The 72,089-nt window shown below is 39.8% G+C and overlaps 2 protein-coding genes and 2 pseudogenes across 2 annotated transcripts; 3 read left to right on the forward strand and 1 right to left on the reverse strand.

Annotated features, from left to right (window-relative positions):
- Positions 1-8,453: 8,453 nt before the first annotated feature.
- On the forward strand, positions 8,454-10,345 carry LOC144998710 (uncharacterized). The gene is made up of 5 exons (XM_078958449.1): positions 8,454-8,926; positions 9,080-9,236; positions 9,362-9,412; positions 9,536-9,628; positions 10,033-10,345. Exons 1-5 carry the CDS (start codon positions 8,781-8,783, stop codon positions 10,090-10,092), a joined length of 507 nt encoding a protein of 168 aa, XP_078814575.1. The 5' UTR covers positions 8,454-8,780; the 3' UTR covers positions 10,093-10,345.
- A 14,433-nt stretch (positions 10,346-24,778) lies between these two features.
- On the reverse strand, positions 24,779-27,654 carry LOC144998423 (uncharacterized). The gene is made up of 9 exons (XM_078958195.1): positions 27,490-27,654; positions 26,904-26,975; positions 26,414-26,503; positions 26,180-26,222; positions 25,931-26,037; positions 25,729-25,824; positions 25,448-25,638; positions 25,281-25,350; positions 24,779-25,145 (listed from the first exon to the last, which is right to left on the reverse strand). The coding sequence occupies exons 1-9, from the start codon at positions 27,565-27,567 to the stop codon at positions 25,038-25,040; spliced, it is 855 nt and encodes a 284-aa protein (XP_078814321.1). The 5' UTR covers positions 27,568-27,654; the 3' UTR covers positions 24,779-25,037.
- A 19,076-nt stretch (positions 27,655-46,730) lies between these two features.
- On the forward strand, positions 46,731-46,848 carry LOC144999366 (5S ribosomal RNA; annotated as a pseudogene).
- Positions 46,849-47,044: 196 nt separating this feature from the next.
- LOC144999365 (5S ribosomal RNA) lies at positions 47,045-47,162 on the forward strand (annotated as a pseudogene).
- Positions 47,163-72,089: the final 24,927 nt, after the last annotated feature.

Consider the following 72,089-nt stretch of genomic DNA (forward strand, 5'->3'; position numbering starts at 1 on the left):
CATCCGCATCTATCCGTACTTTCCTCAAGAACTGCTTCGACTCCACCAGGTCCCTTTTCGACTACTACTGCTCCCAACACTACCTCATCCTAGGCTTACCCTAGGGAAACCTCTGACTCAACTCAAACCAGCCCTTAGCTGCTGAAGGTCTCCTTGTGATGCCAATTATCCATCACCTGTATACCATCACATGTGATGAGGCTCAAATAATCCTTCAAGTATAAGACTCGTTCCTACAACGGTTGGACTCAAACAAGAGCTGCGCAATAGGACCAAATCCAACACTCTGAGATTATTCAACCCTGATCACATGTGACGTGTCGTATCCACCTAATGGCTAACTCCCATCACTCAAAATCCCACAATGCACAAATCAAGCAACATTCAGACAAAGGGAAAATCTAACCATAACATACTCAAGCAATCATATCCACATAGTAAGTATCTGAACTAGCATGCAACACCAACTCATAAACTCAGGCATAACCTAAACAGGCTATCCTACTACTATTTATTTAGCACTATCATGCATATCAAAAGCAAATATAATAGGCACATAAGGCATCATCCCTAGATCATTAGTCCTAATCTAGCATGTTGTACTATTAACTAATAATCAAAACATAGACTTGTATGGGTATTTTGGGGTACTTACTTGAGCTAGGTTGATTGCATGCATCACACCTCTTTTCTCTTTTCAAAGTTCATTTCTTTCTGGATTCTTTTTGGCTTTTCTAAAACTTTTTCTTTCTCAAAACTCTCTTTTTATAGAACTGTCTTTTCATTTTGAAAACTTCTATACCAATTCCTCAGTTTGAGTTCAGACACACCCGAGAGCATGTCCGAATCCCTCAAACCAAGGCTCTGATACCAACTTGTAACGACCCAAAATTTAAGACCAAAAATTTCTTTTAATAAAACATTACTTTAAGCAAAGTCATCATTCCAAAACATAATCAGAGTATTAACTTTCAAAACACATGTTCATTATCAGAGTAAACATTCCCAGGCTGTCTAATCTATGGTGTGTGCCATGCGATCACCCCGAGCTCTTCCCTCCGCTACCGGAAGTACCTGAAACCAAAACTGAAAATCGTAAGCACGAAGCTTAGTGAGTTCCCCACCCTACCATATACCATGCATAACCACATACTGCACATACTGGGCCACACCCGCTATCTTGGGCCTCGCCCCTTACCTCGGGCCTCGCCCACTACAACGGCCCCGCCGCTCCAGGCCCCACCTGGCTTCGAGCCCCGCTCGGATACAGATCTGTTTCACTTAGGCCTCGCCTGTCACAGGGCCTCGCCCGCCAATAAGTAATAACACATAAACATATCACAACACATAAGTTAAACTCATACGACTGATCTTGTCCTAAGGCCTCGCCTCTGTCCTGCTACTGATGAGCCATGGAACCCCATCCACGCTCCTACTGGTAGTGAGATACGAGCCTGGCCCACCCTCACTTATTCCCTAACTTGGGCCTCGCCCCTGTTATGCTACTAATGAGATATGGAACCCCATCCACACTCTGCTATTGGTGAGATACGGGACCTCACCCGCACTCACCTCCCTACTAGGCACATACATGTATCACACAGACAACAAGTATAAACTAACATATAAACAAATCCTTGGGCACCCGCCCGCTATTAATGGACCTCGTCCCGAATATCATACTAGCATACTGTGCCTAGGGCTAACCCCCGAGTCTTCTACTCATAACTACATGGGCCGACATTGTGGCCTTAGACCCATTCACACAAAGGGAAACTCACTTGCACTGGCTAAACTTGCTGATGATCTCACTAGCTGCTGCCCTGCAACTCACTGAACTCCTACTCCCCTTGCTCCCCGAACTACTAATATCAATTCAACACTGAGTCTAACTGACCCCCGAAAGACAACGAAATCAACCCTAGTCAAAGTCAAAGTCCTGGTCAAGGTCAACCTTCCAAGTCAACCCTACTCGCCGAGTCATCCTACCGACTCGCCGAGTTCATATGTTCAGAGTCCTTCCTTTCGCGTATCGACTCGCTGAGTCAGTCCATGACTCATCGGTTCTACCGATTTCTGAGTCCTGACCTGTCCAACTCACCGAGTCTCCACCCGACTCACTGATTCGAGTCTCAACTCGAAGGGTTTGGGGTTTCGCAACCTGACTCGCTGAGTCCAAGAACAGACTCGCCGAGTACAAGACAATCTTCATCCGACTCGATGAGCTGTTCATCCCACTCGTTGAGTTGCTCTTAATCTTCATGCTACTCGCCGAGTCCACTCAAAGGACTCGCCGAGTCCATTCAAATCCCCTTACATTTAGAGGACTTTTGAGTCATGCATGGTCTCCAAACTGTAGATCTACCCTTCCCAAGCCTATTCCTCACGTAAATTTGCAAACTTTACGTGTAGAGAAGGAGATCTAGGCAAAATACACCATAAACTAGGGTTTAAGGCAAAGAGGCTCCATAATCAACTCAAGGACTGATACTTTATGCTTCTCAAGACCATAAAATGCTTAGATCTGGAGTAGCAACTTCAGATCTGGCTTCTAACTAAAAAGAATAACATTATGGCTAAAAAGCCCTAACAACCACACATAGATCTAGGTGCAAAAAGGGTCCAAGAACTAGTTTAGTACCTCCAAATGCTCAAAAATGTACTCACAATCCTAGATCTATAGTCCTTCCTTGCTCCCCCAAGATCCTTCTTCCTTCTCCAAGCTTTAATGCACCTTCCAAGGCAACAAATGGCTCAATCAATGGATATGGCGGCTAGGGTTTGGTGTTCTGGGTTAGAGAGGAAGTAAAGGAACCCTAAGGAGAAGAATGAGGCGCTTAAATAGGCTCTAAGTCCCGAATTTAAGGTTTTCCTCGCACAGACCAGACTCGCCGAGTCCCCCTTGGCCGACTCGTCGTGTCGGTCACTTACTCCTCGACCCGGATCCCGCTCGGACTCGCCGAGTTCATCCTTGGACTCTCCGAGTCGCCCTTTTAAAATTAGGGTTTTCTTTCCTTTCTTAGCCTTCCAAATTTTGGGTGTTACATCAAAGGATCTGCGGAACAAGAGGGTGAATATGGTAAGGGTTCAGTGGCAGCATCGACAGGGCTGGGAATGGACTTGGGAGCTGGAGGGTGAGATAAGGGAGCATTACCCAGAGTTCTTTCAGGATTGAGCGGCAGACTTCGAGGACAAAGTCTGAAATAAGTGGGGGATATTTGTAACATCTGATATGTTTTCTTATTATATGTATTTTTCTCTAGGACTCGACGAGTTGGAGGATCAACTCGTTGAGTAGGGACATGGCTGCGGGCATTTTAAGTGACCGACTCGACGAGTAGGTGTTGGTTAAGTGTAACCCTAAATCTGAGGGTTTGCACCCTATATAAACACCTTAACTCAGCCTCCCTTGTCCCTAACACTCTCCTAGAGCTGCATATCGAAACCCTAGCCGATTGTGTGTGTAACACCCCAATTCTGGTATGATATTTATATTCTATTTATTGTTTTTTTTCTTCAAGTTTTAAGGGGGGACTCGACGAGTCCAGACGAGTCGGTAGTTGGAATCGTCGAGTAGGGTCACGATTTCGAGCACATTTAAGTTGGCAACTCGACGAGTCCATATTCCGGACTCGATGAGTCCGTCAGTCTGGATGAAACCCTAATTTCAAGCGTTTGCACCCTATTTAAACAACTTTTAGGGCCTCAAGTCAGCCCCCATCACCCCTCAGAGCATCATTCTCGAAACCCTAAATCCCTCTTTGCATTTTGTGTGATTTTGGTGTGTTATTTGAATATTTTGAGAGATAAATGAAGGTAGATCAAGAAGAGAAGAAGGAGATCCTAGATCCTTGAGGAATTTCAGAAGCAAGTATGGTATATGTTGGCCCTTTTCTGTTTCTATGCTTAAATCTCCTTTTTGAAGCCATTAAAGCCATTCTTGAACCATTTCATAGCTTAATAGTAGCATAGAGGACTCATGGAGTTGATTAGCCTTCGGATCTAGCTAGATTTGAACTCCAGAAACTTAGATCTAACGCCTTTATGGATCCATTTTGCATGAAAGCTCTAGATCTACTATTATGGTGTGCTTTGAACCTTAAAACCTTCATTTGATGTTATTTACATGTAAAGTTGGAAACTTTATGTGTAAATCAAGTCCCAGGAACCCAGATCTACTAATGGTATGGAATGGTTTCAAGCAAAATCGAGTATATAATGTTTGCATGCATGCAACTCGGCGAGTCGAGTCGCGAGTCCCCTATGTTTCCTTTTTCAAGTTATGCCGAGTGGAACCAGTGAGTGAGAGGTGGACTCGGTGAGCTAGGAGGTTAGACTCATTCATGGAAGAACTCGGCGAGTCAATGCCCTGACTCGGCGAGTCAATGCCCTGACTCGGCGAGTTCAAGGCCATCTTCATACTTCAAGAACAGACTCGACGAGTTGTTCATACAAGTCGGCGAGTCACAGCTAGAATGATCATCTGATGAAGGAGAACTCGACGAGTTGTTCATACAACTCGACGAGTCAGATGCAGATAGTCGGAGTGCTAGTAGCGAAGAGGAACTCGCCGAGTTTGCACCAAAACTCGACGAATAGTAGCGAGTGGAATCAAGAAAGTAAGAGTAAGGACTCGACGAGTTGGTGACCCAACTCGACGAGTCAGGTCAATTGAATGTTGACTTTGACAGCTAGGTTGACTTGGACCAGGGGTAGGAGAGTCATTTTACCCTCAGTATTATTATCAGTATTTGATTGATGGTGCTCATGGATATTGTAGCCGAAGTGAAACCGGAGGCGCAGCAGACAGATTCCGGAGCAGTCCTTTCAGCAGCTAGGCTACGAGGTGAGTTTCCTTCCAGTAGGAACGGTTCTAAGGCCACAATGCCGACCCGTTTAGTTAGTAGTAGTTTCTGGACTTCGGTCCGATGCAGTTGTTAGTGTGTTTGATGCCTTCGTGGCTCAGACAGGATTTATGTGTTATGTGTTCTGGGCTACGGCCTGACGTAGTATGCAGTATATTAGTTTATGATGATGTGCATTATGCTAGTTGATACATGTTTATGCTATGATATGATCAGTTAGTTCCGGACTTCGGTCCGATGCAGTCAGTTTTGGACTTCAGTCCGATGCAGTTAGTTCCGGACATTGGTCCGATGCAGGGGACAAGGCCCCAGTCAGTTCCAGACTATGGTCCGATGCAGTGGGCAAGGCCCAGTACGTGTTTATATGTTATTGTATGGTATGTGGTAGTTTGGGGGAGCTCACTAAGCTTCGTGCTTACAGTTTCAGTTTTGGTTTCAAGTACTTCCGCAAGTAAGGGGAAGAGCTCGGGATGATGGCATCGCACACACCACAACTTCAGTCTTTATCCTGGGAGTTTGTTTTGATTTGTAATTTGATTTGATACAGTTGTTTCACGATATTTTATTATGAGTTGAGATAATTGACGTATGGTTTTTATGATATGACAATCAGTATATGATTTTTATTACAATTTAAACAAAAAAAATTTGGGTCGTATTTTGGGATGTTACAGTGTGTGTGTGTGTGTGTTAAGGCCATTCTAGTTCTTTTGTTGACTTGTAAAGCTTGGAAGGAAGAAGAGGAGCTTGAGTATTCGACTTAGGGCTTGTGGATCTAGAAATCTCATTCCATCTTCAGCTTAATCAAGGTAAAATGCTCCTGCTTTGGTCTTCCATTTGGTTGTTCATCTTTAGATTGTAGATCTTAGGTGCATTTAGGGCTTTCAAGCCATTTTCGGATTTAAGGAGTGTTATGTGGACTCTAGCCTTCAGATATGGGCCTTAAGATGGGTCTCATGGCATAAAGGTGCCAACTTTAGGGCCATGAGAGCCCCATGCACATTGTAGGACACTTTACATGGATTTTTTAGCTAAAAACCCCATGCATGTGCATCAAGTTTGGAACTTTACGTATAAAATGGACATTAGGAGGCCAGATCTCTGGTTTTGGTGTGCTAGACATCATTTAGATCGACTGTATGGAATTAGTCGAGGTTGGACTCGGCGAGTTATTCTTGGCACTCGACGAGTCGGTGACCATTGTGCACCCAAACCCTTTCTGTGAATGGGTAAGTGTTAGGAAGGAAGTCCCCTGTGGGTTTAGATGCAAAAGGGACCTGGGAGCCATGTGACTCGGCGAGTGGTATGAGCAGACTCGACGAGTCCATAACAATCTACCAATATTTGAAGATAGACTCGAAAAGTTGTTCATACAACTCGGCAAGTCATAGACTGGACAAGTTCTTAAGTTCGAGATGAATTCGAAGAGTTCAAGAAGGAACTCAGTGAGTCAAGTGAAGATGGTATCGATGTTATGATTGAAGGAGAACCCGTCGAGTTTTTGCTAGACTCGACGAGTGGAGCTGGGGTTTTGTGTAGGATTAGAGAAGCATGGACTCGACGAGTTGGTAGGCCAACTCGGTGAGTCAGGTCAACTGAATGTTGACCTTGACTGAACTTGGGCTAACCCTGTTTAGGGTTGTATGTGATATGTGTTGACTTGAAGGTTGTCGTGTAGGGATCAAGGAGTCGTTGGGAGTCGACTTGTGCGCCGAGGATAGTTCAGACACTGCACGACATTGAGGTGAGTTACCTTCCAGTAGGGGTGGGTCTAAGGCCACAATGCCGACCCACCAAAAAGGGGTATTTAGAAGATTATGGTATTTGTGATAATTATCTTAGTCTGGTTATGTGTTGGTTATGAGGTTTATCCAAGTAGTATGTTATGTGTATGGTAGGTATTAATTTCCCTGACAATGGTCCTTAGGACCCAAGGGTAGGTCAGCACCCGAATATGTCTGACTGTATGCTTGTATCTGTTGATTGTATGCTAGTAGTAGGGGGTGAAATAGTCCCCAGTTATCGGTTGAAAGATACCGATGTTGATTACCGGTTGAAAGATACCGACGATATTGTACGATATGTGGTATGATGGGGAACTCACTAAGCTTTGTGCTTACAAGTTTGGTTTTGGTTTCAGGTACCTCTTCGTCGAAGGGGAAAGAGTCGGTTGTGTAGCAGCGCATCACACACACACACACATGTTTCCGCAAGAAGTTTTTGGGACTGTACTATGATTTTCCATACTTATGACGTTATGGTTTGAAATACAACATTATGATTTTGTAATGAAATGTTTTATTGACAATGTTTTGGTAAAATGTTTATTAAATGTATTAATTCAAAAACGAAAAATTTTAGTCTTGAAAATTGGATCGTTACATTAATTATACGGGTTGATGGGTTGGTCCGTAAACCCAATTACTAACCCAAACACGACCTATTTATTTGATGGGTTGACAGATCATAAATCTCAATACAAACTCGTTTATTTTGGTATTTTGTTTGAAAATTGCCACCAACTTTAATTTTTTAAAGAAACAATTATTATTTTTGGAAGACATGAAAGCCTCCAAATAATTTGATAGATCTTCATGACAAACTTTATTCAGCTATTAATTTTATTGCTTTATACATGGTGGTAAAAGTTTTTTTTTCAATAAAACTTTATTTAGAAAACCAAAAACTTATATCTAATTTCTTGTTATATATATATATATATATATATATATATATATATATATATATATATATATATAAATTATAATGTTTTTTTTACTTATAAGTAGACTATAATATCAAACACATTTTTATATTCAATTTCGATTTTCTATTTATAAATAGATTATAATAAAAAAGAAATATAAATTTTATTTATTAAATAAAAAAGCAATTTTGAGTGGATTGTTAATGAGAATGAAAGTTTGAATTTTATTGGGTTTATATACATGTTATTAAAAATTATAATGTTTTTTTTACTTATAAGTAGATTATAATATCAAACACATTTTTATATTCAATTTCGATTTTCTATTTATAAATAGATTATAATAAAAAAGAATTATAAAATTTATTTATTAAATAAAAACATTTTTGATTGGATTGTTGATGAGAATGAAAGTTTGAATTTTATTGGGTTTATATACATGTTATTAAAAATTATAATTTTTTTTTTACTTATAAGTAGACTATAATATCAAACACATTTTTATATTCAATTTTGATTTTCTATTTATAAATAGATTATAATAAAAAAGAATTATAAATTTTATTTATTAAATAAAAAACAAATTTGATTGGATTGTTAATGAGAATGAAAGTTTGAATTTTATTGGGTTATATTGATGGAAGAAAGATAAATTAATTTTTTAATGAGTTAGGTTTAATTTTGATTAAAAACGAAGATAGTCTCAACGGTTAAAGATATTTCATGGGTTAAAATCTCAAACTTAGATGCTCAAAGTAAATATATTAGCAGATTTTAATCACTTCTAACCCCTTTTTCTGTTTTTTTATTTCTTTAAAAAAAAAATTGTTTAGTTTATGCTTTATAGGGAACTTTATCATAAACGGGTCAGATTCGGACGAATCAGTTGAAGAACCCATCTAACCAAAATAATTTCGCGTGTCGTTTTTTTGACCCAATTTATTTTTTTGGCGTGGAAAGTGGAAAGTGGAATTGCCAGCCGTATCCGTCCGTCGCCGACGTCCACCCATCCGCCAGAAAATTTGCGAGATGCTTTACTTTCACTGATTGCCACTCCAGCCGTCCACATCTACCAATTACAGTTGAATAAATTCATTGCGATCTTGAAATTTCATTGCCACAACACAATTGTTGTGGTTGATGTATGAGGGTTTTGGAAGATCTATACGATTAACAGCGAGAGGGGGGAGTTTGTTTCCGTTTTTGTAATGGACGAGGTGATCACAGCGGCTGATGCGTCTTCCAGTCTCCGTTCTTACTCATCAGAATCCTCCGTTTTGCCGTCGAATCTCCCTCTTCTTTCTGCTTTCCTGTCATTGTTTATCGCTCAGTTTCTTAAAGTGTTTACCCATTGGTGCGTTCTCTATATCTCCTTCACGCCAATCTATTGTGTGTTTCCGATAAAACTCGGTTATTATTTGGATTTAGTGGTAGTTAGATTGGGTGTTTTTTTTAGGTATTGGGATTTATTTTAGAGTTGTCTTGGAAATTTACTTTGGATGTGCAGGTTCAAAGAGAGGAAATGGGATACAAGAAGGATGCTTAGCTCAGGTGGCATGCCATCATCACATTCTGCAACTGTTACAGCTCTTGCTGCATGCATAGGTTTACAAGAGGGCACTGCTTCATCATCATTTGCCATTGCAGTGGTTCTTTCATGTGTTGTACGTTTTTGTTTACTTATTAACTTCATATTAATATGCATCTATCAATCAACATGTATATATACCCACCATTTACATCATTAACATCAATTTTACTTTTTACTTTTTTTTTTTTCCTTTGACAGGTAATGTATGATGCAACTGGTGTTAGACTTCATGCTGGTCGGCAAGCTGAGGTATATTCCTTTTATGTTTGTCATTGTCAAATGTCAATGGCCTTTAACTTTTGATTTGTGACTTCTTTCATAAGTATTCTTGGATGGTTTCCATAAGAAAATCATTTGATTGTGTAAATGCAGTTATTGAATCAAATTGTGTGTGAGTTGCCTCCAGAACATCCACTTTCCAATGTCAGACCTCTAAGAGACTCACTTGGTCACACTCCATTGCAGGTTTGGTTGAATCCAACTCTCTCTATATGTATTATTATTATTATGTAATCTACAATTCCATTGTTTGTTTCAAAGATGATATTTCATTTTTCCATGCCTACAAATACAGCCAAATCATCGCCTATGTAACCATACTAAAGCCTTTACATATTTGTCATTCTTCTTTTTTTCTCCCAACTCCTCTCATGCTAAAACTAATGAATATTGTTATGGTTTAAGATGTATTGAAATTCTTTTTTAGAATGTAAGGATGAAATGATCATATTCCATTTATCATTACCCATTGTCCTCATTAAGTAAGAAAACAAACAAACAGCATCTCATCTAGTAAGTTTCATGAAGTTGTTTGAAAAAAAAAAAAAAAAACTTTGTAATGAGTTAATGAATGGGTTGATTTGATGCAGGTTGCAGCAGGTGCAGTCCTGGGAATAGTGATGGCTTTTGTAATGAAAATTTCAGCCTAACACTTCCTTCCTTCATTCATCATCAGCGTTGCTTTGTTTATGCTCCATTATTTAAAATCAACATTCCAAGATAACAAGCTTCTTTTTGACTCCTTCCTTGTATCATGAAACACATTCTCAAAACTTTGTCTAGTTTCAACTTTGAATTCATGATATGTTATTTCCTATTATCCGTGTATAAAATTCTTGTTATTATTATGGTTATCATATCAAATGCCTCCCATATAAATATTGAAAAATGTGTTGCCTTTGACTTTTCAAACTCAAGATATGGCTTCTTCTTTTTTACTAGGAATGCTTGGAACCCGTACTGGATTGTTGGACCCGGTTGGGTTGCTTAGAGCGGGTCCTTTTTGGGTATCTGGTTTTCAAATGAGAACCGGAGCCTGTCCACACATTTAAGTAATCAAGCTTCCCAAACAAAAGTTCTCTATTTTCTTGAATATGCGTGACTTTAGATGATACATGTTTATAAAAGTTTTCAAGAAAACAAACTCAAAAACTTGCTCACTTGCAATTATTTTTGAATTTAAGACATGGGTTATACAAGTATTTTGATTGATTGGCCCTCAATTTGTTTTTCTTTTTTCCTTCTAATTATGCAAATTTTCTAATCTGTAAATTGCATAACAATATGTAACATTAAATAAGTGTCTTCGTATGCAACCTTTTTGAACTAAGTTCACTGAAATTTAAGTCTTTATGGTGGTGCACTAATTATGCATCACAACCAAAGTCTTGCGTACTGATTTTGGACTCCTTTAATTCGTTGAACATGTGAGCATTCATATTATCTTACTTTGTTTTATATAAATTTCTAGGGAACTTAGGGCCCTTGGGTAGCGAGTGTAAATCACGGAATACTAGAAATATTTTGGACGCATCATGCTTTGAACTCTAGACATATTTATTGAAGTCAAGAAAGTCAAGAAAAGAAAGAAGACCTCAAGTTTAGGAGAGACTCGGCTAGTCCATGGAGGGACTCGGCGAGTCCGAGCGGGATCCGGGTTGTGGTGAAAGCGACCGACTCGGCGAGTCGGCCAAGGAGACTCGACGAGTTGGGTCTGAACGAGGAAAACCCTAAATCCGGGAACTTGGAACCTATTTAAGCGTCTCATTCTCCTTCCTAGGGTTCCTTTACTGCCTCTCTACCCCAGAACACCAAACCCTAGCCGCCATATCCGTTTTTGAGCTAGATCTTGCCTTGTAGAGTGCACTAAAGCTTGGAGAAGGAAGAAAAGCCTTGGAGGTGCAAGAAGGGACTGTAGATCCGAGATTGAGAAAACATTTCAGACCAGTTGGAGGTAATAAGTTGTTGCTTGGACTCCCTTTGCACCTAGATCTATTCTTATATGTGAGTTTTGGTCATTTTTAGTATGATATGTAACCAATTCGAGTTGGAGGTTCAGATCTGAGGTTGCTACCTCAGTTCCATGTTGGTTTTGGTCTTGAATCCCCTAAAGTATCAGCCCTTGGTATGTTGAAGAAGCATGGTTGCCATAAACCCTAATTTAGTATGTTTTGAGCATAGATCTCTCAATCTACACGTAAAGTTTTCCACTTTACGTGGGGAATAGGCCCTAGAAGTATGGATCTATGAGTTGGAAGTTCTGTTTGGCTCGAAAAGCCACTGCATGGATTGAGGACTGGATAGACTCGGCGAGTCCTTCGAGTGGACTCGGCGAGTAGCTTGAAGATGAGGAGGAACTCGACGAGTAGGATGAGCAGCTCGTCGAGTCGGATGAAGTTAGGCATGGCCTCGGCGAGTTGGATGAACAACTCGACGAGTTGGTTGAAGATTGTCTAGGACTCGGCGAGTCTGTTCTTGGACTCGGCGAGTCAGATCGCGAAACCCTAAACCCTTCGAGTTGAGACTCGAATTAGTGAGTCGGGTGGTGACTCAGCGAGTTGGACAGGACAGGACTTGGACCTAGTTGGACTCGGCGAGTCGAGTCGCGAATAAGAAAGACCCAGAGCATATGAACTCGGCGAGTCAGTGGATAGACTCGGCGAGTAGAGTTGACCCGGAAGGTTGACTTTGACCAGGATTTTGACCTTGACCAGAATTGACCTAGTGACCTTTGGAGGTCAGTTGGACTAAGTGTTATATTGATATTGGTAGCTTGAGGAGCTAGTGGAGCAGCAATCGAAGTCAGAGGTCAGGTAGCGGTCAAAAGGATTAGCAGCAGCAGTTCAGCAGCATCAGGTGAGTTTCCTTCCAGTAGGGACGGGTCTAAGGCCACAATGCCGACCCGTTCAGTTAGCAGTAGTTTCCGGACTTCGGTCCGATGCAGTAGTTAGTATGTTTGATGCCTTCGTGGCTCAGACAGGATTTATGTGCTATGTGTTATGTGTTATGTGTTATGTGTTCCGGGCTACGGCCCGATGTAGTATGCAGTATATGTGTTCATGCTAGTTGATATGTTATGCTATGCTATGATTCAGTCAGTTCCGGACTTCGGTCCGATGCAGGGGGCAAGGCCCTAGTTAGTCCGGACTTCGGTCCGATGCAGGGGACAAGGTCCCAGTCAGTTTCCGGACTTCGGTCGGATGCAGGGGACAAGGTCCCAGTCAGTTTCCAGACTTCGGTCCGATGCAGGAGGCAAGGCCCTAGTTAGCCCGGACTTCGGTCCGATGCAGGGGACAAGGTCCCAGTCAGTTCCGGACTTCGGTCCAATGCAGGAGGCAAGGCCCTAGTTAGTCCGGACTTCGGTCCGATGTAGGGGACAAGGTCCCAGTCAGTTTCCGGACTTCGGTCCGATGTAGGGGCAAGGCCCCAGTTAGTCCGGACATTGGTCCGATGCAGTGGGCAAGGCCCAGTATGTGCTTTATATGTTGTTGTATGGTATGTGTTAGATTGGGGGAGCTCACTAAGCTTCGTGCTTACGGTTTTCAGTTTTGGTTTCAGGTACTCAGTTTTCAAAAGAGGAGCTCGGGGAGATTGCAGTGCACACACCATAGTCAGTTAGCCTGGGAATGTTTGACTCTGATAATGATATTATGTTTTGAATTAATACTCGAGAATTTATGTTATGACTTATGATACAGTTTTTATAAATATGATTCTAGTAATGCTTTTAAAGAATTTTTTTGGTTGTGATTTTTGGATCGTTTCAATTACTAATGTTCATGTTCGTTTAATTACTAATTAACTGATTAAACGAAAAAACACGAACGGATTACTTTTATATTCGTTTGGTTAACAAATTACATTGTTTGTTTTCGTTCGTTTATATTCGTTAAGATGCTAAACAAACATACGTGAATGAGCATAAAGGAACAAACTTAAAAAAAAAAATATAAATGGATAAATATAAAAGAACATAAACATCCAAATCAAGAACCATATAAGTTGATTATCAACACATTTGATATGTTGACTGCACTTAACAGTGCACTTTGATATTTTTATGAAATCTAAATGTTGTAATCATAAATCACTTCTAGAAGCTCCACTTGTATATAAACTTAAACCATAACGTACGACCATGAACATAAATGAAACAAGACCATTATGCATGATTGTTTGTTTAATTAAACTATTGTTGATGTTCATTCATTTACTAAATAAATGAACTTCACATCGAACAATTTATGAACGGTCCACTGAACGTTTGATAAAATAGAGTGAAAACGTGGAATGGTACCTTAAAGATATTTTTGTAGTATATTTTCTTTAAACTACTAATTCACTCGCATATGTTTTAGACGAAACTTGAATCATTGAATTAAAAAAAAAAAAAAAACATGTTGGATCAAAAACCCTTTGGTCTTTTAATATGGTATTTAGTAGTCCCTTAAATTTATTTTTCTTATATATTTGTCTCAAAAATTTCAATCCATGTTTTTTAGATGTCAAATATTAATAATTAACCTAAAAAGTGTTCTTTTACCATTAATGTTAGTAATATTTTGAGTAAATAATACAAACCAATTTTATTCTACCGATGCTTTTTTCCTAAGTTTAATATTTTGTGCAATTAACCCACTTTATTAAGTAAGGTTCCACTTTACTCCCTTTTATATATATATATATATATATATATATATATATATATATATATATATATATATATATATATATATATATATATATATATATATATATATATATATATATATATATATATAAACACACACTAGTTTATAATCCGTGGGAACCACGGTTATAAAATTAATTAAAATTTTATAATAAAAATTCAAAATTATTAATTTAAGAGATATTTTTTTAATTATGCGAAATTATAATCGTTGATTCAAATAAATATGTAAAATTAATTTTTAATATATATTAGATATTTTTTATTTGTGAATTAATGAAAACATTAATATAAAATTTAAATTTTAAAATAAAGAATAAATATATTGACAAATAACATTACATTAATGAAAAAGTCTAAAAAATTTAAAATGGAGAACTAATATATTGACAAGTGGTAACATATTAATTAAAAGATCTAATATGATGACACATAACAAAAAAACTACTATTTTATTAGTATATATATATATATATATATATATATATATATATATATATATATATATATATATATATATATATATATATATATATATATATTGAAAACCTGTATTTGAGAACTATATAATGTTCATTTTGTTTTCTAATGTCGAGAGTAAAAATTGCTAAATTCCAATTACAATATAACCTTTTATATACGACACCACATTCAAAACAATCATCTTTCCGTACATAAACGTTTTTACTCCGGTAAAAGGGGATTTTTATATTACGTTTTTTCCTCTTAAATAATTTCGATCCTTTATTGTATTTAAAGTTATGTTTTTAGTATTTTATATGAAGCTTTTATAGTTTTCGTTTATTTTTGTCTGTCTCCTCCATACATAATTGTTTGGTTTGAATCTTATAAAAATAAAATTACGATGTAAACATCTTTGAAGGCTTAATCTATGTTGATAAAGTTTCTCCCACAAAACCTTATCCATATGGCACTGCGTTTTTCAACACAACGAGTTTTCACAACGTCATGCAGAGGGTCCAAACCCTATGTATAGTTAACCTATAAATTATTATTATTTTTTTGATTATTTTTTTGTTTATTCTCCAATATTATATATTAAATTCGTAATGTTCATATATGATTTTATCGTTTTTATAATTATACATGTAATATTATACAACAAGATAAAGCAAAATATGAACTTTATATTTAGCAATATTTATTTTTAGTTTTGTGTGTAATATTATATTGATTTTATTTAATGTTATTGTTAAGTTTTTATAAATTTTAAAAATATTACATGTCTAAAAATAACAAATTAAGACGGGGTTTCTAAATTATTTCACAAAGATGAACTCATTAAACATATAAGTTACTTTATTTATTTTTTTTAAAAATTAACTATTAAAAAAAATTGAGACCCTTAAGGGCTCGATCTTGAGTATTCTAATACCACATCTTACGGAATAACAAAATTGTATGGATTTTGTTTATGTTTTTGCCTTGACTTCTCTTCGTAATAAGCTTCCGAAAATTGATCTTAGCAGTTTTACAACTAAGGACACCACCCACCCTAAATCCCATAATACATCGGCGAGTGACCTTTTTAGTAAAAATATCCAAGATATGGAAATGCATCTTGATATGATGACTCAATAGAAAGCAGATTTTTAGTGTTTACATGTACCACATGCTCAAGATTTTTTCTAGCTATCCCCATAGATGGGTTTAGCCAACATATGTCTCCTATGAACTATTATACTATCCTCAAATATTGACTCATGATCCCAATATTTCCAACTGGCGAGATATGTCCGGTGTGCCACAAGGCATGTTTGGACTTTTTTGGAAAACATGCAGTTCATTGTAAAGAACTCTCAGGGTTCAAATACAAGCATGATATGGTTAGGGATGTGTTATTTGATATACTTAAGTGTGTCAGGGTTTCCGCCAAGAAAGAGGTATCTATAAATTTCTTGACTGACTCGACAGAAGGAAGGTCAACCTTTAGATCAGCTGACGTTTTGATTTTTGGATAGCTTAGAGGGAAACACGTATGTGTGGACCTTACAGGGGTATCCCCTCTCATGGGCTTGAGGGTTGGGGGTTTCACGGCAGGACATGTTGCTTTAAAAGCTGCTATAGACAAAATCACCAAACATAAGAAATCGTGCATAGAAAATTAACACATGTTCATACATTTGGTTTCCTCACGACGGATACGGTGGAACTTCTTAATAGAGTACAACGGATCATGCATAACAATGTTATATCTCATAGATCTATGGATGTAGTGTTCAAATAATTGATTTTAACATACAAAAAGGCTTAGCGGTGCAGCTTATTATCCATTTGTCATCCCAGTCGTTGTATGATGATAACTAAGATATATTAAAAATGGTCAATGATAAGAGAATGTTGAAGTTAATAGTATCTTGTTTTGATAAAGTCAGTGAAAATTATATAACAAAGCAAATATATATATATATATACACACACACACACACACACACACACACACACACACACGAAATCAACAATAAGAGATTATCAAACACCTAATGAAAGATCTTTCAAGGGAACATCTTAAATATGACCAAGATTTAACTATCTATGATTCAATAATAATATTTTCCAACAAAATTTTATTTAGTTTTGCAAGATTTGATGTCATGGGCGTCTTTGAAGGTGTGTGAGGTGGGCGACCACACAGGGTCATGCCCTAGAGGGGGGCTAATTTTTACATACGATTTGTTATAGTAGACGAGTAATCTAGGTCCGAAAACAAAATTGATTAAAAGGTATCATCATCAGGGCAAAGTCAATTCAACGTCTTATTTTCACCAATCCAAGTCGGAAGTCACTACGATGCTACTCATTCTCTTGAACTCGCCAAGTTGTTATAGCTGGTTGACGAGTTCTTACCACACTTAAGTATGGTGAACGATCAGATACCGATGCCAATTAACTTTATCTAGAGTTAAAGTTGGTTGACGAGTTCTTACCAAATAAAACTACCAATACAACCGATATTTTAAAATATATGAAAAAGTTGATTTTTTTTCTAATGTAATTAATACATATAGAGTCTTGACCTCTATTCTAGAAACTATTGCTTCTATAAAAACAAGTTTCTCAAAATTGAAGTTGGTAGATTTGTACTTACAATCCACAATCTCACAAAAAAACTTAATGAGTTGAAATGATAATTATTAAGAACAATATACAAAGGAGTATTGATTGTGAATAGTTGGTGAATAACTTTACTTCTAAAAATACTATGAAAGCATCACAATTCATGTTATTATGTTCGATTATAATTTATCTTATTGCTTTTTTTTTGAACAATTATTGATGTATATTTGTAATAATGAATTTTGCTTATATATATATATATATATATATATATATATATATATATATATATATATATATATATATATATATATATATATATATATATATATATATATATATATTATGTTTATGGGCCTAATTTTATCTTCCGAATCAACAAGACTATCCTGCTTGAAGTTGGTATGGTATTGAGAGTTTAATGTGTTGTGTATGATTATGTAGACTCGTGAGCCAAAAGGACTCGCATCATTTTACATGTGAAAATAATGATACAAGAATGGCTTTTAAAACGAGCAACATATTGCGCGTTATATTCATTGCAAGTTAAAATCAGCTTAGGAGTTAGGTACTTATTGCGTCTCATAGCCAACTTTTTGTACTTTTTTGATATAATAAATATTTAATATGTTAAACGTGCTTATAATGGTAAAATATCATAGTAGGAAATTAACTAAACCAATCATGTTGTAAGTTAGTAATAAAGAAAATAACTTTTTTTAAAATAATAATAACCAACAAATCCGGAATAGTTAACTCCGGATCATTACAGACATCACCGATTCGGACGGATTCTTCCCCCAACTAACGAAGAGATCTTGGCGGAATTGTCACGTATGAAATTGAGCACAATTTTGCAAAGAAATAACCGACTTGTTTCTCGAGAAGAGATGGGAAACATGCTCAATATCATTTGATTTAATAGTTGAGCCAACCCTTTGTTGTTTGAAAAAACCCTCCACTTCAATTGGTATTTTTTCACAAAAAGCAGACATGAGATAACAAATGCAGTGTTAATATTTTTTCTGAAGAAAAAAAAAATCTCATTTCAGATTCCAAGGAAAAAAAGACTCCGAATTTCAAGAACAAGTGAACAAGTTCGAAATCCGATGACCAATTCCGAAATTTTGAGAAAACATTTAGTTTCTTACTAGAATCTTACAAAAAGTTAAAGAAACATAGAAATGGGGAATATAATCGATACAAAGTCTTAAAAACATACGTTTGACTGAAAAACGATGATATTAAATACTTCGAAATGAGCATTTTGGATATAAGTAGAGAGTTTTTTTGAGAAAAAAATTATACAAAAAGAAAAAGAAAAAAACAACTCGGAAATTTCAAGGATAACTCAGGAATGAGCATTCCGGAAAAAGTGGTCCGAAATTTTTTGGTTTATTTATTTATTTATTTTTTTTGGTTTTTTCTTTTTTGGTTTTTTTTTAATTTGAATAAAAATATGGTTAGTTTAGTCAATTTCTCTTGATGTAATCATTTCTAATAAATGAATGTTTTTTTTGTCACATGTCACTTTGTCATGAATTATGACATTTATCGTTTTATGGTGTTTTTAAATTTAATAAGATCCACATGTCATTTTCTTGTATTTATCAAATTTATTTAAAAATACAACATAATGTATTTATGAGAATTTAAAAATAATGGTGAGCATATTAACCGAAAAACCAAACCATAATCAAATTAACCAATATAATCGAACCATTACTAAAACTCTAAAAGATATGATTCAGTTATAATTTTGATTAACCGAATACATATGGTTCGGTTATGGTTTTCATCCAAAACCGAACCACTATTAACCGAACCGAACCAAACCAACAATATTAATAAATATTTTTAATATAGTATAATATTATAATTAAATACTCCTCATCCCATACTTACCATCCACTTTTGAATTTTGACGTATTTATTCTTTAATTTTGATCTTTAATATTTTTGTTTTTGATATATAATACTTGAGGCAGAATATATGAATTGATTGTGTTTTAAATGTCTTTTCATTGTTATAAGTTTCATCAAGTAATTTATAACACAAATAAAAATATTTAAGGTCAAAGTTAAATAATAAATACGTCAAAATCAAAAGTGAACAATAAATATAGGAATGAGGGAATATAATGTATGTAATATGTTGGAAATTGGAATTTTAAAGGGAAATTACTCTCAATTAGATATGATAAATAATCTTCTATCAATATAGTTATATATGCACAATCATTCATTTTTTATAACAACGGATTTATATTTTACAATTTTTATAGAAAAATATATTTATTATTATGTCATTTTGGACCACTATGATTAACCGATATTAACCATTAACCATAACCATTAACAAACTAAAACTATTATCCAAAACCAATATTAATCTTTATCCAATGGTTATTGAAATACATTAACCAGTTGTAATGGTCATGGTTCAGTTTTGACCAATAACCGAACCAAACCGCCCCATATACACCCCTATTTAGGAATACATGTTCCTTCCAAATTTCAATTCTTACATTTAAGGCCATTTAAATCAACTTTCCGTTTATTTTTCTTATTTGATATTATTAGCCTAAAATTATATTACTATTTGGCATTCAAATTCACATATATTCAATTTTTTCAAAAACTTTCCAATGTATCTACATATGTTATATGGATTTAAAATTATGCTACTAACATACTTTTTTTTTTATATTTTTCTTAGATTTTTTGTTCTTTGTTTTCTTATTTTCCAAATAAAATTTGTTTAAACATCTTTTTTGTTCTTTGTTTTCTTATTTTCCAAATAAGATTAATGATTGTATCATTAATCTTGAGTTAAAATACACTGTTGATGTTTTAATATTTACACTTTGATATTTAATTGTTATTATAATCAGCTTATATAGTGCACAGGTCTCACATCTAGTCTTTTAAATAAATGAGTGAGTGTGAAAGGTTTTATGATTGTTGATGTAGTTTAGATATTCTTTGACACAATACATTCTTTTATTCACTTGTTGACTGCTATGTTTGAGATGAAGTTTAATCAGAATTTATTAAACTTTATCAAGTTTAATCTTCTTTGATCTTTTGAAGATATAACAAAGCAACCATTTATGTAATAACGAAGGAAAATGATGTTTGGAAATGTGGAAGTAGCATTTCATTCCTTGATTATCTTGTTTTGGTTGTATATTTTTGAGAATATGTTGTCGTCCTATAGTTTTAGGTAATGGCTTTTGAAAGAGAGGTTACGTTGTTCTTGGAGGCTTGTGTGTAACATCCCAAAATTCAAGACCAAAATTCTCCTTTTGATTAATTAAAACCTCTTAATAAATTTTGCTCAATCATTTAATAACATTCTTAATATAACAATTATCAAAGTTTTAAATCCCAAAGATCATCTAGTGCAGAAAACATGGTGTGATGCGCTACGATCGTCCCGGGCTCCTTCCTTGGAAAACATTAGTACTTGAAACAAATAGTTGAAAATTGTAAGCACGAAGCTTAGTGAGTTCCCCAAATACCACATTCTATACATATTAACCGATCCATACATGCCATACGTAACCATGAGCCAACATAACAAACATATCCATAATCAAGTAAGGTGCTATGTGCCAAACATAGTCTTGCTGTTATGCCACGGGCCGCATGTGGTCTTCCTTGCCAAGCTTGGGGCTACTCCTTGGGTCTTACAGACAAGTGCCAAGGGCCATCCCCTGGTCTTCCATGCAAGCATCACAAAGACAATTATGCATACTACTTTACTAGGCTACTCAGCATATAGTGTGACAGTAGCCACCTCCTGGTCTTTCATACATAATACTATAATAGCATACAATGCGCTAGGAGCCTCTTCCTGGTCTTTCATACATATTGTCTAGGGCTAACCCCCGGTCTTCCTACCATACATAATAACATATTGTGTGTCAGGAGCCGTCTCCTGGTCTTTCATGCATAATGCCTAGGGCTAACCCCCGGGTCTTCCTATCATACATAAAAAAATGGGCCGGTATTGTGGCCGTAGACCCATACAAATAGTGAGGAGACTCACCTCACACTGCCGAAGATTCACTGAACACTTCTGACTGCTAACCGACACTTCTGAACTGTTGACCTTTAGACCTGGCAAAACACGACACGACACGAAATTAGCGGGTTAGGGTTTGAGATTTTGACACGTTTATGTAAACGGATTAGCACGACACGACACGATAACTAAACGGGTAGGGTCAGGGTCAAGACTTTCAACTCGAATATGACTCGTTTAATTATATATTATTTATTATAAATTTCATATTTTCATTAATATATTATATGTTATAGACTTGTAGTGGGCCAAACTCAAGAATTAGAAATAATATTCAAATTTTCAAAGTTACTTAATTTTACTCATCCTCACTACTTATCCCCTTTACTCCCCAACTTCAACTCTTTTCATTTTTCCTTCTAAACTTACTAAATTTTTTTTCATTCCATCTCCTAACTCCAATGTTTCACTTCTTCATTTTTGCATCCATAACTCCTACTTTCCAACCTTTAAAATGTTTCAATCAGACATGAGACAACATATTTACAAGGTATAGACCTTAACCCGAAACCTGACACGAAAATAAACGGATTGACACGACATGACACAATAATTAAACGAGTCGGGTTAGGGTCAAGCCCTTTCAACCCGTTTAATGTCTTGACATGACATGAACCCGAAACGACACGACACATTTTCCAGGTTTACTAACCCTTCGGCTTCCCGAACTATCAATACCCAAAACAACATTTAGACCATAATAATCCAAAAGTCAACCCTAGTCAAACTTGGTCAAAGTCAATGGCCAAAGTCAACATCCAGTTGACCTGACTCACTGAGTTGGTCTACCAACTCATCGAGTCCATACTCTTCCAACCCCATACAACCCCGAATCTACTCGTCGAGTCTAGCAAAAACTCGACGGGTTCTCCTTCAACCATACAATTGGGACCGACTTCATCCGACTCGCCGAGTTTATCCTTGAACTCGACAAGTTCATCATCCACATATGAATGTGTCTAGTCTGTGACTCGCCGAGTTGTATGAACAACTCGTCAAATCCATCTTCATAACTAAGGATATTGCCTTAGACTCGCCTAGTTCTTCCTTGAACTCATCGAATACGATGAACTTCATGACCATTATGGACTCGGGCCGACTTAGTCCCTTTCCAGGCTCACTCATACCCTTAACAGAAGGGTTTTGGGGCAAGAACTGGCCTGACTCGCCGAGTCTCTCTATGTCCAACACTGTTCAGACGATTTCCAACTAGCTAAAGGCATCCAAGACCCAGATTTGGCCTCTTAGGTCCGTGATATCACACAAAGACACTACCTTTGCACCCATGCATGATTCTTTTTGCTCAAAAGGCCAAAACAACTCCTTAAACTTTGCATGGAGAGGTATAATGGCATAAAGCTTCCACATTTATGCCTCCACTACTCTGAGCACCTCTAAATCTGGAAGGATATAGCTTGGGGACATCCAAATCCCACAAGACATCCTTCATGGACCATAAACTCCATAAAGAGGGACATAAAGAGATCTATCAAACTAGAAGTCAAGGTGAGAACTTGATTACTAGAAAATGAAGCAAACATCCTGGATCTACAACCTTTTCCTTGGACCTTCAACCTTCTTCTTCTTCTAGACTTCAAGAACACTCTAAATTCGTCAATAAGGCTCACACACTCAAAGAGAACACTAAGGTTTCGTAGGACAGGTTCTGGAAAATGGAGGCTACAAATGAGACTGACATAATGAGAATAAGATGCTTAAATAGGGCACCAACTCCCGATTTAGGGTTTTCCCAAAACCTGGCCAACTCGCCGAGTCAGTCTTCTGACTCGTCGAGTAGGTCACTTATCTTGCGACCAAATTCGCGCTCCTACTCGTCGAGTCACCCATCTACTCGACAAGTCACTTCCTCATCCCGAGGTTTTCTTTCCTTTCTAGGTCTTTTGAATTCAGGGTGTTACATTGTGGATTTTCAAATCATGAATTTAGAGTTGTATTTGGATTTATATAGGGACATAATTTTAAGAAGAGACCAAGCATAGAGGCGTCCAAGTCACGAAATTAATTACTATGATTATTTTATTTTATTGGAAACGGCGGAATTTTATTAATAAAGTCACTACCAATCAAGCACAAGGCAGAGCAAAAGAAACAAAATAACAATTACAATATATAAAACGGGGAGCAAATCCAATTTGCCCAATTACAGCCACCAAAATGACCCCTATATTTAACCCAACTGACAGTTGTCGTGATGACGTTGTCCACCAATTTCGAAGAGGAGATTCTCATCTTGTTAAAGATCAAATCATTCCTAGCTTTCCAAACGCACCATAGGAGGTCATAGAAGATGACAAGTAACAGTTGACGTTTTTTGGGCAATGCCCCCACGCCGCTGCAAAACCCACAAACTCACTAACCGTTTCAAATTTTTGAATGGGGATGTTACACCAGTTGAAAATCCACTTCAAACCTTCAATAGCAAAAGGGCAACCCACTAGAATATGGTTTGTATCATCCACCAGTTAGACAAAATTGACAAATCGAAGAGGAAATCGAAACTCCTCGATGAGACAGCGCCACAGCCGAAGGAATCCAATCCAAACATGCACACCATATGAAACCATTAACTTTAATAGGAGCAAGATGGACCCAAATAGAATTAGTGAAATTGGAGTCAATAAGGTTTCTTAAGTGGCTGATATAAAAATTGTCATCATAAGATAATTTGCAGCTCCATTTATCACTGCCATGGACTAACTCCACATGTGAAAGAGCACCAGAAAGAGCGTTTAATTCCATAATTTCCAACTGATTACTATGAGCTTTTTTCCAATTCCAAAAGAATATTCGGTTTGATCAAATCTTATCTGAAATAAAACGTGATTTTTTCCTGTCAAGATTGAAAATGTTTGGGAAGCACTAAGCAAAAGCTCCATCACGAGACCAATCTTCTAACCAAAAAAGCGTATTTTCCCCGGATCTAACTTGGATCTTAAAAACATCAGAAGAAAAAATCCCCACATCCTGTAAATAATAAAATGCTCTAACGATATTGTACCAAGTACCTGACATCGTTTTTTGTCAAGAGAGAAAATGGATTTCAAAAAACAGTTGGTTTTTTTGTCAAGAGAGAAAATGGATTTCAAAAAACAGTTATGAATTCCACAAATGACTTGGCACCAGAAAGCATTTGGTTCAAATTTTAGTCTCCATAACCATTTAGTAAGGACAGGTTGAGAGAAAGAAGGGAACCCACCCGAGACCCCCTTTTTCTTTAGAGATGAAGATGACGATACATTTATTCACGTATGTATTTGTGTTTTAAAAATAATATCCATGATTAATAAAATATGGAGTGGTGTACGACAAAATAGGCATACATAGGTTGTGATTGTAGATAGATCATAGAAGAAGAAAAAGGAAAAAGAAAAATTAGGCCAGACCCATCGAAAAATAAAATAAAGCAATTTAATTGAACATACAAACAAGACATGAAATGAAAGTGAATAACTGAGCGTGGTAGCATTTAAACATTTTTCACTAGATTAACAACACCAGTTAATAACAACACAACAACCCAAACACAAACACAAACACAAACACGCTAGCTAGCTAGTTAAAATATAAACAAACTAAACATGAGCACAAAAGAGGAATCTGTAATAGAAAATAGAAAATAGAAAATAGAAAATAACAGGTGTGGTGTTAGGGATGGGGTTTTGGGGTTTGAGTTGTAAGAGAAAGAAGCATTTGATATTTGATTTGATGGAGTGTGTTTAGAGCATGTGATCGAAGCCTCCACCTCCCTGAAGACCAACACCAACACGTGGTCCTTGAACATTATGAACCAGCTGTTGAAGCCACCTTCTTGTTGTCGGATCCTCCTAAAATAGTAAAATTACACACACACCACCATAATTTAAAACATAATCAATCCCTACATAAATATTTCAGTTTCCCAAGTTTAACAAAATTTGCCACCTCTAAGTAACTAACAGAATAACAAACAGTATACTTACACGAAGGCAACTGCTGAAAGTAGCATCTCGCAGCATATCCGGAAGACAACTCCTCAAAGCATCACATGCTCTGCAGTATGCAACATTTCAAAATGTTTTTTTTTTTTTTTTTTTTTTAATAAAAAGGTGAGGTTAAGAGTTAAGAGTTAAGTGGAAGGTAACCTAACCTGGGGTTATCTGACAATCGAAGGTAACAGCGGATGATGTGCTTCAAGAGGCGTGAAGAGGGCTGCTCAGCAAGTGCAGCCACCATATTCCCCAAAACTCTACCCACCGCAAAGAACCGCTCTGCTGTCGTGCATATGTAGTCCAGCCCCACATCATCCAATAGAATCTTCTGAACTATAAACGTTGCAACCTGAAATCCATTCCATTCCATTCCATTCATTAAACACAAATCCAATCCATACCATTCATTCATTCATAAAAACTCAAACCAACACTTAACTGTTTTCGACAGCTCACTCCCCATTTCCATTGTGCGGAGGCACAGGGGGATTATTTCTGTTGAAAGCAGAAAGCTGATAACTTCTGTGTCATCAACCTGATAAATCAAACTTATTATATCTTAAAAACACTTATTTCCTTCCAGCCACTATACTATGTTTCTAATAAAATAAAATAAAAGTTGACATGAAAAGGCAAAGTACCTTCACCAGGGCACCAATGACACCTAAGCTAGTAAGCCTCAGATACTCAAACGGCCTCGATTTGCTTGTGGTGTTGAGAAAAGGGTATAAATATAAAGGGATATGAGCTGCAAACAACAAATTCTATCACTCATCATCTTCATATGCTTACATAACTCTACAAGGACAATCAATAGAGGCTACACTTTTACCAACTTACTCATTTCTATCTAATTCACTTTTAGTAATTTCTTAATAAACATAACTTACCATTCAAGAACAGCATTCTTGTGTCTGGATGTGAAGCTACACACTGCAAAAAAAGGAGCATTTATGATTATGACCACCACTAGCTGTATTTTATTGCTGGATAATAAAATGATTTTCATCATCGTCTGTGTACAGATGACATGAGTATATGAATATCATTCAACCAACAGCATCAAGATTTCAAAGACTGAAAATGAAATAAAAAGAATGTAGTATGAATAACACAAGGTGCACCTGCAGAAGAGCAAGGGCATTGCAGACTCTATTTGACTGGGCTGGAGTTAGATTGGGTGGTGATAGAAATGGATATATTGAAACTATCTCCTGCAACAAAGAAACATTTGGCATTAGCTAAAAAGCATGACACCAGACAACAAAAGAGACATAAAATAAATGAATCCATATGTTATAAGCTTTCGCTGACTATAAAACCCGTGAATATATATGCTTTTGTTATTAATGGAAACAAAAAAAAATCCCAACAAATAAAATAAACTTGAGAAAGATAATTAATTACATAACTGAAGCTAAACTGAATCTTTTAACTCATACAAGAGAAATATTCACTACAAGGAAATACCGAACAGACATACATGGTATGGAGACCAAACCTATGAGAGACAACATTAAGGACTATTGTTAGACAACATTAACATCTATACTGCATATGAACTATGAAGTAGAAGAAGAAGTTAAAATCTCTTATCAGTCGGGAGCAAAATACCTGTAATAGTGCTGCAATGGTACCAAATGAATTCCACAGTAACGGAGCCAGATCTTGAAATAGCTCTCTCTTCTAAAGAAGAAACAAAAATGCGAAAAAAACAAATTAAGCATTACAGAATGAGTGCAGCCACAGTACCAAAAGAATCGCATACAGATGAGCTGAATCATGCCTATATTCATAAGACCTAATCTTCGAGGACCATTACAGTAGATAGCAAGCGAATTTGTAAAGCGGGCTGATTCTACCGTGAAAGGAATATTAAAATCATCTCTTTCATATTCATCCCAAATAAAGATAGACACAGACAATGCCTAATCTTGATATAATCTAAGATCCTCTCGAGAAAATGAAATTGTTAGTGTCTTTCCCCATCAATAGCCCTTTGCCCTCCGGTCGCGTACACAGTTCCCAAATTGAAAAACGCAAGTGATCAAATTCACAGTCAGACGCCTCAAAAGGCACAAATTCAATTACGGTTTCACGTTCTACCATAATCTTAAACTGCTTCATCTAACTAAATCCTAAAAAACGAATGAAATTATCACGTTATCCATCACAAAGAAAGTGCACAAAGAAAACATACCTTGGAGAGTTCGAGAAGAGCGTTTTCGCGAAGATCAGGACTACTGAGATCGAGTACCAATTGCTCGGCTGACTGCATTTTTCGATCGATATTCTGCTTTCCTCGACGGCGTTTGGGAACACAAACAGAGATGTGGTAATTTCGCTTATGAAAATAAAAAACAACTCAAAAAGGGTCTCCTTTGATAAATACCCGGTCTGAAAATAAATATTTTTATTTAATTGTCATTTAAATATTTTTAATTTATTATTATTATTATTATTATTATTATTATTATTATTATTATTATTATTATTATTATATTTATTTTGTTTTTTGCTTTTTTTTTTTAATCTTTGTAAGGATTTCTTTAAAATCAATCTCGATTTCTTATCTTTTATTTTCTTTGTCTCATTCATATGAGATTTAAATTTTTTTCGTATTATTGATATTTTGTTGTTCATGTACTTTAAATTTATAATTTTTCCTTCACTTAATTGTTAACTGAGGTTCCCATTCTATAATATTGGTCGGGATTTAGTTTTATTGGCCGCATACTTAAGATATATTAAAGTAACAACAAATAACCAAGTCATATAGAAAGTTTGTAATTTTTGGAGTTGTTTTGAAACATATTAAAAAAGAATACATATTTTAAAACGGGGTAAGTAAACAAATGTAAGAGATTTAGACTAAAAACAATGTTTTGAAAACTAGATGTCAAGTTTTCCGATGATTAAAAACATGAGACCATGACAAACGTGCATTTAAAGATGAGTTCATATTATGGGTACTAAAGTGATGAGACTAAATTATTTATATGACAAACCAAATTGTTATTAAGCTAAAAATAAATTATCTGTTAAATTAAATTAGTTAGAACATATCCAATCCTACATTAAAAAAAATACATTTACACTATAAATTACATTATAATATTTCAATCTTACACCATACCTAATATTGTAGTGTTGATGAATAATATAATACTAAATATACTATTATACTATTTATCAATACAATGTTATATTATTTAACTTTGATTTGTTTATTTTAAACAATTATAATGTTTATATAACAATGTTATTTGTGTTATAATATATAATAACATTATTTGTGTTTTCACATTTAATAAAACCATATACGATGTTTTATTCATAAATATTTGATAATATAATTTATTAAGCATTTGTAATAAAAGTATATAAGTTTATAAAAACCTAATAAATATAAGAGTTGTTTTTATAAAGTTATAAAAATTAGATAAAGAAGAATATACCTAGAATATTCTTTTTAGTGTTAAATATAATGTAATTGGTTGGAAAATTTTAATATTTACGCAATAATTATAAGTATAGTTTAAAAAATAATGTTAAGGGTTGGAGATGGTCTTAGATAGATCTGATATGTTAAAATTATCAAAATTAACTTAGAATGTTATTACCATATGCTAAATCAAATTTAATAGCATTTTATTATTAAATATGTCATATGTGTATCGGAAAAATAAGAAAAAATTTCATAAATGGTCACTGTGTTTTTCATAAATCTAGCATATGGTACTTAAGTTCATAAAAACCTTTTAAATGGTTCATATGGTTTCAAAACTTTTAATCTTTAGTCCTTATTGTTCACTCCGTTATCTTTTGTCCGTTAAGTTTTATTTTATTAAAATAATCGAAAGGCGTTTCTGTCATTTCACTCACAGAGACCATTTATGATATTTTGTCTTATTTAAAAAAAATTATAACATCCGTTTTTCAGGATGGATCGGTTTAGGGCATTAAGGGGTCAAAAGTTTGGTTTTTTGTGAAAATTGAGTGTCACGTCGTGAAGATATGACCACAGGGTAGTCACGACGTGACAAGCCAAATGAGAAACGTGTATCGGGATTGTGCTCATGATATGACACATAGGTGGTCATGATGTGAGGAAGGTGTTTGTAACACCCTAAATCTGGTATGTCTTGAAACCCTCAAGAATTTAATTTTAACACAATTGGCCCTTTAAGTATGATGGGTGTACTTAAGTGTACGCTTAGCGTACTATGCATGAATGGTCGCGGAGGAACTTAGAGGTACACTGGGCGTACCAAGTCGTACGTTGGGCGTACGTGCCAGGGGTCCAAAACCCTAATTTTCTGACATGAGATCTATTTAAGCGATTGTAAGTCCATTGGACTTAACCTTAGAGAGCCTCCACTACCTTAGAACGTCCTTACATTCTAGAGAAACTTGTGAAACCATTTTGAGCTTTGAAAAGTGCACTTGTGACTCTTTTAGCGTTCATTCAAAGAAGAAAAGGTGGTTAAACAAGCTTGGAACGAGTTGGTGCTTCAAGATCTTGCATCATAGTCATCTTGCAAAGCTTTTGGAGGTAAAAAGTTTGGATCTTTCATCTTAAATCTCTAGATTTAGCTATGGTTTTCTACCTTGTCCATTTTTGGTTGATTTTGGACCTCCAATGTGAGTTAAGCAACTCCAGTAGATGGGAAAGACATATCTGAGGTCCCTTGGTCCTTTAGAACCATAAAAATTGAGTCTTGATGAGAGTTTTGGCCTCATGCATAGGTTAAAGACCTTTGAAAGATCTTAATGGAGGTGTTGGGTGTATATGAGACATGCAAAGGCATTAAGTTGCCAACTTTATGCCTTAGGACGTCTTATGAAACTTAAATCTGGCTTTTTGTGACAACCAGATATTTCGAATCAATGAAATGACCTAAAAAGTCAAGAATTGTAACCCCTTTTAATATAATGAAATTATTATTGAAAATAAAATGTTCAAAAGTCATCTACTGGATTTCATAAATGATAGTTATCATATCAAGGTTTTCAAAAATATAAATAACACTAAATTCCGAGTTATAACGAAGAAGTTATGACCAACCTAAGATTCACAACAAAACTGTCAATACGATTAAACGTAAAACACGAAGTTTTAATAAAATATTTTTTAACCTTAAGTATCTAAATGAAAATCGTAGATATCATTAAACCGTGAACATACATAAAAAGAACGCCCAAATCTGACTTCGTATTGGGAAGTTATGATTTTTCGAAGTTTTGGATGTAGCAGTAGACAGCTAAAAACTCGAAATAAAGATCGAGAGATTTTTGACCGAAACAATCTAAATGAGAATCGAAGACCTCAACAATGGTAGTACAATGGTAAAAAGTTTGTCGAAAACATACATCGGATAAAGAAGTTACGGATTTTTAACGGACATTTCGTGTTCCGGCCTGTTAAAAATAATATAATTAAAATAAAGTCAAAATTAGCCAACGGAGTCTAAATGAAAGTTGTAAAGTACATTCCCACCTACGCATGGATATAAATAATGCAAAAAACGGAGCTCGTACGCAAAAGTTATGCAATTTAGAAGTTGGAAAAATCCATTTACGCCCCGTGTAAAGGATTACACCCCGCGTACCAGAGGATAGGAGCCTCGTACCATCGGCCACAAGCTCTCCCATCGGACAGAAGCCCTCCCATCCGAGTTGCGTAAGCAATGAAGTCCCACTACGCCCCACGTAACCTCGTACGCCTAACGTACCAAGGCGGTTTAGCCCCCCTATAAAAGGGATGCGAGAGTTCCGGGCAAAATTGCTCATTTTCTCTCCTTCTCTTGCGTTTTACTCCGTTTTGCGTGCAAGAAATATCCCAAATCCCCGGTTTTCATACCCAAGTCCTGAAAGAATTTTTACGCTCCCTAGATTCCCAAAAATCCCGAGAAATCCGCTTTCTCCTACCAAAGTTCTTTTCGGTTTTCGTCTCACTTTCTTCAATCTATCAGGTGAGTTCATACCCCTATAACTACATTTTCAAATGCTTTGAAAATGATTCTATACACTTTTAAGGGGGGAAATACAAGTAAACACACGATTATCCTCGTGTGAAAAACATCAATCTCTTGCTATACTTTTTGTTATAATCAATCATATGTGATTTATAACTACCATACGAAAACATTCTCATACAACATATCATGATAACACTTTGTCTTTTTGGAATGAAACATGTTGTTATATAAATATCAAACACTTTATTTATATTTTGAGTATAAATGTTCAATAATGTTATACTTTACATACAAAGTTAACACTACACTAGGGTTTACCATACAAACGAAACATACTTTTGGAAAAACTATAATACATATAGTTTACTAGATATTCATGAGATTTTACATACTATAAGTACTATATCAAGGAAATAGGTTCATATACAAGAACAAATGGACTTTTCATACGTAAATCTATTTGATACTAAGTTTTGTGAGACATTCAACTTCACGTACTTTCAAGTATGCAGTTAAAGTCCTGTATTATATACCATAATCTCTTTGTAGGGAGAGCGTGATATTTGTGTATAGATCTATACGGGATTGACAATCCCGCACCTAAACTGTTAGCTACAGTTAAACCGGCAGGTCTGGGATGACAAACGTCATAACATTCCAACACCTGAAGAACATTGTTACATGCAGTCTAGGTCAATAGCATGGAAATAAAACTCACATGGAGTATTAAAAACACGATGATTTACAGGGTTATCAAATGTCTTAGTGATTTTATACATACTTAAATCTATTATTATAGATATGAAAAACTACTAATGCATTACAGCTTTGGAACTTTTAAACTATCACACACTCATGGAAAAATATTGGATTTTTCATAAATAAACTCAATAATTTTATACCAAACTTACAAATTTTATACATAAACGCTTATGAACTCACCAACTTAATTGTTGACACTCTTTCAAAACTACTTGTATTTCTCAGGGATTCAGTAATACAGGTAAACCCCAACTTTTGGAGAAGGAACGCTAAGGCGTTAGTTTAAAACTCATTTTGTCATCATATCGTAATTTGTTTTGAACAAGTATCATTCAACAATGTAACTTTTAAATTATATATATGATGGTTGTTTCACTTTATTTACTATGTATTCAACTGTTACGATACTACATGAAGTCATCCGCCCTCGAACGATTTTGCCGTTCTAGTTTGGAGATGTGACACTTTTGGACATAAAGGAAACAAGTATTAAGCACTTAATGGAGAAAGTGCAAATTGGTTGTATGTTGGGCATAACTCAGTGTACGTCGCGCGTAGTCCCAAGTCCTAGTACGATGCACATACAAGGATGGTATGCCGAGCGAACATAGTGCATATGGGCCGAATATGTTTTGGGCCTCATTTGATTACTGGGCATGGTGTATTTTATGAATTATGGGCCACTTTATCTGTTATGGGCGATGAATATATTGGTGGGGCCTTATTGGGCCAAGCGGCCCGTTAGTAATTTTAGACTTGGATTTTGGGCTCATTAGCAAGGGAAGGATAATTGGGCCTCATGGATGGTTTTGGAGTTTGGGTTTTCCTTTGACTAATCTAAGGTCCTAACATTGATTAATATTACTATTCAACTCGGGTGGTTTCAAACTGTTAGGAGAGCATCTATTGTATTCAGCATACAGAGGTGAGTCTCCTCACCATACCAATGGGTCTAAGGCACCAAGGTCGGCCCATTATGTGATCATGATATATGTATTAGTTATTTTGTGTTTGATACGCTATGTGATTGTTTGTTTTGTAGGGAGAGCCCATGGCACTTGGATGTAAGACCATGAGGAAAGCTCATGGCTTTCCTATGAAAGACCATGGGAGAGCTCATGGCACTTAGGTGTAAGACCATATGGGGAGCCCGTGGCATCTTGGAGTAAGACCTTGGGGACAAGCCCACAACATCCTTATAAGTTGTATACTTGTATGCATGGCTTATGTGATATGTGTGTAGCTTTAATTAGCAAACAAGACATGTGTATGTGTGGTGTGTGGTATGCTCCGGGGCACTCACTAAGCATTTCGCTTACAGGTTGTTGATTTGTTTTAGGTACATATGAGCCCAAGGTCAAGGGCAAGGTGTGATGGCGCGGCGTGCACTCTATCTTTCTTCCATTGATACATTTTGGGGACACTCTGATGTTTATGAATAATATTGTATTGAATGTGGTTTTGAAAACAATTGTGTTTGGATTTCATGGTTATGCAAATGTTTTTGACTAATTAAAAATGAAAATTTTCTTTGCAAAATTTGGTTCGTTACAGTGTTGGGTTTTGATACGAAATACAAGTTTGTTTTTCATAAAAACCAGCAACATAAGACTTTAAAAATAACAAGTTTATTTTTAGTTCATAACAAAACCAAACCATCATGGATCCATTTATAGATGTTAGAATGAAATAAAAAATAACCACAAGATGTTTTAGAGATAACCTTTGAAGCCTTTGAACCCACTTGGTTTTGGGGTGTTAATGAAGATAGAAAAAATCAAAGAATATGACTTCTCTACAAGTATTCACCATCAAGAGTAAGGCACTTGGAATTATAGTTCCTTCTTGTATTCTTGAATGCCTTAAGCCTTTAAGTGCTTAACTCAAATAAGTACTAAAGAGAACAACTCAAGAGAGCTTCTAAACCACCAAAGCCAAGCACCAAACTTCAAAAGAAGAGAGCTTCTTCATGCTCATGATTTTTAGATAGAAATAAGGGAAGAAAGAAGTGTTTTACTCACACAAAATGCAAGCCTAATGCATCTCTTATATAGTCCATGAAAAGTAAGACCTAACCATTAAAATACTCTAAAGTAATGGCTAGCCTTTAGAAGCATGGGATACAAAGCTTGGAGGTTGAAAAGCAACCTCCATATTTGTTTTTAATTTCGGTCATACATTCTTAAAAGAGGAGGATTCTTTATTTTTTATAAACTTCAAGTTTATAAAATATAAACTTTTTCATTAGGTAAAAGACAAAAGAATCAAACTAGTCCAAAATATTGTGCATCACTTATTAATTCATATCATATGAAATAATAAATAGTTATACTCTCTTATACTTATTATTTTCGTAAAACAATAATTATTCCCTAATTAAAATACAAGAATCGACATTATTTATCAATAATCACATTAACAATAAATATACAAAATGTGACAACTTCATAAAGGTGTGAACCTATATACATTAGTTGATGTCTAGCAACGGCTATTGCCCCTAACAATATTTGAAGGGTGCCATCTCATCAACAGCCAATTCCAAGAGCTCTAAGCTACAATTGTTACTAAGGTGTGGTATCAATTATTCATTTGTCTCAGACATCATGCCGAACATGAGATATGGATCGCCATCAATCTCATTTAATGTTTAACTTTAACTAAGGCCTTAAATGTCTAGCTCTCAACGAATAAGAGGGACAAATGCCATCTCGTCTACATACGTCCATCAATGTAGTTCATGTCATACCCAATAATGGCCCTTATGACTGCCTTTTACAAAACAACATTAAACCATGTCAAAGCACAACAATTCCTACACTTCAAGTCCCAAATATGTATCCCATGTATAAGAATACAAAGATACAACCTTCATCAAAACATCACTCTTGGCTACGATCCATAAAGTGGTTTTGATGCAGGTCAAGTCCAATACTTATTCTACCAATCAAGTACCTATGAAGTTGGTAGCAACTCTTGCTAGTTTCATCTTCATTAAAATCAATCAATCCACTCATATTAGTCTTACCTCATAGATGTTTCCATAGTTATGAACGACTATGGACATTTAGAATAACCTAGTTATTCAAGGATTTAAACATGCTAATATAGAACACAAAAATTATTTAATGAATGAATCATATCCAATATCTCAACCCATTACAATATATGTTATCTTTATTGTTCCAATACCCAAATACTAAATTTCAATACATTTACTTATATCGACAAGGCCCTATAACAACAACTTGACTTTCATGCTTTAGCTAATGATGGAGCTTTGTCAAGTAGATTTGTCAAACTTGATTTGTGTAAACTTTGTGAATACAATCATTTTCAGTTTTATATATAACTCATATATAAAGAAAAACTATTGAGAATGAGTTAGATGCTTGAATATGACTTAGATACCAATACTTGTGTGATGGAATTACTCATAGTCATAATAAACTATACATAAAGCATCTTTGTACGTGGTTCTCCAAACCACGAGGTACTCTAACTATGATGTGTAACTATAATTAAAATCTACATTGAACCACAATGACACTATCCATGTAACTATCTCTTCATTCATAATGAGGACACACCCGATTGTGATTGAGAGTCGTCTCAGTCTATTTGAAAACTTAGGACATGTGTAACAACTTTAAACATAGATTTCTTCCGCGAAAAACTTAGAGTGTTCCTATAAGTCACACCATGACTTATACTTGTATTATACTGGTATCATTCGACATGCACTAAGCATACGACGCATTTGGCCTTTATGCATAATCATGACATGTATGATTAATCCAATTGCATCAACATATGGAATACAATCGTATTATCTAGTTCAAAAACATTTGTACTAGGATTTTGCTCAAAATCATGTCATGTGGTTTTTGACAATATGACTCTCTCAGAGTCCTTTATCTTAATCTCCTTTAAGATCCTTGACAATTAATGAAATTTTACTATCAATCATTCCAATGAATATTGATAGTTCTATAAGGATAGGCTAGACAGGACAGTTGGGAGGCATGACCATTTTGACCTATAATCTTTCTGAAATCCAACAACCAAACAAACGTGACCATTCTAGACATCTATCCCATAACTAAATGAATCAATATAATGAATTGGAATCACTAGTAAATCTTATTTATAGGTTCATAATAACGACTTATAACTATAAATATAAGTTACATTGAAAAGGCTAGAGTGTAGCTTAACTTACCGCGGTTTTAAAGAAAACTGGGAAATTTGCACTAGCAAAATTCCATATTGTAACGCCCGCAGATCCGGGCTAGTCAATTTAGAGGCAATAGGGGTCGAAAATGACTTTTCGACAAAAGATTATTTAGAATAAATAATCTTAACCAAATTGTAGAATATTTCACAAGGTTTCCGTACATATAAAGAACACCGAAATCCGAGTTATAACGAAAAAGTTATGGCCCGTCGAAGTTTTACGGCAAAACCGGCACGGCACCGGGAAGCGTAAATAGTGAATTTACGATAGAGCGAGATTTATCCTTAACAATCTAAACAAAAGTCGTAGAATATGTTAAACTAAGAGCGTCGATAAAAAGAACACCCAAATCTGACTTCGTATGAGGAAGTTATGATTTTTCTAAGATTCGGCTTAGCAGTGCACGTCCCGAAACTCGAATTTTAGTTCGAGCGGTTTTTGGCTTACGTGACCTAAATGAGAGTTCAATATCTCATTAATAGGAACTCAACGGTAAAAAGACAGATGAAAACGGAGTCGGTATGAATGAGTTACGAATTCTTCGCAGTCATTTAACAGTCTAAACGACTCGTACTGTTAAATTTAAGATCGGTCGAGAATTAGCCAACGGAGTCAAAATGAAAGTTGTAGATATTATTTTTACCTACGCGTGGATATAAAGAACGTCAAAAACGGAGGTCGTATGTGAAAGTTACGGATTTTAGAAGTCGGAAGTGTGTTGTGCGAAAATGGGTGATGTGGCACAATCTTGGCCATTGCTTTCTCCCCAAGTCTTGCCACTAGATGGTGACATGTGGCACCAAGTTCAGCCATTTTCACCCTATAAATACCACCTCTCCCACCCTCATTTTCTTCACACCTTTCCCATTCTTTCTTCTCTTTACTCTCTCTCTAGAACCTCTCTCTAGCCCCGAAATCCCCCGAAAAGCCTAGGGAACCTCCCTAGCACGAGGCGGAAGCCCCGGAGTGCTCGACGGCTCCGAGAAGAAGAGCTTTTCGGCTCGGAAACGCTGCTCCAAGCAAAGCCTGGTTTTCTATAAAACCCGCTGTAAGTGAGCCACGCCTACGCTATTTTTAATATAGTTTTTATTTAATTATATTAACGTTATTAAGAACATATAATAAATACTTGGGCTATTATTATGGGTTATGTAAGTATTTTTTTAACGCATATATAATAGTAATAATAGCTAGACTATTAATTAGTCTCGGCGAATAATAGACTAAAATCTATTGGTGATAATACTAGGTTTCGTCGAAGGAAATTATTTTAAAGTAAACGAAGCGTTGTGATGTACGTTTAGACTCAGGTCTCTTAAATTCTAAAACAGACTAAGCCTTCCTTCATGTTCTAATGTGATATAATCATACTTTAACATGTAGCATTTCTAGCTTCCAACGAGCGCGATACTTCTATTGATCGCTTTGATTTTTAATCGTTTGGTTTAAGTCGGACGCTATATCAAACTTGGTTCTCTGAACCACGTAACCTACTCATCGTAGTCGGACTCAAGGTGATATGACCACTAGGGTCGGGATAACAACAATCTTCTTAGTCATTACCGAAACAATGGTAACGGCATACTTGAATAAAACGAAATATATTACTGGCTTCTTGGTAACCTTTGTGACTTTCCCTGATCCAAGTGTGAGTCCTGTGCTTCCGGTAGTATAGGCCTCTACTACCATTCACACCTACTCATACTCGTCCCAAGTATTGTCCCGCAGTTTTTCCAAGTCACCATACAAGAAAACCATACAACAACTTAACAGATCAGATAAAAAAACAAAGGTTTTATATTATTTCTTAAAACTGTTACATAGGTGTTCAAGTTCACCCTAGACTATGCCTCTAACGGGCTACATCGTGAGGTACTATCTACACGATTACTCCATAACTCGATCCTCGGATGTCAAGCCTTCACTCTTGAATCCTTGCATTGCCATCTGCTTCGTCAAGGATCATTTGAAATGCTCTCGCCTTTGGCTTTGGTGGAACATTTGGATTTGTAGCCCCTTCTCACTTTGGGCAGTCTTGTTTAAAGTGTCCTTCTTCTCCACACTTAAAGCAGACTTCTCTCTTGGTTGTGCATTCGCTGGCGTAATGACCAGTCTTCCCGCATTTAAAGCATGTCGTATATTTAGCGCATTTCCCGATGTGCTTCTTTCTACACTTGTCACACCATTGCGTTCCTTCTTCAAACTTCGAGAATTTTCTCTTCTCGCTGGACCTTGAAGATCCTTCAAACTTTCTCTTCTCGCCAACCTCCATCTTGCTGGAGGCTCTTCCCTTGATCATATCTTCGACAGACTTGGCAGCCCAGATAGCTGCCTCTAGAGTAGGTGCTTGACGCACTGGCACCGCGTACTCCCATGGAAGTCCTCTTGCGTACTTGTCGATTTTCGTCAGCTCATCCGGAACAAGACGCAAGGCGAACTCCATCTTCTCTGTGAAGTTGTTGGTGTATTCATCGATTGACATGCTTCCCTTCTTCAGGGTTAGAAACTGGTTCTCTAGCTCAAGCAGGTTTTGAGCTGAGCAGTACTTTCGTTTGAATTGCACCATAAATTCTGCCCATGTCAGTTGCAGAGGCTCATTAGGGCTCAGAGTCTTCCCCAAGGTATTCCACCAACGTACAACGCCTCCTCGAAACTGACGCACTGCAAATGTGGTCTGTAGCTTCCCTCTACAACCGCATGTCATGAAGGCTAACTCCATCTCCGAGATCCAATCCATGACCCCGATCGGATCCTCCTTTCCAGTGAAAGTCGATGGCTTGCAAGTCAGAAAATCCTTGTACTTGCATCCATTCCTCTCGACCTCGTCATCTTGGTTGTTTTATCGAACTATTGGTGGGTTGACTTGACCAACAGTCCCACTGTAGTTTCCTTCCTCAGTCTGCCATTCGTTCAACTCGGGCTGTTCGATCTGAATAGTGGCTTCCTCACGATTTTGCTGGAGCAAACGTCTAGTTTCCTCCATTTGACGATCCAACATCGCTTGGATCATCACTTGCACTCCGGCCATTGTGACTGGCTCAGCGGCGGCTTCCATCACCGGTATTTGCTCAATCACTGGGGGTTGGTTTCTGTTCCCATTTGCATTCACGTTTCCGCTACGGGTTCTTCCCATCTTGATCTATACACCGAATAAGGTGAATCTAGATTTTTACTTAGGATTGACGGTTAAATCATCCTTATCACTCCGAAACGTTTATATGCTAGTTCTAATATCGTAGTCGTACGTTTAGAATCCTAAACACATAAGGTTTCCAGATCCGGTCGGCAACAGACCATAGATCCGAACAACTAACAGCATATCAGGCACAAGTATTTAGCACATAAAAGCATTTTAGGCATAATTCCTAAAATAAGCTAGTGCTCACACCTCACAGTCATCGTTTAGCATTCTAAGTTTAAGTCTAGAAATAAATCCATATTCCTAGTTCGCTTAAACTAATGCTCTGATACCAACTGTGACATCCCCAAAATCACGGCCCGAAAAGACCGATTTTGTTTATGCTTTATAAAAATCAGAGTACTTCATTTTATAAAAAGGTTGCGGAATTTGTTCCCAGAAAAACATGGTAAATAGGTTATTAAAACATTTTCGAAGAAACGTATTATTTCATTTTAAAACATTTGGGATCTCATCGTTAATACAGGAACATAAGCATAAACAGAACTTACAATTATTCACACTAGTGGTCTACATCTCTTTAAATCTCTCAGTGTAATGTCACTTCATATCAACACCTGTGGTATAAATAAACTGAGTGGGTCAGGTTGGGAAACCTGGTGAGCACATAGGGATTTCAATCCCACAATGTTATACCATATATATAGTCTAAAATTCACAAAATATACAATTTCACCATACATATATATAAACAACTCTTATCCCACCCCGTCGATCCTCGCAACGAGGCTATCCATACTCTCGGACCTAAGATTAGTCGTTTTACCTACTCCATACTCTCGGATCAGAAATGAACGAATTTACCAAATCCATACTCTCAGACTAGGGACGAATGACTAATCCATACTCTCGGATTAAAGATGAATGATTATGCCTAATCCATACTCTCGGACTAGGGACAATAGCTAATCCATACTCTCGGATTAACGACGAATGATTATGCCTAATCCATATTCTCGGACTAGGGACAATGACTATGTCTAATCCATACTCCCGGATAAGTGACATATACTAACTTCTATTCTCTGAGTTTAACTCACTTGTACTCGTAAGAATATACTACCCAATATTCCTCATATTTAATTTAGGTCTACTCTTTATCCTAAATTATCAAATATAATCAGGTATGTTCTTTAACACGAATTTCAAGCAACATCAATTAACTCGCACATAAACATATAATTAATACTTCAATCAATACTTATATTAAAATCATGTTCATGAAAGGGACTATGCACTCACCTGAGAAGGTGGTGACTCGGTACTCGGACAGCGCTTCATTTACTTTAAAATAATTTCCTTCGACGAAACCTAGTATTATCACCAATAGATTTTAGTCTATTATTCGCCGAGACTAATTAATAGTCTAGCTATTATTACTATTATATAAGCGTAAAAAAAATACTTATATAACCCATAATAATAACCCAAGTATTTATTATATGCTCTTAATAACGTTAATATAATTAAATAAAAACTATATTAAAAATAGCGTAGGCGTAGCTCACTTACAACGGGTTTTATAGAAAACCAGACTTTGCTTGGAGCAGCGTTTCCGAGCCGAAAAGCTCTTCTTCTCGGAGCCGTCGAGCACTCCGGGGCTTCCGCCTCGTGCTAGGGAGGTTCCCTAGGCTTTTCGGGGGATTTCGGGGCTAGAGAGAGGTTCTAGAGAGAGAGTAAAGAGAAGAAAGAATGGGAAAGGTGTGAAGAAAATGAGGGTGGGAGAGGTGGTATTTATAGGGTGAAAATGGCTGAACTTGGTGCCACATGTCACCATCTAGTGGCAAGACTTGGGGAGAAAGCAATGGCCAAGATTGTGCCACATCACCCATTTTCGCACAACACACTTCCGACTTCTAAAATCCGTAACTTTCACATACGACCTCCGTTTTTGACGTTCTTTATATCCACGCGTAGGTAAAAATAATATCTACAACTTTCATTTTGACTCCATCGGCTAATTCTCGACCGATATTAAATTTAACAGTACGAGGCGTTTAGACTGTTAAATGACCGCGAAGAATTCGTAACTCCTTCATACGGACTCCGTTTTCGTCTGTCTTTTTACCGTTGAGTTCCTATTAATGAGATCTTCAACTCTCATTTATTTCACGTAAGCCAAAAACCGCTCGAACTAAAATTCGAGTTTTGGGTTGTACACTGCTAAGACGAATCTTAGAAAAATCATAACTTCCTCATACGAAGTCAGATTTGGGCGTTCTTTTTATCGACACTCTTAGTTTAACATATTCTACGACTTTTGTTTAGATTGCTAAGGCTAAAAAGTCTTCTATCGTAAATTCACTATTTATGTCTTCCGGTGCCGTGTCGGTTTTGCCGTAAAACTTCGGCGGGCCATAACTTCTTCGTTATAACTCGGATTTCGGCGTTCTTTATATGTACGGAAACCTTGTGACATATTCTAAAACTTGGTTAAGACTATTCATTCTAAATAATCTTTTGTCGAAAAGTCATTTTTGACCCCTATTGCCTCTAAATTAACTAGCCCGGATCTGCGGGCGTTACAATTATCTCCCCCTTAGGATGATTACGTCCCGGAATCATCAACGAAACAAGGATCGTATAATGACTCCATACGTCATCTCTTCATTCTAGGTAATAATTATAACTTCTTTATTCCTTCAAGTCTATCTCTTAGACTTATTGACTGTAAGCAGTACTTGATCGTGCACCTGCTCTCTACCTCATATTAGACTCCAAATTATGACCTATCATCATGTGATGTACGTTTAGACTCAGATCTCTTAAATTCTAAAACAGACTAAGCCTTCCTTCATGTTCTAATGTGATATAATCATACTTTAACATGTAGCATTTCTAGCTTCCAACGAGCGCGATACTTCTATTGATCACTTTGATTTTTAATCGTTTGGTTTAAGTCGGACGCTATATCAAACTTGGTTCTCTGAACCACGTAACCTACTCATCGTAGTCGGACTCAAGGTGATATGACCACTAGGGTCGGGATAACAACAATCTTCTTAGTCATTACCGAAACAATGGTAACGGCATACTTGAATAAAACGAAATCAATTACTGGCTTCTTGATAACCTTTGTGACTTTCCCTGATCCAAGTGTGAGTCCTGTGCTTCCGGTAGTATAGGCCTCTACTACCATTCACACCTACTCATACTCGTCCCAAGTATTGTCCCGCAGTTTTTCCAAGTCACCATACAAGAAAACCATACAACAACTTAACAGATCAGATAAAAAAACAAAGGTTTTATATTATTTCTTAAAACTGTTACATAGGTGTTCAAGTTCACCCTAGACTATGCCTCTAACGGGCTACATCGTGAGGTACTATCTACACGATTACTCCATAACTCGATCCTCGGATGTCAAGCCTTCACTCTTGAATCCTTGCATTGCCATCTGCTTCGTCAAGGATCATTTGAAATGCTCTCGCCTTTGGCTTTGGTGGCACATTTGGATTTGTAGCCCCTTCTCACTTTGGGCAGTCTTGTTTAAAGTGTCCTTCTTCTCCACACTTAAAGCAGACTTCTCTCTTGGTTGTGCATTCGCTGGCGTAATGACCAGTCTTCCCGCATTTAAAGCATGTCGTATATTTAGCGCATTTCCCGATGTGCTTCTTTCTACACTTGTCACACCATTGCGTTCCTTCTTCAAACTTCGAGAATTTTCTCTTCTCGCTGGACCTTGAAGATCCTTCAAACTTTCTCTTCTCGCCAACCTCCATCTTGCTGGAGGCTCTTCCCTTGATCATATCTTCGACAGACTTGGCAACCCAGATAGCTGCCTCTAGAGTAGGTGCTTGACGCACTGGCACCGCGTACTCCCATGGAAGTCCTCTTGCGTACTTGTCGATTTTCGTCAGCTCATCCGGAACAAGACGCAAGGCGAACTCCATCTTCTCTGTGAAGTTGTTGGTGTATTCATCGATTGACATGCTTCCCTTCTTCAGGGTTAGAAACTGGTTCTCTAGCTCAAGCAGGTTTTGAGCTGAGCAGTACTTTCGTTTGAATTGCACCATAAATTCTGCCCATGTCAGTTGCAGAGGCTCATTAAAGCTCAGAGTCTTCCCCAAGGTATTCCACCAACGTACAACGCCTCCTCGAAACTGACGCACTGCAAATGTGGTCTGTAGCTTCCCTCTACAACCGCATGTCATGAAGGCTAACTCCATCTCCGAGATCCAATCCATGACCCCGATCGGATCCTCCTTTCCAGTGAAAGTCGATGGCTTGCAAGTCAGAAAATCCTTGTACTTGCATCCATTCCTCTCGACCTCGTCATCTTGGTTGTTTTATCGAACTATTGGTGGGTTGACTTGACCAACAGTCCCACTGTAGTTTCCTTCCTCAGTCTGCCATTCGTTCAACTCGGGCTGTTCGATCTGAATAGTGGCTTCCTCACGATTTTGCTGGAGCAAACGTCTAGTTTCCTCCATTTGACGATCCAACATCGCTTGGATCATCACTTGCACTCCGGCCATTGTGACTGGCTCAGCGGCGGCTTCCATCACCGGTATTTGCTCAATCACTGGGGGTTGGTTTCTGTTCCCATTTGCATTCACGTTTCCGCTACGGGTTCTTCCCATCTTGATCTATACACCGAATAAGGTGAATCTAGATTTTTACTTAGGATTGACGGTTAAATCATCCTTATCACTCCGAAACGTTTATATGCTAGTTCTAATATCGTAGTCGTACGTTTAGAATCCTAAACACATAAGGTTTCCAGATCCGGTCGGCAACAGACCATAGATCCGAACAACTAACAGCATATCAGGCACAAGTATTTAGCACATAAAAGCATTTTAGGCATAATTCCTAAAATAAGCTAGTGCTCACACCTCACAGTCATCGTTTAGCATTCTAAGTTTAAGTCTAGAAATAAATCCATATTCCTAGTTCGCTTAAACTAATGCTCTGATACCAACTGTGACATCCCCAAAATCACGGCCCGAAAAGACCGATTTTGTTTATGCTTTATAAAAATCAGAGTACTTCATTTTATAAAAAGGTTGCGGAATTTGTTCCCAGAAAAACATGGTAAATAGGTTATTAAAACATTTTCGAAGAAACGTATTATTTCATTTTAAAACATTTGGGATCTCATCGTTAATACAGGAACATAAGCATAAACAGAACTTACAATTATTCACACTAGTGGTCTACATCTCTTTAAATCTCTCAGTGTAATGTCACTTCATATCAACACCTGTGGTATAAATAAACTGAGTGGGTCAGGTTGGGAAACCTGGTGAGCACATAGGGATTTCAATCCCACAATGTTATACCATATATATAGTCTAAAATTCACAAAATATACAATTTCACCATACATATATATAAACAACTCTTATCCCACCCCGTCGATCCTCGCAACGAGGCTATCCATACTCTCGGACCTAAGATTAGTCGTTTTACCTACTCCATACTCTCGGATCAGAAATGAACGAATTTACCAAATCCATACTCTCAGACTAGGGACGAATGACTAATCCATACTCTCGGATTAAAGATGAATGATTATGCCTAATCCATACTCTCGGACTAGGGACAATAGCTAATCCATACTCTCGGATTAACGACGAATGATTATGCCTAATCCATATTCTCGGACTAGGGACAATGACTATGTCTAATCCATACTCCCGGATAAGTGACATATACTAACTTCTATTCTCTGAGTTTAACTCACTTGTACTCGTAAGAATATACTACCCAATATTCCTCATATTTAATTTAGGTCTACTCTTTATCCTAAATTATCAAATATAATCAGGTATGTTCTTTAACACGAATTTCAAGCAACATCAATTAACTCGCACATAAACATATAATTAATACTTCAATCAATACTTATATTAAAATCATGTTCATGAAAGGGACTATGCACTCACCTGAGAAGGTGGTGACTCGGTACTCGGACAGCGCTTCATTTACTTTAAAATAATTTCCTTCGACGAAACCTAGTATTATCACCAATAGATTTTAGTCTATTATTCGCCGAGACTAATTAATAGTCTAGCTATTATTACTATTATATAAGCGTAAAAAAAATACTTATATAACCCATAATAATAACCCAAGTATTTATTATATGCTCTTAATAACGTTAATATAATTAAATAAAAACTATATTAAAAATAGCGTAGGCGTAGCTCACTTACAACGGGTTTTATAGAAAACCAGACTTTGCTTGGAGCAGCGTTTCCGAGCCGAAAAGCTCTTCTTCTCGGAGCCGTCGAGCACTCCGGGGCTTCCGCCTCGTGCTAGGGAGGTTCCCTAGGCTTTTCGGGGGATTTCGGGGCTAGAGAGAGGTTCTAGAGAGAGAGTAAAGAGAAGAAAGAATGGGAAAGGTGTGAAGAAAATGAGGGTGGGAGAGGTGGTATTTATAGGGTGAAAATGGCTGAACTTGGTGCCACATGTCACCATCTAGTGGCAAGACTTGGGGAGAAAGCAATGGCCAAGATTGTGCCACATCACCCATTTTCGCACAACACACTTCCGACTTCTAAAATCCGTAACTTTCACATACGACCTCCGTTTTTGACGTTCTTTATATCCACGCGTAGGTAAAAATAATATCTACAACTTTCATTTTGACTCCATCGGCTAATTCTCGACTGATATTAAATTTAACAGTACGAGGCGTTTAGACTGTTAAATGACCGCGAAGAATTCGTAACTCCTTCATACGGACTCCGTTTTCGTCTGTCTTTTTACCGTTGAGTTCCTATTAATGAGATCTTCAACTCTCATTTATTTCACGTAAGCCAAAAACCGCTCGAACTAAAATTCGAGTTTTGGGTTGTACACTGCTAAGACGAATCTTAGAAAAATCATAACTTCCTCATACGAAGTCAGATTTGGGCGTTCTTTTTATCGACACTCTTAGTTTAACATATTCTACGACTTTTGTTTAGATTGCTAAGGCTAAAAAGTCTTCTATCGTAAATTCACTATTTATGTCTTCCGGTGCCGTGTCGGTTTTGCCGTAAAACTTCGGCGGGCCATAACTTCTTCGTTATAACTCGGATTTCGGCGTTCTTTATATGTACGGAAACCTTGTGACATATTCTAAAACTTGGTTAAGACTATTCATTCTAAATAATCTTTTGTCGAAAAGTCATTTTTGACCCCTATTGCCTCTAAATTAACTAGCCCGGATCTGCGGGCGTTACAATTAAAGTGGGTTAGATCTGATCCCACATCGGCTGGGAAGGAGAACTAAGCATTCCTTATAAGGGGTGTGGATACCTTCCCTATCACAACGCGTTTTAAATCCGTGAGGGCAGCAGATCCCATAAGAACTCTGCAGTTAAGCGTGCTCGGGCGGGAGTAGTACCAGGATGGGTGACCCCCTGGGAAGTCCTCGTGCCGAGTGGCCCAAAGCGGACAATATTGTGATACGTGCCAGAGGGGGATGTTACAAATGGTATCAGAGCTAGGGCACGGGTCGATGTGTTCGACGGGGACGTCGAACCCTATAATGGGGGGTGAAAGTGGGTTAGATCTGATCCCACATCGGCTGGGAAGGAGAACTAAACATTCCTTATAAGGGGTGTGGATACCTTCCCTATCACAACGCGTTTTAAAGCCGTGAGGGCAACAGATCCCATAAGAACTCTGTAGTTAAGCGTGCTTGGGCGGGAGTAGTACCAGGATGGGTGACCCCCTGGGAAGTCCTCGTGCCGAGTGGCCCAAAGCGGACAATATTGTGATACGTGCCAGAGGGGGATGTTACACAATCCTAAGTAAAGATCTAGATTCACCTTATTCGGTGTATAGATCAAGATGGCAAGAACCCGTAGCGGAAACGTGAATGCAAATGGGAACCAAAACCAACCCCCAGTGATTGAGCAAATACCGGTTATGGTAGCCGCTGCTGAGCCAATAACGATGGCCAGAGTGCAAGCGATGATCCAGGAAATGTTGGATCATCAAATGGAGGAAACCAGACGTTTGATCCAGCAAAATCGAGAGGAAGCGACTATTCAGATCGAACGTCCCGAGTTGAATGAAGGGCAGACTGAGGAGGAGAACTACAGTGGGATTGTTGGTCAAGTCAACCCACCAATAGTTCGACAAAACAACCACGACGACGAAGTCGAGAGGAATGGATGCAAGTACAAGGATTTTCTAACTTGCAAGCCATCGACTTTCACTGGAAAGGAGGATCCGATCGGGGTCATGGATTGGATCTCGGAGATGGAATTAGCTTTCATGACGTGCGGTTGCAAGGGAAAACAACAGACCACATTTGCAGTGCGTCAATTTAGAGGAGGTGTTGTACGTTGGTGGAATACCTTGGGGAAGACTCTGAGCCCCAATGAGCTCCTGCAACTGACATGGGTAGAATTTCTGGTGCAATTCAAACGTAGGTATTGCTCAGCCCAAAATCTGCTCGAGCTAGAAAACCAATTCCTTACCTTGAAGAAAGGAAACATGTCTATTGATATATACACCAACAACTTCAAAGAGAAGATGGAGTTCGCATTACGTCTTGTTCCAGATGAGCTGACGAAAGTTGACAAGTATGCAAAAGGACTTCCATGGGAGTACACGGTGCAAGTGCGTCAGGCACCTACTTTGGAGGCAACTATCTGGGCTGCCAAGTCGGTTGAGGAGATGATCAAGGGAAGAGCCGCCAACAAGACCGAGGTTGGCGAAAAGAGAAAGTTTGAGGGGTCTGCGAAGCCCGATGAGAGAAGCAAGTCCAGTACAAGGAAGTTTAGAGGAGGAGGGAGTGAAGAAAGATGGTGCGAGAAGTGTAAAAAGAAACACTTTGGAAAATGCGGTGAGGAGGTGACTTGTTTCAAGTGTGGGAAGCATGGGCACTATGCCAACGAGTGTAAATTCAACAAAAGGGTGTGTTATGAATGTAACGAGGAAGGGCACTTCAAGCAAGATTGCCCAAAGAGAGAAGAGGCTACAAAGCCAAATGTGCCGCCAAAACCAAAGGCAAGAGCATTTCAAATGATCCTTGACGAAGCAGCTGACGATGCAAGGAATCAGGAGTAAGGATGGATATATAGAGATCGAGTCATGAAGAAGCTATATAGATAGTGTCACATGATGTAGCCTATTAGAGGCATAATCTAGGGAGAACTTGAACACCCATGTAATCATTTCAAGTAATAAAATAAAACCTTCGTTTTGTTATCTAATGTGTTGAATGATTGTGTGATTTGCTGCATGGTGACTTGGGAAACTGCGGGACAATACTTGGGACGAGTATGAGTAGGTGTGAATGGTAGTAGAGGCCTATACTACCGGAAGCACAGGACTCACACTTGGATCAGGGAAAGTCACAAGGTTACCAAGAAGCCAGTAATTGATTTCGTTTTATTCAAGTATGCCGTTACCATTGTTTCGGTAATGACTAAGAAGATTGTTGTTATCCCAACCCTAGTGGTCATGTCACATTGAGTCCGACTACGATGAGTAGGTTACGTGGTTTAGAGAACCAAGTTTGATGTAGCGTCCGACTTTAACCAAACAACTGAAATCAAAGCGACCAATAGAAGTATCGGCTCAATGCTAAAGAAGTTGGTAGTTAGAAATGCTACATGTTAAAGTGTGATTATATCACATTAGAACGCGAAGGAAGGCATAGTTTATTTCAGAATTTAACTCTAAAAGACCTAAGTCTAAACGAGCATCACATGATGATACGTCGTAATCTGGAGTCTAACCTGAAGAAGATAGCAGGTGCACAATTAAGTACTACTTACAGACAATAAGTCTAAAAGATAGACTCGAAGGAATAAAGAAGTTATAATTATTACCTAGGATGAAGAGATGACGTATGGAGTCATTATACGAGCCCTGTTTCGTTGATGATTCCGGGACGTAATCATCCTAAGGGGGAGATAATTGTAACGCCCGCAGATCAGGGCTAGTCAATTTAGAGACAATAGGGGTCGAAAATGACTTTTCGACAAAAGATTATTTAGAATAAATAATCTTAACCAAACTATAGAATATGTCACAAGGTTTCCTTACATATAAAGAACGCCGAAATCCGAGTTATAACGAAGAAGTTATGGCCCGTCAAAGTTTTACGGCAAAACCGGCACGGCACCGGGAAGCGTAAATAGTGAATTTACGATAGAGCGAGATTTATCCTTAGCAATATAAACAAAAGTCGTATAATATGTTAAACTAAGAGCGTCGATAAAAAGAACACCCAAATCTGACTTCGTATGAGGAAGTTATGATTTTTCTAAGATTCGGCTTAGCAGTGCACGTCCCGAAACTCGAATTTTAGTTCGAGCGGTTTTTGTCTTATGTGACCTAAATGAGAGTTCAATATCTCATTAATAGGAACTCAACGGTAAAAAGACAGATGAAAACGGAGTCGGTATGAAGGAGTTACGAATTCTTCGCAGTCATTTAATAGTCTAAACGACTCGTACTGTTAAATTTAAGATCGGTCGAGAATTAGCTGACGGAGTCAAAATGAAAGTTGTAGATATTATTTTTACCTACGCGTGGATATAAAGAACGTCAAAAACGGAGGTCGTATGTGAAAGTTACGGATTTTAGAAGTCGGAAGTGTGTTGTGCGAAAATGGGTGATGTGGCACAATCTTGGCCATTGCTTTCTCCCCAAGTCTTGCCACTAGATGGTGACATGTGGCACCAAGTTCATCCATTTTCACCCTATAAATACCACCTCTCCCACCCTCATTTTCTTCACACCTTTCCCATTCTTTCTTCTCTTTACTCTCTCTCTCTCTAGAACCTCTCTCTAGCCCCGAAATCCTCCGAAAAGCCTAGGGAACCTCCCTAGCACGAGGCGGAATCCCCGAAGTGCTCGACGACTCCGAGAAGAAGAGCTTTTCGGCTCGGAAACGCTGCTCCAAGCAAAGTCTGATTTTCTATAAAACCCGCTGTAAGTGAGCTACGCCTACGCTATTTTTAATATAGTTTTTATTTAATTATATTAACGTTATTAAGAACATATAATAAATACTTGGGATATTATTATGGGTTATATAATTATTTTTTTTAACGCATATATAATAGTAATAATAGCTAGACTATTAATTAGTCTCGGCGAATAATAGACTAAAATCTATTGGTGATAATACTAGGTTTCGTCGAAGGAAATTATTTTAAAGTAAACGAAGCGTTGTCCGAGTACCGAGTCACCACCTTCTCAGGTGAGTGCATGGTCCCTTTCATCTTACACATAGATATGAAGTATTTATTATATAATTTACGTGTTGTGAGTGCATGGTCCCTTTCATCTTACACATAGATATGAAGTATTTATTATATAATTTACGTGTTGTGAGTGCATGGTCCCTTTCATCTTACACATAGATATGAAGTATTTATTATATAATTTACGTGTTGTGAGTGCATGGTCTCTTTCATCTTACACATAGATATGAAGTATTTTAATATAAATTACGTGTTATGTGTGCATATTGTCTGAATACTTGTTGTCTATGCTGGTGAAAGATTTTTATACATGTTTTAAATGATGTAAACTGTATAAAGTATTTTATATCTACAAAATATGTTGGGTAAAACATGGGTAGATGAATGATGATGGATAAAAGCTGAAATAGAGGAACATTACTAGTACAGACCTAGTGCTCTATAGGTATACATTGGCAGCAGTGGACCTAGTACCCTATAGATGAGCACTGGCAGCTGCGCCACAACCCGTAGATGATTTAGATCTACGGTAAACATCCTAGCAGCTGCGCTCTAAGGATAGTATCGGCAGCTGCGCCTAATAGGGAGCCTTATGACCATGACAGTAGTGTTTAAAGGTCAATACCGGCAGAAGCGCCTCATAGAAAATGTCCTAATTCTGGCAGCTGAGCCTAAGTGACAATATTAGCAGCTGCGCTTGACCAATGTGTCATTGGCAACAATGGACTTCATGTTGTTTCCTTAGGATGATCCTTAGGAATGAATGAATGAGAAATAGCTGATTCTTAGGGTAGATCCTTAAGAATAAAGAAGATAATGGGGATGGGTAATTGGGTTGATTGTTTGATTGTTTAAACATAATAATTATATTATTGTGGGTTGAAAACCCTATGTACTCACCAGGTTTCCCAACCTGACCCACTCAGTTTATTTATATCACAGGTGTTGATATGAAGCGACATTACACTGAGATATTTAAAGAGATGTAGATCACTAGTGTAAATAATTGTAAGTTCTATTTATGCTTATGTTTCTGTATTAACGATGACGTCCCAAACGTTTTAAAATGAAATAAATACGTTTCTTCGAAAATGTTTTAATAACGTATTTACCATGTTTTTTCTGGGAACAAATTCCGCAACATTTTTATAAAATGAAGTACTCTGATTTTTATAAAGCATAAACAAAATCGGTCTTTTCTGGCCGTGAAAATGGGGATGTCACACATACTGATAGCTACTAGATGTTGGGCTCCTAGGGACTTCTAAACTTGCCAGGATATTCTAACTACTAAGGAAAGATTTGGACCAAAGGATGTGAAATCAATATATATATATATATATATATATATATATATATATATATATATATATATATATATAAAGAGAGAGAGAGAGAAAGAAAGATCTGGAAGTGTGAGGAATGGTTGAACATAAATGAGCTATTTATAGGTTGGTTATCGACCAGGCATGTTGTGCAAGGGCCATGAATGATGCGCACAAGGCAGATGTTGCTCACCAGGCTTGCTGACATGTGGCAACTTTCTATAGGGGTGACGTGGCTAGCTTCGGGTGTAAGTTATGTGCGTCGCGTGCCGATTTTTAGATTTTAAAAATTACGTAACTTCTTTATACGAGCTCCATTTTCAACGTTCTTTATATCCACAGAAAGCTCTTGACCCAATCTACAACTTTCTTTTAGACTCATTCAACAAATTTTGACTTCATTTATAAAGATATATTTTTAATAGTCTTAGACTAAAAGTCTGTTAAAAATTCATAATTATCTCATCTGACACCCAATCTCGAATGTCTTTGAATCGAAGGAATACTAACAACGAGATCTTCAACTCTCATTTAGATTGTTTTGGCTAACAGTCTACCAATCTAAAATTCGATATCAGTGCGCATACTGTTGCGCTGAATTTTAGAAAAAACATAACTTCCTCTATTCAAGTCAGATTTAGACGGTACCTATACGCATGAATTAGCTTTTATGATATCTACGAATTTTATTTAGATTATTAAGGATAATAATCATCCTAACTCCGATTTGCTATTTACGATATTGTAGCATGTGCCGGTTTGAACATGAAACTTCAACGCGTCACAACTCATCCATTATCAATCTGTTTTGAGCGCTCCTTATACCTCCAAAATCCTTATTACGACTATTTTATCTCACTCATAGGCTATTCTTCATAATATTTAATCTATTTAGATGTGAATTGTATCCCTATTTTATTATGTAGCTATAAACACACAATGTATGTATAGATACATACATACATACATACATACATACATACATACAAATACCACATAATAATCAAATAACCCTCTTTTATTAACCTTAAAAGATTATAATTATTGGCCCTAACCACTTCATCATATTTATTAATATCTAGTGGGAAATGCACGCGTTACGCTCTGGTGGAGACCCTTCCGCTGCCCATTAGTGCTGATCGATCCCTATCACTGGGTGCATCCCCTGTTGTTAGGGACGAGGGTCCTGGTCCTCAAGTTGATTAGACTTTAGTGGATGCCCTCGTTGAGGGTGTTTCTCGCGACGATCCCCTGCCTTCGAATTCTGAAGATCAACAACCAATGAGGTGACAGTTGGTGGCGGTCATGCAATTACCAAGCGATGACTAGCTTTGGTAGACTCCCCTCTTGCCGAAGATGTTAGTGCTAGTACCATTGGAAAACATCTTCACAAGAGACACAACGTGGACTTCTTGTTGAGGGAGTCTAATGTAACACTCGTGTTTCTAGGCTAAGCACTAAATATAATGTAATAGTCTAGGTTAACCTTTATAACTCATTTTGAAGTAATAAAGAGGAATTATGTGGATATTATGTGAATTATGTGTTTATTTGCTTATTTATTATAATTTAATGAATTAAGAATAAAAATGAGTGTCGAAAATAAATATTTGATAAAGACGATATTTATGTAGAAAGTTGTAGTGGTTGAAATAAGGATTCTTGTGATATAAAGAATACCGAAATCTGAGTTATAACAAAGAAGTTATGACATGTCGAAGTTTCGCGATAGAATCGACACAGCGTTATGTGACGTAAAAAGTCAATTTTCGTTAAAGTGCTTTTTATCCTTAGTTAACTAACCGAAAATCGTAGAATACATTAAACCGAGAGCGTCTATAAAAAGAATGTCCAAATCTGACTTCGTATGAAGAAGTTATGATTTTTCAAAGTTTTGACTTAGCAGTATGCAGCCCAAAACTCGAATCAACGCCTCACGTTGAATACTGATGTGATGACTAAAAGCTAAGGATACGAAGGATCAATTGGCACCCGAGTCAAATAATAACAAAGTATGTAACGACCCGTTCCCGGTATGTTGATTTATTGGTAATTATAGTGAGTTTTTCAAGAGGGACTCGGCGAGTTCTAGCCCGACTCGCCGAGTAGGGTCGCGCCTGAGGGCACGCGTGAGCCGGGGACTCGGCGAGTCCATATCCTTGACTCGGCGAGTCCATCTGTCTGGGTGAAACCCTAAAATCCCCGGGTTGCCCACTATTTATACCACCTTATAGCCCCCATCCTCGCCTCCCTCACCCTGAGAACGCAGTGTTAGAACCCTAATCCTCCCTTGAAGAGCTTATATGTGTTTTGGTGCCATTTTGTGAAGGTGTGAAGAAGGAGAAGAAGGAAGAAGCAAGGAGAAGTGTTGTAGTGCAAAGATCCAAGGCCAAATCAGAGTTAATTGAGGTATTTTCGGAGTTCCATCTTGTTATATGCTTTAAACTTCCATTAGAGCTCTCCTAAGAGCTAGTTGATGCTTGTTCCAAGCCTTACACTTGCATGAACGTCTTATTAAGTCGAAATAGCTATGGATCTGAATGTTGGGGTGTTGTAGAGCCAAGATCTACTGTCTTTTTGGAGTTATATTGCATGATAACCATAGATCTACCCATTTTGTGCATCTTTTAGCCTTATTTCCCTTATTCATGAGGTTGTACACGTAAAGTTGGAAACTTTACGTGGTAAATCAGCTTATTGGACTCAGATCTATCAATTGTATGCATTGGATTCAAACAAAATCGAGTAAAAATCAGTTGCATGGCGGCAACTCGGCGAGTCGGAAGAACGACTCGACGAGTTGGGTCGCGAGTCCCGAGTTCTTCAGTTTTATCAGTGTCGAGTGGACGAGGTGAGTTAGAGAGTGGACTCAGCGAGTTGAGGGTGAACTCAGTGATGGAGGGACTCGGCGAGTTGTTCATCAATTCGGCGAGTCCAAGGCAATCTTCTTGGGATCAAGAACAACTCGTCGAGTCTGTTCATACGACTCGGCGAGTCGGATGAAGATTGTCTGAGTTCTTGGATCAAGAGGGTACTCGTCGAGTCGATGCCAGACTCGACGAGTAGAAGTGAGTAAAAGTGAAAAGTGAGAGTAGGACTCGGCGAGTTGGGTGGCCCAACTCGGCGAGTCAGCCCAAAGGAGAGTTGACTTTGACCGAGGGTAAAAGAGTCATTTTACCCCAAGCGCAGTGTTTAGTATTTGATTGAGTGTGTTTATGGACTTGTAGTCGAGGAGATTCAGGAGCAGCCGCCGTTAGCTTTCCGAGCCACACACTCAGCAGCCAGCTTACGAGGTGAGTTTCCTTCCAGTAGGAACGGGTCTAAGGCCACAATGCCGGCCCGTTCAGTTAGCAGTAGTTTCCGGATTTAGGTCCGATGCAGTAGTTAGTATGTTCGATGCCTTCGTGGCTCGAACAGGATTTGCGTGCTATGTTTCATGTGTTAAGTATTATGTGTTCCGGGCCACGGCCCGATGTAGCATGTCGTATATGTGTTATGCTAGTTGATGTGTTATGCTATGCCATGTTCAGTCAGTCAGTTCCGGACTTCGGTCCGATGCAGTTAGTTCCGGACTTCAGTTCGATGCAGGGGACAAGGTCCCAGTCAGTTCCGAACTTCGGTCCGATGCAGGGGACAAGGTCCCAGTCAGTTCCGAACTTCGGTCCGATGCAGTTAGTTCCGGACTTCGGTCCGATGCAGGGGACAAGGTCCCAGTCAGTTCCGGACTTCGGTCCGATGCAGTTAGTTCCGGACTTCGGTCCGATGCAGGGGACAAGGTCCCAATCAGTTCCGGACCTCGGTCCGATGCAGTTTCCGGGCTTCGGACCGATGCAGTGGGCAAGGCCCAATATGTGTTTATATGTTATTGTATGGTATGTGGTAGTTTGGGGGAGCTCACTAAGCTTCGTGCTTACAGTTTCAGTTTGGTTTCAGGTACTTCTGCAAGCAAAGGGAAGAGCTCGGGGTGACAGCATCGCACACACCACAGCATAGCTTTTATCCTGGGGATGTCTTTTGATGGTTTTGGATTGATGTTGTATGATACAGTTTTCCGCACAATATTTTATTATGTTTTGGGGATACATCGCGTATGTTTTATGTCATGATACTTATATTATGGTTTTGATTATATGGAAAAACGAAAATTTTTGGGTCGTTTCAAGTTGGTATCAGAGCCCTGGTTTGAGGGATTCGGATACAATTCCGGGTGTATCTGAACTCAAACTAAGGGAAATAAAAGATTTTAGTAAAATAAAAATGTTTTACAAAAAGAATTTTGAAAGCACTTGGAAAGAAAGAATTGTTTTTAACAAGATAGAGGTGTGTGCATGCAGTCAGCCGAGCTCAAGTAAGTACTCCCAAATTACCCATACAAGTTATTTGTTCAGTTTCAGTTTCAGTAGAACAGCATGCTAGTATAGGGCTAAGGATCTAGGAGAATGCCTTATGTGCCTGCTTATGTGTTACAGCTTTATGAGTATTGCATGCTAGAATTGAGTAGACAGCAGTAGGATAGCCTGTTTAGGTTATGCCTGATAGTATGAGCTTAGCATCCTATGCTAGTGCAGTTTCTTGTTATAAGAATAGTTTTGCCTGAGTCTATTTCCCTTGTCCGAATGTTGCTTGCTTCGTGCTTAGTGGGGTTCTGAGTAGTGGGAGTTAGCCATTAGGTGAACACGTCACACCACATGTGATCAGGTTTGAATAATCCCAGAGTGCTGGAACTGGCCCTATTGCGCAGCTCTTGTTTGAGTCCAACCGTTGTAGGGACGGATCTTTTACTTGAAGGATTATCTGATCCTCATCACATGTGATGGTGTTTAGGTGGTGGCTAACTGGCATTATGAGGAGACCTACAGCAGCTGAGGACCAGTCGCGTTGAGCTTGAAGTTTCCCTAGGGCAAGCCTAGGATGAGAGTAGCAGAGAATGGCAGTAGTAGAAGTGACTTGGTGGAGTCAAGGCAGTTCTTGAGGAAAGTACGGATAGATGTGGAAGGTAGTAGGGGCCCATACTACTGAAAGCAGAGGATCCGTACTCGAATTAAGGAAGGCCAAGACAAGACCAGGAAGCTAGTAGTAGTATCATGGTCCCTTGAGATATTTCAGTGTTCTGATGTTGTTATGATATGTTTCAGAATGGTAGTTTTGCGTCCGAGGCCAGCAGCCGGTAGTTCAGATGCCAGAGGGGGATCAGGATCGGGATCAGGCCCGGAGGCCGGGTAGATGGATGAGCAGACTAGGGAGTTCCTTTCTTCTGAGGTTACCCGCATCATACTAGAGCAGACTCCTGTGATCTTCGGTTCGATCAAGGAGGGTATTTTAGAGCTGATGGATGAGAGATTGAGTACTTTCCGTGCTGAGATGGCGGCCGTGATGGGGTCGCGCACACTTACATTCAGGGAGTTCAGGGCATGCGGGGCTCCAGACTATCATGGGGCGCGGGACCCCATAGCGAGTACCAGATGGTTGGCGGATGTGGCCAACGCTTTCCGCACTAGCAGGTGTCCCGAGGGGGACAAGGTCAGATTAGCGTCCTGTATTCTGAAGGACAGGGCACGGGATTGGTGGGAGGAGGTCGGACATTCCATCGGGGATGATGCGGCATTGGATGCCATGACCTGGGCTGATTTCTCTACCAGGTTCAGGGCGGAGTTTGCACCAGTCATTGAGGTGCAGCAGTTAGCTAGGGAGTTTCAGGACCTTACCCAGACTACAGAGACAGTGGCAGAGATCACCGCCAAGTTCAGGGAGAGGGCCCTTCTTGTTCCTCAGTATGCAGCCGATGAGGAGATGAAGAAGGCCCGTTATCATGAGATGCTGCGGAGTGACATTCGCATGTTTGTGAGCCGGTCCAGTTGTAAAACGCTGGACGACATGATTGCCAGAGCTAGAGAGAAGGAGATTGATCTCGAGATGGAGAAGAAGAGGAAACTGGAGGCGTTTTCGGGTTCAGGCAGTGTGGGCAAAAAGCCCAAGGTTTCAGATCACAGGTCTAGAGGTCAGCAGAGCCACGGTCGGTGTGGCAAGTGTGGGAGATTGCACGAGGGGGCGTGCAAGGCAGGGAGTTCAGGCTGCTACAAGTGCGGTCGGACTGGGCATTTGAGTAGGGATTGTACGGCCCCTGCTACTACGGTTACAGCATCAGATCTGATTTGCTTTCAGTGCAATCAGAGGGGACATAAGAGGTCCCAGTGTCCCAGTTTAGCTGCAGCAGGGAAGGTGGTTGCACCTGCCCCTGCCACCTTGAGGATTACGGATGGCCGGCAGGGCCGATCTGATGCGCCAGTGGCGAAGAGCAGGGCATTTCAGATGACAGCAGAGGAGGCGCGAGCGACTCCTGATGTGGTGACGGGTATGTATCTTTCCTCCATCTCTTAATTGTTATAATATCGTTTGAATATTACTTGATGATATGTTTTATTTAGGGTCGTTCTCGGTGAACGGCATCCCTGCTTTGGTATTGTTCGATTCGGGGGCTACCCGATCATTTGTATCGCTTGCGCTTAGCAAGAGATTTAGCAGAGCTCCAGGGGAGCTGGATTATCCATTAGAGGTTGAGATAGCAGATGATAGGACCGTGAGGGTCGGCAGAGTACATAGAGGGTGTTCCCTTCAGATATTTGATGAGCAGTTTTCAGTGGACCTGGTTCCTATTCCCCTGCGTGGGAATAAAGTTATTGTGGGCATGGATTGGCTGAGCCCCAATGGGGCGGTGATTGATTGTGAGCTTCAGCTAGTGAGGGTTCGCACTCCCAGTGGGGGAGAGATAGTGATTCAGGGCGAGAGGCCCCAGCGAGGACAGATCTTTTTTCCCGCCGCAAGGGCGAGGAGCTATGTTCAGCAGGGTTGCGCCGGTTTTGTAGCTTACGTCTTGGATGCCCGGGAGAAGGGCAAGATGACGATTGATGATGTTCCTATTGTTCGTGACTACCCGGATGTGTTTCCCGAGGATTTGCCGAGGATACCTCCAGAGAGGCAGGTTGAGTTCAGGATCGACCTAGTTCCTGGTGCGGCTCCGATAGCCAAAGCGCCGTATCGACTTGCTCCCCCTGAGATGCAGGAGTTGTCTACACAGCTTCAGGAGCTGTTAGACAAGGGTTTCATTCGGCCAAGCAGTTCGCCTTGGGGAGCGCCGATCTTATTTGTGAGGAAGAAGGATGGGTCGCATCGTATGTGCATTGATTATCGGGAGTTGAACAAAGTAACGGTGAAGAACCGTTACCCACTTCCGAGGATTGATGACTTGTTTGATCAGCTTCAGGGAGCGTCTTGGTTCTCCAAGATCGATCTATGCTCCGGTTATCATCAGATGAGGGTTAGAGATGAGGATGTACAGAAGACTGCTTTCAGGACCCGGTATGGTCATTATGAGTTCGTGGTGATGCCATTTGGGCTCACCAATGCCCCAGCCGCGTTCATGGATCTCATGAACCACGTGTGCAGACCGATGCTGGATCGGTCGGTGATTGTGTTTATAGATGACATCTTGGTGTATTCCAAGACACAGGGGCAGCACGAGGAGCACCTGCGGGAGGTGTTGGAGACTTTGAGGAGGGAGAGACTTTTTGCAAAGTTCTCCAAGTGTGAGTTCTGGTTGCGCGAGGTGCAGTTTCTTGGTCACCTCGTCAACCAGAAGGGTATTTTGGTAGATCCGGCCAAGATTGAGGCCGTGATGCAGTGGGAGGTCCCGAGGTCTCCATCTGAGATTCGGAGCTTCCTGGGGTTGGCAGGGTATTATCGGAGATTTATTCAGGACTTCTCCAAGATAGCAGTACCGCTCACCCGACTAACCAAGAAGTCGGTGGTTTTTCGTTGGGGTCCTGAGCAGCAGGCGGCGTTCGAGACTCTCAGGCAGAGATTGTGCGAGGCTCCGATCCTTACCTTGCCAGAAGGAGTAGAGGATTTCGTAGTCTATTGTGATGCATCGATCACAGGTATGGGAGCAGTATTGATGCAGCGAGGCCAAGTGGTAGCTTATGCCTCGAGACAGTTGAAGCCTCACGAGGCTAATTATCCTACCCACGATTTGGAGCTGGGGGCAGTTGTGTTTGCCCTCAAGATTTGGAGACATTACCTTTATGGGGTCCGCTGTACTATATACACGGATCACAAGAGTTTGCGATATCTTATGGATCAGCCGAGTTTGAACATCAGACAGAGGAGATGGTTAGACGTGCTGAAGGACTATGACTGTGAGATCCTTTATCATCCAGGGAAGGCCAATGTGATGGCCGATGCCCTGAGCCGCAAGGTGTCGACGGCCCCTATCAGAGATCTGTGTATGAGGATGACAGTGATCACTCCCTTGTTGGAGCGGATCAAGGAGGCTCAAATGGAGGGTCTCAAGGAGGAGAGGCAAAAGTGTGAGAGGATAGTGGGCCGAGTAGCTTCATTTGATTACGACAGTCGGGGTTTGTTGACGCTTCATGGTAGGGTGTGGGTACCGTACTGGGGTGGGGTACGGCAAGTATTGATGGACGAGGCTCATAAGTCTCGATTTTCTATCCACCCAGGAGCGACGAAGATGTATCGAGATCTTCAACCTGATTATTGGTGGCCCTGCATGAAGCGAGATGTCGCTTGGTATGTGGAGAGATGTTTGACCTGCCGGAAGGTCAAGGCGGAGCACCAGAGACCTCACGGCAAGATGCAGCCGTTAGACATTCCCGTATGGAAATGGGAGGATATCACCATGGATTTTGTCACCAAACAACCCAGGACCGCACGCGGGGTGGACTCGATATGGGTAGTAGTGGATCGGTTGACGAAGAGTGCCCATTTTATTCCGATTCAGGAGAGTATATCGGCGGAAAAGTTAGCCGATATGTAGCACCTGGTTTCCGGTATGTGAATTTTATTTGAGCATTGCCCTAATTTAGCCTTGGACTCGGCGAGTCATAGGGTCCGACTCGCCGAGTAGGGACGAGACTCAGGACACGTTTTAAGTAGGCGACTCGGCGAGTCCACATTCTGGACTCGGCGAGTCACCGCTGCTGGATGAAACCCTAAGTTTCAAGGGTTTGCACCCTATTTAAACTCTCATTCCGCCCCAACTCGTCCCCATTCACCCCCAGAACTCCCCCTACATCGTTTTCCCTTGTTTCCTTGAGAGTTTGAGGTGTTCTTGGTGTGTTCTTGAAGGTTTTGAGGAGTAAGAGGAGTAGATCAAGAAGAGGAGAAGGAGATCAGACATCTTTGTGTCATTTCAACATTTCCTTTGAGGTATAACCCGTTTTCCCCTTGATTCTATGCTTAAAACTTCATTTGGGTCCTTCTTGGTCAATTCCCCAAGTTTGTATGTGCATTATATGCCGTAATAAGGCGTTTGGCCTTTGGATCTATGCAAGATTGAGCTCCAGGAGCTCAGATCTGTTAGCTTTTTGGCCCCATGAGGCTTGTTAGCCCTAGATCTACCCTTTTGAGACATTTTGAGCCCTATAATCCATATTGGTGAATATCCACACGTAAAGTTGGAAACTTTACGTGTGATTCGTGTCCTAGAAGTCCAGATCTATGAATGGCATGGACTGGAACCGAGCAAATCGGTATATTTAAGGAGTGCATGGCGATGACTCGGCGAGTCGCATAGGTGACTCGGCGAGTCTGGTCGCGAGTCACCGATTTGGTCCCTTCTTCATGTGTCGAGTTGAGCCATGAGTCACAGGGGGTGACTCGGTGAGTTGGGAGCTGAACTCACCCATGTTAGGACTCGGCGAGTCAATGCCCTGACTCGGCGAGTCCAAGGCAATCTTCATAGCTCAAGAACAGACTCGGCGAGTTGTTCATACAACTCGGCGAGTCTTAGCATAAAGTGTTCATCGGATGAAGATGAACTCGACGAGTTGTTCATACAACTCGGCGAGTAGGATGAAGGTGTTGAATGACAGTTAGAAGGTGAACTCGTCGAGTCATAGCCCGACTCGACGAGTAGAACCAGGGACCCAGGACATTGGTTTGCTAGGGACTCGGCGAGTGGTGATCCACTCGGCGAGTCGGGTCAACTGAAAGTTGACTCCAGCTTTGGCTTAGAGCTAAACCAGGGGTAAAATAGTCATTTTACCTAAAGGACAGTTAGCAGTGTTTGATTGAGTATGTCGTGGAAATTGCAGCCGGAGGACTCCCGGAGCAGCAGCAGTCAGTTAGTTCCCGATCAGTTCAGCAGCTACTTTGAGGTGAGTTACCTTCCAGTAGCGGTGGGTCTAAGGCCACAATGCCGACCCACCAGTAGGAGATGTATGATAGATGATTGTCTTTGTGATATCATCTAAGTTCGCTATTACCTGACATGTTATATGCTAGCATGATATGTTGTATGTGATAGTAGTAGAGTTTGGTTGTTAGGACCGAAGGGTAGTCAGACACCCCAGATACGTCTGACAGTATGTGATGATATGTATGCATGCTGGCTTGTTATGTTATATGTGATCGTAGTAGTAGGGGTGAAATAGTCCCCGAGGATCCGTTGTTAGGACCGATGGGTAGTCAGCACCCCAGAATGGCTTGACATGGGTAGTCAGCACCCCAGAATGGCTTGACACGGGTAAGACGGCACCCCAGAATGGCCGTATGGGTAGGTCGGCACCCCAGAATGGCCGTACCGGGTAGTCAGGCACCCCAGAATAGCCTGGCAGTACGTATGTTATGTGTTTGTATGGTATGCGGTACGTTGGGGGAACTCACTAAGCTTTGTGCTTACGTTTACAGTTTTGTTTTCAGGTACCTCTGCATCGAAGGGGAAGGAGCCGGCGCGGTAGCGGCTTGTCATACACACACTCTTTGGTTTCCGCATTTATGAGATTTACTGGGATTGTACTCTGATATTTTGATGGGATGTACGGTTTGGCTTTTAGGACATGGTTGCAATGTGTTATGGTGTGAATAAACAATGTTTTTATTTATTAATGTTTTCTAAAGTAATATCTTAAAAATGAAATTTTCGGACGTTAAAAAAAAAAAAAAAAAAAAATTGGGTCGTTACAAGTTGGTATCAGAGCCCTGGTTTGAGGGATTCGGACACGCCTTCGGGAGTGTTTGGACTCAAATCGAGGGATTGAAAGATTTTTCCAAAAGAAATTGTTCTTTAAAACCCGGAAAAGAGTCACAAGAAAGAGTAAAGTGTGTGACGTGCGCGACCGGCCGAGCTCAAGTAAGTATTCCCCATAGTACCCATACAAGTTTATGTTATGTTTATCAGCTTTATGAATATTGCATGCTAGAATAGGCTAAGGATCTAGGAGTGATGCCTTATGTGCCTGTTTATTTGTTACAGCTTATTGAATATTGCATGCTAGAATTGAGTAGACAGCAGTAGGATAGCCTGTTTAGGTTATGCCTGATAGTATGAGCTTAGCATCCTATGTTAAGTGTCGTTTCTTGTTCTAAGAACAGTTTTGGCTTGAGTCTGTTTTTCCTTATCCGAATGCTGCTTGCTTCGTGCTCGGTGGGATTCTGAGTAATGGGAGTGAGCCACTAGGTAAACACGTCACACCACATGTAATCAGGGTTGAATAATCCCAAAGTGTTGGAACTGGCCCTATTGCGCAGCTCTTGTTTGAGTCCAACCGTTGTAGGGACGGGCCTTTTACTTGAAGGATTATCTAATCCTCATCACATGTGATGGTGTTTAGGTGGTGGCTAACTGGCATTATGAGGAGACCTACAGCAGCTGAGGACCAGTTGTGTTGAACTTGAGTTCTCCCTAGGGCAAGCCTAGGATGAGAATAACAGAGAGTAGCAGTAGTAGAGGGGAGTTGGTGGAGTCGAGGAATTCCTCGGAGAAGGTACGGATAGATGTGGAAGGTAGTATGGGCCCGTACTATTGAAAGCAGAGGATCCGTACCCGAGCCGAGGAAGGCCAAGACGAGACCAAGGAACCTGTAAGTAGTTGAGATCCCTCAGAAAGTAGCAGTACCACTAATGATTATTATGATGTTTTGCAGAATGGTGGTACTTCGACCGAGACCGACAGATGGCGGGTCAGGAGAGGGGTCAGGTTCGGGATCTGGCACCGAGCCGATTGAGGAGAGGCTACGTGAGTTCATCACGTCGGAGATCACTAGGGGCATCCTTGAGTCGACCCCCATCATCTTTGGGTCGATCAAGGAAGGGATCGTGGAGTTGATGGAGGATCGCCTACGGGCATTCAGGAGCGACTTGGCCTCTAGCCAGTCAGGATCTCGCACACTGTCCTTCAAGGACTTCAGGGGCAGTGGTGCGCCGGATTTCCATGGGGTGAAGGACCCCATTGTCGCTAGGCGGTGGATTGCGGATATTGAGTCCGCCCAGTTGACCAGCTTCTGCCCCGAGGGGTCGAAGGTGAGATACGCAGCAGGGTGTTTGCGGGACCGGGCCCGAGATTGGTGGGAGTCAGTGGGTGACTCGTTGGGAGCCTCGGCTATCGAGGCAATGACCTGGTCGGACTTTGTGGCTAGGTTCAGGGCAGAGTTTGCGCCAGCGGTCGAGCTTCAGCAGCTGGCCAGGGAGTTTCTAGACATGAGGCAGACGACAGAGACCGTGGCGGAGATCACCGCCAAGTTTCGGGAGAGGGCTTTATTGGTGCCCCAGTATGCAGGCGACGAGGATATGAGGAGGACTCGTTACCATGATATGCTACGAGCTGATATTCGGGAGCATGTCAGCTTTTCGGCTTGCCCTACCCTGGACTCCATGATTGCCAGGGCTAGGGAGAGGGAGATAGATTTGGAGCACATCCGGAAACGGAAACTTGAGGATGGTCAGGCATCAGGGGCTTTTGGGAAGAAGCCCAAGGGATCAGATGGGAGGCCAAAAGGCCAGTCGGGATCGAGCCGCTGCAGGAGGTGCGGCAGGCCGCACGAGGGGGCGTGCAGGATGGGATCGTCAGGCTGCTACAAGTGCAACCAGCAGGTCCGTAGTAGGCTGCAAACTGCGCAGAGTCGGCAGAAGAGCTACGCCGACAGGAGGCGTTCGGACTTGGAGTTCCAGGTGGGCGACATGGTTCTTCTGAAAGTCTCACCTTGGAAAGGTGTCATTAGGTTCCGGAAGAGGGGCAAATTGGGCCCCAGATTTATTGGTCCTTTCAGGGTTTTGGCCCGGGTGGGTCGGGTTGCTTATCGGTTATATCTCCCTGAGGAGCTTAGTCAGATACACAACACCTTCCACGTGTCGCAGTTAAGGAAGTGTTTGGTGGATGAGACGGCAGTCGTTCCCTTAGAGGATATCCAGGTTGATAGCGGCCTGAATTATATAGAGAGACCGGTCGCGATTCTGGAACGGAAGACCAAGACCTTGAAGAACAAGGTAATTCAACTAGTAAAGGTGCAGTGGCAGCACCGGAAGGGGTCTGAGTGGACGTGGGAGGGTGAAGAGGAAATGAGAGCGCACTACCCGGAGTTATTTGCAGATCCAGCCGTAGCAGACTTCGAGGACGAAGTCTGAGACAAGTGGGGGAGAATTGTAACGACCCGTTCCCGGTATGTTGATTTATTGGTAATTATAGTGAGTTTTTCAAGAGGGACTCGGCGAGTTCTAGCCCGACTCGCCGAGTAGGGCCGCGCCTGAGGGCATGCGTGAGCCGGGGACTCGGCGAGTCCATATCCCTGACTCGGCGAGTCCATCTGTCTGGGTGAAACCCTAAAATCCCCGGGTTGCCCACTATTTATACCACCTTATAGCCCCCATCCTCGCCTCCCTCACCCTGAGAACGCAGTGTTAGAACCCTAATCCTCCCTTGAAGAGCTTATATGTGTTTTGGTGCCATTTTGTGAAGGTGTGAAGAAGGAGAAGAAGGAAGAAGCAAGGAGAAGTGTTATAGTGCAAAGATCCAAGGCCAAATCAGAGTTAATTGAGGTATTTTCGGAGTTCCATCTTGTTATATGCTTTAAACTTCCATTAGAGCTCTCCTAAGAGCTAGTTGATGCTTGTTCCAAGCCTTACACTTGCATGAACGTCTTATTAAGTCGAAATAGCTATGGATCTGAATGTTGGGGTGTTGTAGAGCCCAGATCTACTGTCTTTTTGGAGTTATATTGCATGATAACCATAGATCTACCCATTTTGTGCATCTTTTAGCCTTATTTCCCTTATTCATGAGGTTGTACACGTAAAGTTGGAAACTTTACGTGGTAAATCAGCTTATTGGACTCAGATCTATCAATTGTATGCATTGGATTCAAACAAAATCTAGTAAAAATCAGTTGCATGGCGGCAACTCGACGAGTCGGAAGAACGACTCGACGAGTTGGGTCGCGAGTCCCGAGTTCTTCAGTTTTATCAGTGTCGAGTGGACGAGGTGAGTTAGAGAGTGGACTCAGCGAGTTGAGGGTGAACTCAGTGATGGAGGGACTCGGCGAGTTGTTCATCAACTCGGCGAGTCCAAGGCAATCTTCTTGGGATCAAGAATAACTCGTCGAGTCTGTTCATACGACTCGGCGAGTCGGATGAAGATTGTCTGAGTTCTTGGATCAAGAGGGTACTCGTCGAGTCGATGCCAGACTCGACGAGTAGCAGTGAGTAAAAGTGAAAAGTGAGAGTAGGACTCGGCGAGTTGGGTGGCCCAACTCGGCGAGTCAGCCCAAAGGAGAGTTGACTTTGACCGAGGGTAAAAGAGTCATTTTACCCCAAGCGCAGTGTTTAGTATTTGATTGAGTGTGTTTATGGACTTGTAGCCGAGGAGATTCAGGAGCAGCCGCCGTTAGCTTTCCGAGCCACACACTCAGCAGCCAGCTTACGAGGTGAGTTTCCTTCCAGTAGGAACGGGTCTAAGGCCACAATGCCGGCCCGTTCAGTTAGCAGTAGTTTCCGGATTTAGGTCCGATGCAGTAGTTAGTATGTTCGATGCCTTTGTGGCTCGAACAGGATTTGCGTGCTATGTTTCATGTGTTAAGTATTATGTGTTCCGGGCCACGGCCCGATGTAGCATGTCGTATATGTGTTATGCTAGTTGATGTGTTATGCTATGCCATGTTCAGTCAGTTAGTTCCGGACTTCGGTCCGATGCAGTTAGTTCCGGACTTCGGTCCGATGCAGGGGACAAGGTCCCAGTCAGTTCCGAACTTCGGTCCGATGCAGTTAGTTCCGGACTTCGGTCCGATGCAGGGGACAAGGTCCCAGTCAGTTCCGGACTTCGGTCCGATGCAGTTAGTTCCGGACTTCGGTCCGATGCAGGGGACAAGGTCCCAATCAGTTCCGGACCTCGGTCCGATGCAGTTTCCGGGCTTCGGCCCGATGCAGTGGGCAAGGCCCAATATGTGTTTATATGTTATTGTATGGTATGTGGTAGTTTGGGGGAGCTCACTAAGCTTCGTGCTTACAGTTTCAGTTTGGTTTCAGGTACTTCCGCAAGCAAAGGGAAGAGCTCGGGGTGATAGCATCGCACACACCACAACATAGCTTTTATCCTGGGGATGTCTTTTGATGGTTTTGGATTGATGTTGTATGATACAGTTTTCCGCACAATATTTTATTATGTTTTGGGGATACATCGCGTATGTTTTATGTTATGATACTTATATTATGGTTTTGATTATATGGAAAAACGAAAATTTTTGGGTCGTGTTTTTGGGTCGTTTCAAAGTAGGTACATAACTCATAAGAAAAGTACATTCACACAACATAATATAAGCACAACATATCTCAAAAGAATATAAATAAAGAATACGTACTGGCCTCAACGTCTGGTGCTGCACGGACCTCCTCCATTGTTAACTGGAAGGCTCTCCCATGAACCCTCGGTGTCTCGATCTTCGTTGGCCGACTCTCGGTAGGTCGTATAGCAGCAGGTGCAGATCCTTTATTGATCCCTGAAGAAGCTGGGGGCACCCATCCTTCTGGTGGCCGGTCTGGTTGTAGTGAAAGCAGACTGCATGCCCTTTGGGGCAATCCTTTGACATATGCCCCTCTTTGCTACGTTTGTAGAAAATACCCGCTCGGCACGATCCCTTGTGACTCTTGCTGCACTTACTACAAGTGCGACCCTTTTGGCCCCCAGTCCTCGTATCAGCGGGCTTAGCCCGTGTAACATCCGGGATTTAGAGTATGTTAGTTTGTGTTTCAAATTTTGAGGATTTAGGAGGGACTCGACGAGTCGAGAGTCTGACTCGCTAAGTCACGTCGAGTTAATTGCGAGTATTTAATGAGAGGACTCGATGAGTCTAAGTATGGACTCACCGGGTAGGTGTTGGGCAGATAAAACCCTAAGTTATGGGGATTGGAGCCTATTTAAAGTAACTTATGACCTTGGATGCACCTCATATCTCTTGTGAGGAACCCTAAACCACCATTTGAGCCAAGGAGAGTTCTTATGATGAAATCAAATATTTTGGTTTGATTTTGCAAAGGAAGAGAAGGGATTCAGCTAGAAGGACCAAAGGAGGATGTCATTCTGAGACATTCAAGCAGGGATCTCCATTATGAGGTAGTAATTCGACCCATTCTTTTGTTTTGTGAATAATCCTTGAATTTAGGGTTCCCTTTACCCTTTATTGGATGGTATATGATGCATATGAGGACCCAATGTGGAATAAATATTAGATCTGGACCTTAAGAGGTCCATAGAGTCCCAATCTTCCAGCTTTATGCAGTTCCATTCGAGTTATGAATATAAGATGCCAATTTTAGAGTCTGGACCTTTACGTGACTTTTGCGTGTTAGAGGGTCAGATCTATAAGTCGGGGAAACCGATACGACCTCAGAAGGTCATTTGAGTGTGGCCATGGAGGAAACTCGTCGAGTCGATAAAAGGACTAGACGAGTCGAGTCGGGTTGCCCTGCAATTTGTGACCAGTGGTAACCCGTCGAGTGAAAGGTTAACTCGACGAGTTGGGTGAGACCTTAGGAAGATTCAGAGGACAAGCATGGACTCACCGAGACACCTAAGTGCACTCGACGAGTCTGGTCAAAAGTTTGACCATTGACTAGATTTGACTTCAGTTGACCTTAGGGTTTTGGTCATACTGATTCAAGAGAGGTCGGGGAGGGGTAGAATGTTCTTCCACCCATTCTATAGAGATGAGGTCAAGAGAAAGTATTAATTAGATATGTTTTCCTTATGTGTTAGGCGGAGTCTCGATCGAGGTTATCAAGCCAGAAGGTTTACTAGACATCATGAGAGGTGAGTCTTCTCACTATACCTTACCCGATGGGGTGATTATGCGTGACCGGAAGGTCTTATGTGTATGATGAAAATGTGATGTATGTTTTATATGTAATATGTTATGATATGAGTATGATGATATGGACCGGAAGGTCAACAGAGCATGGACCGGAAGGTCAACAGAGTTATGGGATGGAAATCCCCTGAGACACTTGGATCGGAAGATCCCATAGAGCTATGGCCTGGAAAGGCGTATGTGTTGTACGTGGTATTTTGGGGAACTCACTAAGCATTTATGCTTACGGTGTTATGTGTTATGTGTTTCAGGTACTAGTGATGATCGCGGGAAGGCGCCAACATGATCCGTACATACTGGCAGAAGACTTATTTTATGATCTTGGGATATGTTTTATCATGATGGCATTTGTTGAATTTGAGATTTGAGAATATTGAATATTTTTATGTTATTTGAAAATTGAAAAATTGTTTTGAAAATTTGCGTTGTTACAAGTTGGTATCAAAGCCTTGGTTTGAGGGATTTGGATGCACCTTCGGGCATATCTGAACTCAAACTGAGGATTTGAGAAGGTTTTAATACAAGAAACAATTTTTCTAAAAAGTAAAGGAATTTGAGAAAGCGAAAAGAAGCAGTGTGTACAATCAGTCAGCGCCCGAACGGTGATTTCCCAAAATACCCTTACGTTATGTGTTATGAGATATGATATGATATGCTATGTATGCTATAGTGGGCTAAGTATTCCTATTAGGACTAGAGTGGCCTGATTTGTGATGCCTTAGCCTAAGAGATTACTGCTGCTATGAGATGCTTGAGAGTGAGTAGGTAGCAGTGAGGAGCTTATGAGGGGCTTACCAAAGGGTAGCCGGTGCTTAGCAGAAATAGAGTACTTGTGATTTGGGATCCTAGGAGGAGGACTTGGAATGAATGCTTATGCGGTGTGAAAGGTAGTATAGGGCCCGTACTACTGGAAGCATCGGATCAGTGCACAGTCAAAGTAAGAATCCTTAGGGTACCAAGGAGCAAGTAGGATTGGGTAATCGAGTGGGAGCATACTCGATAAAGTCTCTGGTATCTTTGTGTTGTAAAGACATCATGGTGAGTACACGCCACACCAAAGAACAGTGAGGTTAGCAATGATAAGATTTGCAGGATGATTCATGATGAGGTGGGCCTATGTTGAGGGATGTTTCTACACTTGTTCCTATCTGGAACATTTGAGGGTACGGTTCACGCTGAACCAGCTCCGCTTAGGAGTGAAAGACTAGTGGAAGTTTGTGTCGAAAGACTTCACTCCTGCAGAGATTACAACGGTGATCTGGAAGAAGTTCACCACCATGTTTCGAGATGATTAGGTTCCCCAGTGGAGAGGGAACGGTTGGTACATGTGACCTTGTCCTTTAGGCAGGGGCGGAGTTCATGACTGTGATTACACAGATGTTTCATGAGAAGGATCAGTTTTTCCCTGAGCATGTGTCTTTTGAGCAGGCACGCATAAGTCAATATCTGAGCATTATGAGGAGAGATATTTGGGAGTTTGTGGTGAAATCGATGTATCAAATTTGTAGAGCTCCAGGCAAATGCTCGGAAGAGGGAGGTTGAGCTGGGGACTCAGACCATGGAGGAGGCTGAACCTCACGAGAGGTGATGTCATGGTTCGAGTACCATGATAGGTAGCAGACTAAGAGGTGATGTCATGGTTCGAGTACCATGATGGGTAGCAGACCGAGTGGTGATGTCATGGTTTGAGTACCATGATTGGTAGAAGATCGAGAGATGATGTCATGGTTCAAGTACCATGATTGGTAGCAGACCGAGATGTGATGTCATGGTTCGAGTACCATGATTGGTAGCAGGCTGAAAGGTGATGTCATGGTTCGAGTACCATGGTGGGTGGCAGATTGAGAAGTGGTGTCATGGTTCGGGTATCATGATTCGTAGAAGATAATCCTTGTACCTTTTCCGGATTATTCTGCCATGATGGATTAGGTGGAGATCAGATGCGACGGGGTGTTAGGCCTGAGGGCCATGTTGAATGAGTTTCAAAAGAAGCATCCCTTGAGAGGGAGGTTAAGATAAATTCAAGGATTCTTAGTGAGATGACAGGTGCAGTTGCAAGACTCAAGGATGAGTAGAGATGGTGCTTATGGAGGATTGCGACCTGAGTTGAGCAATCAGCCGATAGTAGAGATGTCATTCTCTGCGACCCGAGTAGTGCTATTTCCGTTTCCTGTGGGAGATGTAGGAATTGTTGAGATTTCGGTTTCAAAGTTTGGGAGTACACCCTGCAGGTAGACATTGATGGTGATCTTCCACCAAAGAGTATCGGACGGTATATTTGCCGTGAGATAATGATATAACATGAGCGGGTTGTTAGTGGAGAATGAGATGGTCAAGGACCAGGATACACCCTATTTGGGTATAGTAGGGTGTGTGTTAGTTGAAGCATCGGATAAACAAGAAAAGTGTATCGGGACAGTGGCCCTTTTGTTTATGATGGGTATCGAGTGTGGGAATGGAGTGCCTGTTCTTGTAATGATTCATGTGATGGAACGTTGGTTGAGAAGACGAGGATGAGGATTATGATGATTCATCATTTCCAGACTGAGAGTCAGGGTTCTTACTGGACGATCGAGATTCCTAGTAGTGGAATAGTATGAGATTCTGAATGACTAAGAGGCAGTCATGATGAAAAGTTTCTGAAATTTCATCTCAGGTTCGGGGTATTGGAGTTGCTTTATCCCTATTGGGGAGATCATCGAATGTGTGTAGCACCTTCTAGGGGTAGGTATGATGTTACTGGTGGAAACAATCTGTGAGATAGATTATTAGTGTGCCACTTGGCGTTGGCTCGAACCCTAAGTGGGGGAGAACCGAGTACTTTATTGAGAAGATCTTGGATTTGTTCAAAAGCAGTTAGAGAATTGGATATAGAGATCAGCGGTGCAGGTTCATGAGATCATGGGTATTGGTGGTCGAGGCGAGACGTAGAGCAAGATAATGCATGTAGTGCATGTTTGTGAACGGATGAGTATCCCCACGAC

This window comes from Lactuca saligna, chromosome 5 (assembly GCF_052625555.1).
Source record: "Lactuca saligna cultivar CGN05327 chromosome 5, ASM5262555v1, whole genome shotgun sequence".
In the NCBI taxonomy this organism is placed as follows: domain Eukaryota; kingdom Viridiplantae; phylum Streptophyta; class Magnoliopsida; order Asterales; family Asteraceae; genus Lactuca; species Lactuca saligna.

What these genes read in the sequence shown, in the direction of transcription:
- LOC144998710 (XM_078958449.1), top strand. Translation starts at nt 8,781, where the DNA reads ATGGACGAGGTGATCACAGCGGCTGATGCGTCTTCCAGTCTCCGTTCT. An exon ending in CTTAAAGTGTTTACCCATTG is followed by an intron (nt 8,927 to 9,079) that starts GTGCGTTCTCTA and finishes TTGGATGTGCAG; the next exon opens with GTTCAAAGAGAGGAAATGGG. An exon ending in ATGCTGGTCGGCAAGCTGAG is followed by an intron (nt 9,413 to 9,535) that starts GTATATTCCTTT and finishes GTGTAAATGCAG; the next exon opens with TTATTGAATCAAATTGTGTG.
- LOC144998423 (XM_078958195.1), bottom strand. Translation starts at nt 27,567, where the DNA reads ATGCAGTCAGCCGAGCAATTGGTACTCGATCTCAGTAGTCCTGATCTT. An exon ending in CCATTGCAGCACTATTACAG is followed by an intron (nt 26,504 to 26,903) that starts GTATTTTGCTCC and finishes TCTTTGTTGCAG; the next exon opens with GAGATAGTTTCAATATATCC. An exon ending in GGAGTGAGCTGTCGAAAACA is followed by an intron (nt 25,639 to 25,728) that starts GTTAAGTGTTGG and finishes AATGGATTTCAG; the next exon opens with GTTGCAACGTTTATAGTTCA.